General features: G+C 35.2%; 4 protein-coding genes across 5 annotated transcripts; 1 reads left to right on the forward strand and 3 right to left on the reverse strand.

Moving 5' to 3' along the window:
- Nucleotides 1-14,935: 14,935 nt before the first annotated feature.
- LOC113698181 (G-type lectin S-receptor-like serine/threonine-protein kinase LECRK3) lies at nt 14,936-17,378 on the reverse strand. Its single transcript, XM_027217894.2, has one exon. The coding sequence runs from the start codon at nt 17,376-17,378 to the stop codon at nt 15,033-15,035; it is 2,346 nt and encodes a 781-aa protein (XP_027073695.1). The 3' UTR covers nt 14,936-15,032.
- Nucleotides 17,379-20,938: 3,560 nt separating this feature from the next.
- On the reverse strand, nt 20,939-23,298 carry LOC113699622 (G-type lectin S-receptor-like serine/threonine-protein kinase LECRK3). Its single transcript, XM_027219993.2, has one exon. The coding sequence runs from the start codon at nt 23,296-23,298 to the stop codon at nt 20,956-20,958; it is 2,343 nt and encodes a 780-aa protein (XP_027075794.1). The 3' UTR covers nt 20,939-20,955.
- A 12,987-nt stretch (nt 23,299-36,285) lies between these two features.
- On the reverse strand, nt 36,286-37,003 carry LOC140010562 (uncharacterized). Its single transcript, XM_072057853.1, has 2 exons — nt 36,895-37,003; nt 36,286-36,734 (listed from the first exon to the last, which is right to left on the reverse strand). Exons 1-2 carry the CDS (start codon nt 37,001-37,003, stop codon nt 36,286-36,288), a joined length of 558 nt encoding a protein of 185 aa, XP_071913954.1.
- A 4,858-nt stretch (nt 37,004-41,861) lies between these two features.
- LOC113698492 (protein TONSOKU) lies at nt 41,862-57,070 on the forward strand. 2 transcript variants are annotated; one of them, XM_072058319.1, is made up of 19 exons: nt 41,862-42,205; nt 43,007-43,804; nt 44,297-44,473; nt 44,661-44,752; nt 45,401-45,499; nt 45,755-46,224; nt 46,305-46,351; nt 46,427-46,645; nt 47,007-47,154; nt 48,970-49,086; nt 51,503-51,606; nt 51,729-51,852; nt 51,990-52,102; nt 53,999-54,110; nt 54,489-54,593; nt 54,670-54,736; nt 54,828-54,948; nt 55,036-55,209; nt 56,269-57,070. In XM_072058319.1, exons 1-19 carry the CDS (start codon nt 41,921-41,923, stop codon nt 56,923-56,925), a joined length of 4,029 nt encoding a protein of 1,342 aa, XP_071914420.1. In that variant the 5' UTR covers nt 41,862-41,920; the 3' UTR covers nt 56,926-57,070. The 2 variants fall into 2 exon arrangements, with proteins under 2 accessions (XP_071914420.1, XP_027074129.2); XM_027218328.2 differs by having other exon boundaries at nt 51,506-51,606.
- Nucleotides 57,071-72,089: the final 15,019 nt, after the last annotated feature.

Genomic DNA, 72,089 nt, shown 5'->3' on the forward strand with positions numbered 1-72,089 from the left:
TTTCATAGATTCTCTTTCCAGCTTTCCATAAACGAGGATGAAAAGCTACATTTTGGTCCTTATACAGCCTTTGGCCTTATTTTGTATCTCTGCGGCAACTTCTTTGCCTCTTGCCCAGCGTTTGTTTGTTTTCTTCCACTCTTTGTTGCTCTTACCTTCACCTTATCCATGCTACTGGCTACTTTTATTGGGGTTTCCTTCATCATCAGCATGGTTTTGCTGCTATTACTCCACGAAGGTACTTGTTCTGTTCTTTTTTTACCCCTCTTCTTCACGACTTATATCTTGCTATCATGTGTATTGCAGTCTATTACCTGCTTTGTTAGTTATTTTTCTATTTTGTATTGGTTACTGCTGTTCAGATGCTCTTCTCAGGATGTAGCAACATTCATCGTCATTTAAGAGAACGTTATAGTGTTAGAAAAACATTAAAGCATGATCTTTAACCATGACCTATAAATCATGAGACAAGGAACATTTAAACGTACCTTGTTCCATTGAGTATGTCTCTTCTTGAACTTGTGTTAAGAACTTGACCCTCAATTGCTATAGCTCTTGATCTTCCCTCTCCTACTCTCTCTTATGTTTGCTACAATGATGGGATAATCGTTTTTCAAACTAGTCCAGTAGAGAGAGGGACCAAGAGCCTATTTATAGATGTATAAGTGACCCTTCCCATCATTGATCATTAATAAGCCTCGTTCATTCTTCCTTCTGGATAAGATAAATCTTATCATGAATTACTTGTTTCAAGAATGTATATACATAGTCTTAATACTATGTACATTTATTTATGTGAGGTTCCATGAATGGTAGGATAAGTTCATTTATCACCTCAGCTAGATTCATGACTTTGGTCATTGAATTTTGTACTTCATTAATTAGGTACATGACTTTGGTCATAATACCTTGAACCAATCCATTCACCTATGTGGGATAGCATTACATTTATGTGGTCATGTAAGCCACATTATAGCATTATTCCAACTTATAGAACGTGGATTATCAAGCTTCATAAGCAATCATTCACTCAAGGATGGCAAGAGTTTTGTTGCAGCAACATCATCAAGGAAAATTACTTGTTCTTGCTTCGACATTCTGGTAGACTGATCTTCGACGTCATCCTCTTCTACGAAGACAAGAAACAAGTATACATGCCATGGACAGATCCTCTGTCTAATATGCTGCATTCACAGCCATTCCTTGAGTCAGGACGTTGATAGTTATCTGCTTTTGTTTTCTATCAGCCCATTTGTATTTTTAAATTTTTTTGCCTCATGCATGTCGTTCAATTTCCAGTTGATAGAAGCAAAAAATGATACGACAGCGAGTATCATCATCAATGAGGCCTGGTTTCATGCAAACCTTAATCCAAGAAGTGTGTTTCTATCAATTCATTGACGGACAAAATCAGCATAACCTTGTAAGTTTTATATACACATTTATTCATTTCTTGCTATCTATATATTGCATCACTCTTAACTTTTGCCAGATACAATGCCAAAAAGTTCTGAGGTTTGCTGCTCAATTTGTTCATAGTAGCAAGACGCCTTCATTACTCTGAGGACTGGAAACAAAACAATAACTGTTGCAATGCGTGGAAGACAATTTACGGACAATTGGAATATCTTTGTGGCAGAACACCAATTACAGTTTGGAGAAATTTTGGTCTTTGTTCCTGAATCTGTTACTACCTACACTGTTGACAGGTTGTCAGCCTGTGCAATAATAAAAACTTGCTCGACTAAAGTTAATTTCTGTAAATAGTGGTAAGCAGGGTCGAATCCACAGGGACTGGGTGTAACTGTTTGTTTTCAAATTCACAGTAACAAAGGGGATATTTTTGTGCAAAAAGTGACAATCAAAGAAATTCAAATAAAATTTAAGAAACTATTAAAAATTAAATAACTAGGTACTAAAATCAAATAAATGATAACTAAGGATCTAGCCAAGAAATTACTTCAGTAATGGTTCACCTAATTGATCATCGATGCAAAACCAATTCCAATTATTTACTAATAAATAGGTTATAACTGCCAAACAGGCGATGACAGTCAACCCCTCCTTACTATGTCGGTGACTAAGATACGCCCGTTAATTACTGCTCTAATTAGGAAATAATTCTAGGTACGCCCGTAATATTTAATTTTCCAATTGCCTTACGTATTAGAGGAGCCCTATTCTAACCAAATAATGCACTACCAGGGTTATTTCAAATTAACCCGCATATTCCCCTGACACGAATCTAATCATGCCAGTTGTCACTAATTCAGAGCAATTAAACAATTACGGATTTAATGCCCCAATTGACAATAGATTCCCAAATTAACTAATTATTCGAATCCAAAACAATCAATTAAATGAATAACCACAAGCACTGTAATCAGGGAATATGCGAATACCAATAAATAAAAGAAAAAGACAAAATTAAATCGATCTCACAAATTTTAGATGAACCGAAGCCTTCGTTGTTTTTTGACTAGAAAAAGAGATTAGTTCATCTCCGTTGAGGAAAACCCGTGCAAAATTGCAGAATTAATTGTTGCATACATCGTTCCTCCATGCGATGAAGAGAACCGATTCAATTAAGAATAAAACAAAAGAACTACTAAGGCCAAAGAATGACCAATTGTTTTTTTCGCCTCCTTCGTGCGGCCTCTGATGGGCTAATAAAATAATACTACTGAGACTACAAACAAGTCTCCTAATTGGAATTGTCCATCCCTCATACTACGGAAAGAAAAGAAATAGGAATTAGCTGAGAAACTAGCTTTCTCCCTACTTTTTTGCTTGTGGCGGCTGGCTCTCCCAAGGCTCCCAGGAGTCCTCCTCGCAATTGACCTCTATTTCCTCTTTAACCGCGACCAACAAATTAGGAGATTTCCTAGTTGACACATTTCTTATTTGTGCTGAACTACCTTTGTCAGTTTAAATCATATTCGGTAAATTTTCACCTTTTTATTACATTTTGCTCCAAATTCCTGTAATAAGCACAAATACCAAAAGTGAATAGAATCTGACAATTAATCCACATCTGGTAAGGTAATAGGGAAAATTAATTACAAAATAAATAGCAAAATTGTAACCTATCAATTCCCCCCACACCTAAACCATGCTTGTCCTCAAGCATAAGAACAGTAAACAAATACTAATATTTGACAATGGCTATTGTTCCACTTACCATATTGCCAAGATACCAAGAAAAATATGTCAAACATCAGTGATCAAAACCCAAGAAACATCACTACGGTTAGCTTCTAAACCACAAACTCCTCTAATTTCAGGTTAATTAATCCAAGAAGAAGAAATGACACACAACATTTATCAACAAATGGTCCAACTATTAACCAAAATTTTAACATTAAATCTATAAATCGGCAAGTTGATTTTTATTATACACTAACACAACATTCACTTTTGTTTCATGTTTTTTTATTTTTTTGTTTTTTTAATAGTAACACAAGACTTAGTCTCTGGCCATTGGAGTTTTTTTACGCGAACTCCAATATTTGTCAGATGAAAAAAACCTGGTTACTCAGCTCCTATCGCCACGTGATCATGTACTCATAGCAATCACTACTTTATGACGCGAGAATCAATACTTTTGGTGAAGATCCCCAGTTACTCGGTAGTAAAGACTAGCAGAGTACAGTCAACTTTTATTCACAACTAAATAACACAAAAATCAAAAGAAATTTTGCATCAGCTAGCCTCATTTTCAAACATTGAGAACTAAGGTTAATAATCGGACCAATTCACATGAAAATGCCAACAATCATTTCCTATGCTTAGGAAAGTTAACCAAAAATTATAAGAGTAAAACAATCACCGATATTCACCAAAGAGATGTTTTTTGACTCAACCACATTAACTTGATACACTTTTATTATTAAAATTTGACAATAGCAGAAATAGAGGCAACAATCCAACATCAAACTTGACAGTCATAGGAGAGCTAGACAGATAAATGACAAAAAGTAAACGAAAACTAGACAAATAACAAACTAAAAATAAAAGAAAAATATCTGAAAACTAAGAACTAGAAAAATTAACATCATAACTGCTCCTCCCCACACCTAAATCCTACATTGTTCTCAATGGAGATAATAAAGTAATTAAAGTGAAGAGAACAATGAAACTTCCCTCTCGAGTTGCGAAGGGGTAGGCGGGAACGGTAGAGAAAAACTGATGTGGCGGAAGTATGCACCCAAATGTTGAGATATTTTAACTCAATTCAACCAATAAATACAAAATTCTGTCCACCCAAAATCTCAACAAAGTCTCCAATTGGACAGTGAATATCTCAACTCAAAATCGACAGTTCCAGCAATAGCAATTTAGAAATTTGACAATAACCACACAATCACAAGTTTTTTTCTTTTCAATCAGGAGGCCAACCTAATAGAAATAACAAATGCTAGGCAAAATACCCTAACTAGTACCACTGGTGCACGCACAAGTAGGAAACAATTCAAACAATCAATCCAAATCACTTGATAAATCCAAACACACCGATCAATACCGAAAATTAGAAGAAATCAAAATGAGAATCAATTGGCAATCAACTCTCAAATCACCCCTAATGCTCCCAAACAAATGAACTGCCAAATGCAACGGCAACGACCAACCCAAAAATGCTATAGAAACCCCAAACAAAGCACAAGTGAAAAACATGCTAGTCACCTTCTACTATTATGCACCAAGGAACCCAAGAAAACAGCAACAAAATCCAACAATTTGAGACCCAGAAAAAGATTAACGAGGGAGAAATTTGAATATCTCCACCTGTCAAAGATAGGCAGGTGGTGACAGGAGCGGGGCTGCTAGTGGAGGTATGCGAGAGGTGGAGTGTGAGCTGCGTGGCTGGAGGGTAGAGATACTGTGGGTGGCAGTGCTTGCTGGCAGACGGCAAGTTGAAATAGTCGGCAGGAGAGAGCGAGTGAGCAGAGATGCGACCGTGACCTGTGGTCGATTGCGAAGAAAAATGAGACAGCCGCGAGAGTGGCGGCAGCGTCAAGCCAAAGGCGGCGGCGCCCTGTCTTGGAGGCTCGAGGACATGGGAGAACACGCGCGCGCTGGCGGAGGAGAGGGTGTTGCGACGAGCTAGGCTGCTACAGCTGGTGGGCGAGCTGGTTTGCGTAAGGGCAACGGAGAACTGGTGAAGCCGCCGGCGCTGTGAGGAAGATGGCCGCGTAGCGCGCAACGGCGGCGCGCTTGACAGGGACGGATGGCGGCAGCAGTCGTGGAAGGAGAGAGAGACAAAGGGAAAGCACGCGGACAAGGGAGGCGCGCGGCGGGCGACAGCGAAGAAGGTACGGTGAGTGGCGGCGCACGTTTCTTGTCCACGGTGGTCTGGGTGACTGGCGGCGTGCGTTGCGTGAGGGAGAAAGATGGATGGCAGCGACGTGTGGAGTTTCAGTCAAACAGGAGAAAGAAACAAGAAAGAAGAAAGAAAGAAAAGAGAGAGAAAGAAAAAAAATAAAATAGTTTTTGATTTTTTTTCTTTCATTTTTTTTCATTTTTGAAGATACGGCCAAATTGAAATTTTTCTCTTTTTTTCTTTTTTTCTTTTCCTTTTTTTTTAACAAAATATTTTTTAAAAATTCAAAATTTGAGATCAAAATACCTCGAAATTTCTCGAGATTTGAATACTTACCTTTCCCGTGAACATGACGCAGACACATCAAAAAGGCAAGAACCCTTCTGATCATGAGCTCTTCATACGCGCACGTCAAAAAGGCAAGAACCCTTCTAATCATGCGCTCTCCATACGACATGGCGCAGGCACGTCATGTCAGAGAGATACCTATGAGTCATCAAAAATGAAAATTGAATCAAGAAATTAGTCAAACTCAAAGAAAACATATTTAAACTGTCGAATAAAATCGAACAAACAACTAAAAGAAATTGGGTTGCCTCCCAATGAGCGCCTTTCTTTGATGTTTTTGGCTAGACATTGTCATGTTTGTTCAGGGAGGATAAAATCTTGTGGCTCGTTTTAATGTTTCATCCTCTATATAGTCCTGATAGCCCTTGTAAATAGAGTAATCCTTGAGCACACGAGCTACGATCTTCCATGAGTTAGTAGATGGCGCCAAACCAGTCAACAATAATCTGGATTCTTCACTCACTCCTCCATCACACACGTTTATTGGTTCAAGATATTTTGTCATTGCCACTTTTAACTTATTTCTGTCATGAAATTCAAATTTTTTTGGTATAATAAAATCAATCTCATTAACAGGAATTGAAGAATAAGAATCAGGAGAATATTGATTAAGGAATGGAGAAGATGTCACCGCATTTGGAGATTGTTCATTGGATTCATTCACTTGGACGAGTTAATGTTGGGGTCTTATTTCTTGCACTTCAACTTTCTTTTCAATTACATCTTTTAGATCCATTTTTTTGAGACTCTTGTAGCTTCATATCACTTGTCAGGATAATTGCACTCTCATCTTCTTCAAGGTCGATGTTGGTCTGTGAGGGCAATTTTTCACTCATGTGAGAAGCTAATTGAGTTATCTTGGATGTCAATAGATGCACTTGATCCGCTATCTCGGATATCACTAGTTGCACTTGATCCGCCATCACTTGTATCTCCTGATGAAATCGATATGTATTAGCAGCTAGTAGTTCAATTATTTTTTCAAGAGACATACCTGATATGGCTGATGGCTGTGGAAACTCTTGTTGTTGAAAATCCATTGGCCTGGTCGCATAATTAAAATTGAAATTATTCCACCATCCTTGATCATACCTGTTTAAGTAAGGGTCATACCACGTTTGAAATCGAGGTGAAAAATCTCCAAAAGTATCAATTGGAACACTTAGGTTATCTTGAAATGCGGGGCATGTGTAAGTTGATTAACCTGAGGCAAAATAAGTTTCACAATTTGCAACAGTCGATTGATCATTAGAAAGAACACTAGTCTCATAACCCCATTTAGGAATAAAGTCCAATCTATCATCAAAATACGGAATATTAGCAGCCATAAACTATATAAAAAAAATAAGAGAAAAATACATAAAAATGAAAACAATATGAACTAAAAAAGAAACAAATTAATCTGGCACCAGTCCCCGACAACGGCGCCAAAAATTGACAGGTTGTCAGCCTGTGCAATAATAAAAACCTGCTCAACTAAAGTTAATTTCTGTAAATAGTGGTAAGCAGGGTCGAATCCACAGGGATTGGGTGTAACTATTTCTTTTCAAATTCACAGTAACAAAAGGGGTGTTTTGTGCAAAAAGTGACAATCAAAGAAATTCAAATAAAATCTAAGAAACTATTAAAAATTAAATAATTAGGTACTAAAATCAAATGAATGATAACTAAGGATTTAGCCAAGAAATAATTTCAACAATGGTTCACCTAATTGATTATCGATGCAAAACCAATTCCAATTATTTACTAATAAATAGGTTATAATTGCCAAACAAACAATGACAGTCAACCCCTCCTTACTGTGTCGGTGACTAAAGTACGCACATTAATCACTGCTCTAATTAGGAAATAATTCTAGGTACGCCCGTAAGATTTAATTTTTCAATTGCCTTATGTATTAGAGAAACCCTATTCTAACCAAATAATGCACTTCCAGGGTTATTTCAGATTAACCCGCGTATTCCCCTGACACGAATCTAATCATGCCAGTTGTCACTAATTCAGAGCAATTAAACAATTACGGATTTAATGCCCCAATTGATAATAGATTTCTAAATTAACTAATTATCCGGATCCAAGACAATCAATTAATTGAACAACCACAAGCACTGTAACCAGGGAATATGCGAATACCAATAAATAAAAGATAAAGATAAAATTAAATCGATCTCATAATTTTTAGATGTACCGAAACCTTCATTGTTTCTTGACTAGAAAAAGAGATTAATTCATCTCCGTTGAGGAAAACCCGTGCAAAATTGCAGAATTAATTGTTGCATACATCATTCCTCCATGCGATGAAGAGAGCCAATTCAATTAAGAATAGAACAAAAGAACTGCTAAGGCCAAAGAATGACCAATTGTCTTTTTCGCCTCCTTTGTGCGGCCTCTGATGGCCTAATAAAATAATACTACTAAGACTAAAAACAAGTCTCCTAATTGGGATTGTCCATCCCTCATACTACGGAAAGAAAAGAAATAGGAATTAGCCGAGAAACTAGCTTTCTCCCTACTTTTTTGCTTGTGGCGGCTGGCTCTCCCAAGGCTCTCTGGAGTCCTCCTCGCAATTGACCTCTATTTCCTCTTTAACCGCGGCCAACAAACTAGGAGATTTCCTAGTTGACACATTTCTTATTTGTGCTGAACTACCTTTGTCAATTCAAATCATATTCGGTAAATTTTCACCTTTTTATCACATTTTGCTCCAAATTCCTGTAATAAGCACAAATACCAAAAGTGAATAGAATCTGACAATTAATCCACATCTGGTAAGGTAATAGGGAAAATTAATTACAAAATAAATTGCAAAATTGTAACCTATCAACTGTTCTAATCTTTGATAGACATTGTGAAGAAAAACATTTCCCATGGTATGACAGTTTTTATGTGTATTCTATCATAGGAGGTGCAGTAATTTAGTTGTAATCCAATGAACATCTTCCCTAAACTTAGCTTGTCTAATGAACATTTAGTTTGAGGACTCCGTTTATTCCTCTATTATCCTATTCTGCGTGTATATCTGTGGTTTACAATATACATTCCTAAAAAATGATATGCTTCATAGACGGAGCTTCATTTATAGTTGACACATGCTTACAAATAAAATATGCACCATATAAGTAGCTTTGTGAAGCTTCATCTACAGCTTGTAGATAGTTCCATGGAATATACACTATATCACTGACTCGTTCTTATATCTCCAACGTTTTCTCCCCAAGTAGCAGAAAAGGAATTGAGTATGGGCTTTTGATCTAGACATAATAAAGAACATCCTCACTGCATTTCCCTTTAAAAGATGGATACTTTGCACTTAACCTTACAAAAATATTCCTTATTCATGAATACGGCTTATGCAGCACACTTTCCATCCTTTTCTATGCCATAAAGTAGAGCTGGCAATTATACCCAAAACCCAACAACCCACCCAACTCACCCACTAATTTGAGAGGTTGGGTTGGGTAAGTTGGGTATTGGGTAAATTTTGAGTTGGGTAATAAAAATCCATATATATTTTGGGCGGTTTGGGTATTTGTGTTGGGTACCCATTTCCCAACTTTTCCCTCTTTGTATGTTTTCTATGCAAATATAACCCATCCTGTTGACACATGGAAAAAGACATTCTTGTGTACAAAACTGTTACCACCACCCCCAAAAAAACCCCCCCCGGGGCAAAAAAAAAAGTGTTAATTTTTGGAGTAAGTTCCCTGTATTTTGGTTGGACTTGTTGATGGTTTAGTAAAGGGGTTAGCAATTATCATTTGAACGTAATTTGACCTCTGCTATAGTAGAGCAAGAATCATCAGCCTATGACTAGTTGACCGAGAGTCGTCCCTATGGCAAATATATATCAATAAACATTTCTGAGACAAGTGTTGTAAAAATTCGTTTATGGAGCGATTAAATATTGAAGTAATAGCCAAATTTTTGTTAATCCCTTCACGAAAGATTTGTATGCTAAATGTTGAAATTATAAAGATATGGTTTCTTGAAAGCTTATTATTTGACAAGAGATTCTTTGTTATAATTTTTTCCGTTACACTCGTTACATTATTTAGTTGATTGACATGTGTTCCATGCAATAATAAATAAGAATTTGAGTTTTAAAATATCTCTTAGTTTGGACCAAAACTATACCCAGTTTGAAAATCCTTACTTGTATAAAAAAATAGTGAGTTCATCCAAGTAGTTTAAATAGTTAGAATGTGTGTGTATTTGTGAAAGTATATTAGTGTGTATTGTAATGTGTTTGTATGTGTAAAAATAATATATTTCAAAAAATCTTAAAAAGTGAGTATATTTTTGTGTCTATGAGTGTTTTAGTGTGTAAAATTATGTGTATATATGTGAAAATGTGTTTATGTGTGTGAAATTTTTTTTTTTTGTATGTGAAAATGTATTTGAAAGAGTTTATGTATCAAAATCTATTAATTAATATATTGGGTCATATTTGGGTCATGGGTTTGAGATGACCCAATATGACTCAACCCAAAATTAACCCATTCTAAAGTTGGACAGGTTGGGTGTAACCCATTTAAATGAAAACCCAACACCAACCCGCCCAAAATCCGTCCAACCCGCCCAATTGCCAGGTATACCATAAAGCATTAACGCGATCTCTTAATTTAGTCCAGCAAGAAACAACTTCAAAGCACAGTTTTAAACACTGATTAGATTTTAAAAAAAAAAAAAAAGAATGTTATTCAGTCCTTTTCCCGTACAGCGCCAATATCTATCATTTGATCCTCGGCATATTTATAATTTACCATCATGCGCGAGCATGGTGATCATCTCCTAGTGAAACCAAAACAATGAATCAATGTGAACATCATAGCAATCATGTGAAAAGCTGAAACAGAAGCCAAAACATGAAACATGACCAAAACCTGGAGTTGAAACACGAAGCCATGTATTCAGCTCTGTTTTGAAACTCGGACCGGACCGGCCGGTCGGACCGGGAACCGGCCAGGTAGCCGGTCCGAGTCTTATTAAAAAACCGGAAATTTAAAACCCGGTCAAAAACCGGGTTTGACCGGAAAAAAATCGATTTTTCCGGTTCAACAGTAATTTTTAAAAAAAAAAAAATTCAAACTGTATAATATTATGTTTTGACCCCCTAAATTGTTAAAACTTATCGATATACCTCAAATATTTGATACTTTATAAATATTGTCCTAAAATTTGATGTTATTTTTCAATTAAACTCATAATTTTAATTCTAAACTTGTTAATATTTATTAAATAATATAAATTGCTACTTAATTGTTCTAATTTCTTTATATTTTCTTGTTAAATATATTTGAAACATCAAATATATATGAATATACCTTTTTTAATATCAATATATTATTAGATATTATAAATATAATATTTTAATTTTTAAATAATTTTTATTTATGACGTCATCCGGTTCGACCCCTATCGACCTCCGGTCGAACCCATTGACCCCTGACCCCTGACCTTGGCCGAGTCGCTATCCGGTCCGATTCTGAAAATATAGGTATTCAGTACAAAAGTGAACGATCAGCCAATTCAAGTTTGACCAAAGTGGGACCCAATGAATTCAATGTAACCAAAGAGAACTCTTATTGCATGATCTATTAAACCTTTTCTTCACAAATACCACATGAATTTAATTTGGATTCGTGCTGCAAAAAAAAAATTCCGAAAATATTAGATCTAGTAGATCCAATACAAACGACATAGGAGCAGTCATAATTGATAATCTTTAAACTAAAACTTTCAAAGACTACAAATTATGGATTTAAAACTTAACGATTCAAAATCTGATATTGGTTGCTCTAATACCACTTGTAGGAGTTTCCAAGATCTCAATATCATATATTTGAATACAACTGTAATATAATCGCGGAAGCATACCTGGATTCATATTGACAAACTGCTACTTGAATTCCTAGAGATTTTTGGGTGGTCTTCCAGGTCAACACGTATTTGCTATTCTCTTGAAAGAATCCTTTAATTTCTCTCTAGTATGTTTCCTATGATGGATATCAGGAAAGAGTTATTTTGTGATATTAGAAAATACGACGATAAGAATACGTGTAATTTGGGGATCATAATCCTATTTATAGATAACTTTTTTGTTATCTTTTGGACTCCTATTTCAGCCCATCATAAAAAAATAGGAATTGCTCTTAAGTCTTTGCACATTAAAGGTCTATATCCTATTAGATACATTAAAGCCCAAATCATTATTGATCACTTTAATTGGACTTAATCATATTTGACAGTCTGCAACACATAATTATTCATATATAAGTCCAATATTGGATTAAAGATTCAACACTTATAAGCCCATACCTAATTTCTACGAACATAAACTCCGGCAATTATAGATATTAGAACTCCTAGAACAGCAAGAGAAATCCCATAGGGACATAGACATGAAATACTTCCTTTTTGCATTTTAGAAGATTACTTGACCATGCCAAGAGCAATATTCGAGTCAATTGCTCCTTAAGGTTCATAGCACATCAACACTCTATAATTTCTCAAGTCATGATGACTCATCTAAGAAGTTCCTTAAATTTGCAATTATAGAACCTTAAACTCTATTTTAAGATGATATTTGGGAGGCAACTTCTTCATACGACAAATCCAAAAAAATTCCTTAAAAATTTGCAATTGCAAAACCTTAAACTCTATTTTAAAAGTTAAAACGTATCACATAGAAGGATTACTTTGCAAATTCAAGAACAAAATTCAAGAATTTCTGTGCAACTCAAATATAGATCAATAACAGTAGTTAAACAAAGAAAGTTCATGGCTTTCCTAACTTATGTCAAATCCAAACAAAATAAAGAATAATACAAAAAGAATCTAGAAATCAAAGAAGAGCCTTCCAGACTTTGAGAAACAGAACTGCTCTTAAATTCTCAATTAGCTTTTCTGTTGAATTCCTTCACGTGTGCAAAAAAGGCAAACATTCTTCTTCATTAACCACCTTTTGATGCAGTCGGCAGGGTACTCATGCCTGCATTCTAGAGTTCCAATTGTCTCCTCATCCTCATACTCGCACTGGCAAACTACACAAATTTCAGGTTCTTGATCCACAAGTGTTTGATAATTTCTGATTTTCTGGTGCTCTGAGATGATTGCTTCTTGCAAACCACTATTTTTATTAATCCTGTCTTCTGGGACCAATTGTTGCAGGAACTCAATGATTAGGTCATCAGCAGGAATAAAAGTCCTGATGCTGGCAAGATATCTTTCCTCATTGATGAACTCCAAATCCAATGCACGTAGTGGAGTATGATCTTCTAGTGCAAAGCTCGAGCTCAATCGCAAGTGCATTTCAGATTCTTGAAGCTGGTTCTCTAGTGGATAGTTCTCCCCTGCATCCAAATCAAGTATGGCAGTCTCACTGTCTAGGGTAAAGGTCAACCGGGAGAGGTTATCTTGGCCTTGATCAGATTATTGAAGCTGGTTTCCAAGTGGGTAGTTCTCCTTTGCATCCAAATCAAGTATGACAGTCTCATCTTCTGGTGCAAAGCCGAAATGGGAAAGGATGTCTGGTCCGTGATCAGATTCTTGAAGATGGTTCCGGGGCCATTGGAGGTTCTGTTCTTGATTAAGATAGTAATTATTATTCTGATCATAGTACATCGGTTCAGCAGGATGACCGTAGTCGTATTGCACAGGGCTAGGAAGAAAAAAATCCCGAGAATCATAGCCTAGCTGAATGAATTGAGGATAAACTGGGAAGCCATAAGCTGACGGAACAGGGTAAAAAGGAGTCTGATCAGGCAGGGGGAGGGAAGCACAGTGTTCGGTGTAAATTCCCATGTTTCCTTTGCGGATAAGTTTGGTAGTGATGATAATGCTGATGAAGAGCAGATGAATAGAAATGCTGTTGCTGCATTTTTGTTGGAGAGATTTTTTCAAAAATGATACCCTAGTATGAATAATATGAAGCTCACGTTATGAACTCTGATCCTTATATAGGAGTTGCAGAATCTAGATCTGGTTAGGACATGGATTTGATTTGAATTTTAGTGGAAAAGTCGAAATCAATTCGTTTAGGAACACAGGTTTTGGAAACTTTCCTTTTTTTCTGATTGCCATCAAAGAAGAAAGCGCGCTTATGAATTGCGCTCACAGCCAACGCTTTTAACTCATCCAACAACACAATGTTAAGAAGGCCAAGATTAGATTGGGCCTCAGGCTGTGATTATGCACTCAAACTCAAAATATTCCAAAGAAAAAGAAGTATTTGGCAATTCAGCATATTTGATTAAGCGAAGAAATGATCATTAGTAGCGAAACCTTAAAAAATATCAAAATTACCATTATTTAAAAATTAAAATGGTTGAGGTGACCAAAATATATAAATACGCTTTTATTTTATTAATTATTACTATTCCAGATATGTAATGGTACGGTATTCTTTGGACTACAAAATCAAACTAAATTCTAGAGCAAGATTTGATAACTAATAGTCAACAAATTGGAGTTCATTTATCAACAACAGATTTTTTTTTCTTTAATTGGCTCTTTCTTTTTGCTTAATTTTTTTCCCTTTTGTGTATTAATTAACCTGTTAGGTAGACCCTTTTATTAATTAGCTCAAGTTTATTGAAATCCTATAATAAGGTTTGACTTGGGTCAATATATTATTCTAACTACATTATACTGATGAATGCTTCATGCCCTTTTGTCATATTATTTTCATTTTGGTTTGAGCAGTAGAATTATGGGTGCAAGTGAGTAGCTCGATGCTTGACTTGTGAAAATTTCGACTCGAGCTTGATGACTTGGCTCAATTTGATCTTGTTCAAGTAGTAAATCGAATCGAGTTTTAGATTTAAAATGTTTGTTTGCATGTCTAATCAAGCCTAATCAAATATTACTTGTTATTTAATTTTAGTTTTTATTTTCAGTATTATTTAATTTTTTATTTGTTAGTTTTTATATTCAATTTTGACTCGACTTGATTACATCTCTATGCAAAATGACGTGTAATGTCATTGTAAGGATGTATTACAGTATATTATATAGTGCCTTCAATACCAAATTGACAATTTCATATATCTCTAGATGAATTTTTTCAATTTCAAAATATATGATTAAAAAAAGACTTTCGGAAATTGATCCGGACAATACAAAATTTTCAATAGTTGTCGAATACTTTGCCTTTCAGCAATGAAGAAATTAAGCTCCATCAAATTTAGCATGCCCAGCCAATTTAACATGAATCAAGCAAGTAATATAGTGTCAAATACTATGCACTAACACATCAGCAGAATAAGCTAAAAAAACACATAAATATTTGTCCAACAATGAAGTTCATATTTCATAAAATAGATGAGAAGTGAAACTAGAAAAATACCAAAACAACAAATTACAATTATAAGGCACTTGAAAAAGATGGAAGGCTGGGAGGAATTGGAATGTCACCAGTTCCTTCGAGCATCAGTAGAACTTTCTTCATGGATGGACGAAGTGCCGGCTCTTCTTGGATGCACCAAAGAGCTATCTTGATCATTCTTTCCAGTTCTCTCACGTCATCAACCTCCTCATCACCAACCAATTTGTATAGCTCTCCAGCCTCAAAACATTGATTAGCCCATTCTTCAAGAATTGCTTCATTCTCAGGACTGGTACAGTCTACGCTTTTTCGGCAGCATATGATTTCTAACAGCATAATTCCAAAGCTGTAAACATCTGCTTTAACTGTCACAGGCAAGTTCCTGAACCATTCTGGTGCAACATAGCCTCTTGTTCCTCTTACTCCTGTATAAGTTCTGGTTTGATCATTTTTCAACAGCTTTGCCAATCCAAAATCAGAAATCTTGGCACATCTGCTTTCATCCATGAGTACATTCTGAGGTTTGATGTCACAGTGGATGATTTGTGTCTCACATTCTTCATGTAAGTAAAGAATACCTCTAGCAATGTCACAGGCAATTTTCATTCTTTCGTCCCAGCTTGGATGATTCTCTGGTTTGTGCAGGATTTTTTCCAACGATCCATTGCGCATGTACTCATAAACTAGAAGCCTCTTAGCTCCATCAAGGCAGTATCCAAGTAGCTGGACGAGATTACGATGATGTGTTTTCCCAATCACTGAGATTTCGTTCTGAAACTCCCTTTCCCCTCCTTCTGCTAATCCTTTCTCAAGTTTCTTCACGGCCACAATCTTCTTGGAATTTGGCAAAATCCCTTTGTACACAGTCCCAAATGCTCCTTTGCCCAATTCTTCTCTGAATTCATTTGTTGCCTGCTCTAGCTCAGCAAAGGTAAAGGCCCTTGGAGCCACATTCTCAACAAATTCGACATTTCCCTTTCCCGGTATTTGTTTATGGGCCCCTGCTCGATTTTTCTGAACATAAAGTCCAGCAAATACAGATATCAGAACTGCAAGAACAGCAAGGGAAATCCCAATTATTAGGACATAGACACGAACTTCTTCCTTTCTGCATTTTAGAGGATTACTTGGAATTACACCTTCATCTATAGTTGCATGTTTGTGGACCTTGACAAGAGCAATATTCGAGTCAGTTTCTCTTTTTCCATATGTCAATGGGAGCTTCTGCTTCTTGCATTGTCCATCTTTGAAGAATGCTGCTTCGCAGTTGCAATCTTCCAGACAAACCTTTGCACAATCATCTTTCGTGCTTGTGTTCACAATGGAAAAGGTGTAATCTGCCCATACAGTATTTTCCAAGAATTCAATGGTATAGTTGACATTTGAATCCGTGGAATTACAACTATCTGTAACAAAACTTCTCTCACAGCCCAACCTCCAATTTCCTTGATTGACAAACTGAAATCCAGGAAGACATTTGCAATCGACCAAGTTATCAATTTTAGTGCAAAAGCCATTGAACCCACAAAGGCCTTTAGGATCACATCTATCAGTTGAGGATTCCCATATGATCGACCAATTGCGCCCCTGATCTACCGAATATGAATACAGTCGGAAAATACCATCCACATCAATCTTCATCAAATAGATCATCTTGTTCTTAGGATGTCCTCCATCAGAAAGATTCTTCACTAAATTAACACTTGAATTGGTCAAGTACAGATGTCCGTCATCCTCGAGATTTAGAGTTACATTTGGACCGTCTCCAAATGTTTTAGAGACCCAATAGGCATTTTCCGGTCCGTTTGCTGCTCCCACTGGGTACTGTACAAGGTTTCCATCTGTTTGCATTACAAGACGAAAAATTCCTCTTGAATCATCAGTTTCTGAAGCACTGGAGATCAGCTCCTGACCGGGTATCAATTGCTGACGAGGCAATAAACTATTAGTCGGATGCTCGAAACTTTGCCATATGATTTCCTTATCAGAATTGTATAACACAAAATTTCCAGAATCCAACATAGAAGCTGATGAAATAGGTTCAGAAGGATCAACAACAGTTATGTCTTGGCCTTCTGGCTGTTGCAAAATTAGCCTGCCATCCGTAGACAAAATCAGTGAAACGTTGCTCGAAAAGATGGGGCTGTCCCTGTTGGCAGTCCAAACAGCAGTTTTTTGGGGAATTCCAGCAAGAAAAATCCCAACAGCATAGCCATTGCGTTGCTGATAGAATCCAAGGGCAAATATCCCAGATGGCGACAACCATGATGATGAGTTGCCTGTGGGTGTTAAAGAAGAACCTAAGCTAATGTTAAGAGGCCTTTGTTGAGCTGCTATTCTTGAATGGAATGTTGATAAAAGGAAGAAGAACAAGAAAGCAGCCATGTATGGAAATTGGGTGGTGGAAGAGAAGACAACCAGTTCTTTTTATTCTTGCTTTTTTTCTTTTTATTATACTGGTTGCATCACACTTGCTTTCTTCATATACGTAAAAGTTACGTAGAAATTTGGCATGAGTTGGCTTCTGAAGCCTTTACAGCGATTCAGGTCTTCTGAGTAAATTTTGCATGTTTCAGTTCACATTCAGTATATCGTTAGGAAGCTTCCCAATTCGGACATCCACACAACCTCTGTGGTGCAGAAATAACATTTGAAAACTCAATTCCATCTTAATCAAGGCTAAGAAAATCTTGGTTGACATGAAAACTCTCACTACAGCTGTTCTGAGAACCCCCGATCTCACGGCGGAAGCAGGAAGCAGGAAATGCATGTGAATGAAATATAAATCCAGACTCGTGAGTTACTAAGTAACTTGGATAAAAATAAATCATTTTAATCCTATAATTGTTGTTCGTTCAAAAGTTATTGGGCCAGACCTTGGATTCGAGGAATTATAACCTTACAATATTCAAGGAGTCCTTCAACTCAAGGCATTACAACTCTACTATGTTAGAGGATTCTTGAAGAATTTTATGCCTGTGTTAGAAGGGTAAGAGGAGTCCTTTTAGAATAGTCCTTAGACCTGGGGCATTATGTTGGAGGGGTCAATTCATGAAGAATTTTATGGAGTCTCTGGAAATTTATCAAGTCCGTGTTAGAGGGATCAATTTTCTTATTCCACCAGGACAGTGAAGAAATTTCTATTAACTTCCACCAAGTCTAAAAAGATTAAGTTTGTACTCGAGATACTGAAATTATAATCTATACAGTTAGATCAAGAGTTTTGCATTTAAATTAATAATTAGTTTGGGTACGAAACAAAAAATTGAATGTAAATTAATTAGGGTACTAATCAATGCCAAACTTCAAGGATTCAATTGGTGGCACCAACCATACAAGTCTAGGATTAATGTATTGAGATTTTAGAGGTATTTTTCTTTTCTTTTTTTTCTTGGTCATAGAGGAAAGGGTGAGATTTACGAAATACCGTGAAGAGGGGATTAGAACTCAGGTTTTCAAAATTCTAAATTCTGAAACTTCAACTTTTACCTCTGGATCAAAACATATATGAAAACAAAACTATTGATTTTAAATAAAACTATGGCGGTCAACAAAATTTATGAAATCTCTCCCAGAATTTTTTTTCCCCCCTTTCCAGTGATCCTCGTCCTTGTGGTGCAGCCTGCATCCTTCACTTTTTATAAGAGGACACAAATAACAGATTATCAAAACATGCCTGGGGAGACTTCCACAAGACTTTTGGTGTTTAGTCGGTCCAGCCACGGAATACCTTTCGGCTGTGTTGGAAATGTGTTAATGGTTTGACGGAGAGATGAATATGGAAGCCGCAAATCTTGCAAAGACTATTCCTTACATGTTGCTCTCTATATTATTGGTAGACTATTCCTTTTAAGATTAATAAGGGGAAAAAACAATTTTTTAAAATTATTTCTAGCAAAGGAAAGGTAGGATTTAAAAAGTAATGAAGCAGCGACGGACGCAGGATTTTGGTTTAGAGGGAGGGATGGGGGAGGGGAATGATCAAACAACGAGTAACAAAAAATTATCAAAACAAATGATGCACTCTAATCAAAAATTAAAGTCTTAAAACCAAAGTTTAATAGGTGATAACTAAACACTAAATGTTTTTAATATGAAGAGACAACATATAAAGCAAAAGATGAAAATTAGGTCATGGACCAAAATCATATAGACATTAACCCTATAAAAATTAACACAAAAATGTTAAGATACAAATTTTAGAATAAGAACAATTGACAGATTAATAATCATAAAAAATAATCTAAATCACAAATTTAAAATAAGTATATGTGTCCAAATAATGAATGATTATGAATCAAATTATAAAGGGATTGTAAAGGAAAAAAATTAAACTTGCATTGAAAAAATGGAGTTTTGGGACGAGTCGATATTTGAAATAAGTTGAACGAATGTGGGAAAAGATGGATGCTTGCTTCTTGGTTTAGGCGTTGGCTTTTGACTAATACATCAAGTCAATTGCATATAACTATAATTCTAAATATAATTAAATTTCTTTTTATTTGTCAATTATTTGTTTCCTTACCTTAAGTAATGTAAGGACGTACTAAATAGTAAATACATTAAAGCTATAATAGTGAAATTTAGTTTATATATATGTATGTATGTGTGTGTGTGTGTGTGTGTGTGTATGTATGTCTGTGTGTGTGTGTGTATAATGAAACTAGAATGAGATATTATAAAACTAATTTTAAAAATTAAAGGACATAAACATGTTAACTAACCAAAAAAATTGTTGAGGGACAAAATGATAGAGTTCAAATTTAAATATAATATACCATATAGAATTTTTGGAAAATTTTAGGGATAGGGGGGTGGCTGCCCCAACCCGCCCTCCCTATGTCCATCATTGCAGGGAGGGATAGGGAAATTTGAACCCAGGACTTAAGAATTTTTATCCAAAAATAATGTTTAATTATATCTATTGTTTGTGGATCAAACATGAAGCATAAAAAGGGTTGGTTTAGTTGCATACATAGTTTGAAAGAATGTTTCTATGTTGTCTATTATTTAGAGAAAACAAAATTTTCAGTTCTCTCCTTTCATCACTAATTAAATTAAGTGCAAAATCTTTCTAGCTTATGTGCAAGCATGTACTGGACTCAAATGATATTAATATGTACAATTAATTCCATTGTAAGAGTTTTTCATTAATTGATAAGTTTTTTTTTTATATATATAGGTTAAAAGTTGGATTACAGTTGTAAGATTTTGTGTTTGTACATTCTTCCGAATTTTGCCGATAAGTATCTCTTTCTATATAAGTTGAATCACTAGGTTAATTATCCTGCCAAACAACATTATTATTTTCCAGAGGCTGCATGCACCAAATTAGTTGAGGAGTGAGGACCAAATTTGGACTCTAATACCAATACAGTTAATTGTAGTATATATTTTCTACTACATCTAAGAATTTGCATCTAATTGTTTAGGTACTATAAGTCATCTGCAATTCAACTATTCTTGGTATAGCAAAAATTAACCTTTTTTTTTACATAATACTATGGCAAATAACTTAAGTTTTTACCTAATAACGAGTCTCTGTGGGATTAGTAATAAGAGTCTGCGAATATTTATGGCAACTATTCAAGTACAAAGTAGAAATATAGAAGTGATACGCGTAAAAAACCAGTAAAGGAGAATGTGTATTGTAAAAGTACTATATATATTATGCCCTTTTTGTTCTTATGATTATGCATCGGCAGTTGCATGTAGCACTTTTTATTTCTAGTATAATGTAGTAATATAGAACTGCTTATATAAAAATGCTATTATAGGAGTAACTTTTTTTTTTCGACACAAAACCATGGCACTAAAGGTTTTACTTAACAACAAGTCCAAGTATAAAGTAGAAATATAGAAGTAAATGATTGACAATCCAACCACAATGTAAATGACAGAATTTAAAGTTTTAAAAGAGACAGTGTGTTGCAAAAAAAAAAAAAAAAAAAAGACACCACAATTATGTGGAACTTAAAAACGATGTAGGACTGGGAGGATCTGGAATATCAACAGTTCCTTCGAGCATCAGAAGAACTTTCTTCATGGATGGACGAAGTGCTGGCTCATCCTGGATGCACCAGAGAGCTATCTTTGTCATTCTTTCCAGTTTTCTCATGTCAACAACCTCCTGATCACCAACCAATTTATGCAGCTCTCCGGCTTTGAAACACTGGTAAGCCCAATCTTCAAGAACAGCTTGATCCTCAGAAAAGCTCCAGTCTAGACTTTTTCGGCAGCATATGATCTCCAACAGCACAATCCCAAAGCTGTAGACGTCTGCTTTAACTGTCACAGGCATCTTCCTGTACCATTCTGGTGCAACATAGCCTTTTGTTCCTCTAAAAGTTGTGTGAGTTCTTGTTTGATCATGCTTTAATAGCTTTGCAAGCCCAAAATCAGAAATCTTGGGACACCTGTTTTCATCCATGAGTATATTCTGAGGTTTAATGTCGCAATGGATGATTTGTGTCTCACATTCTTCATGTAAGTAAAGAATGCCTCCTGCAATGTCGCGGGCAATTTTAGTTCTTTCGTCCCAACTCGGATGGTTCTCTGGTTTGAGAAGGACATCTGCCAATGATCCATTGCTCATATACTCATAAACTAGAAGCCTCTTAGCTCCATCAAGGCAGTAGCCGAGCAGCCGGACGAGATTGCGGTGATGTGTTTTCCCAATCACTGTGATTTCATTCTGAAACTCCTTTTCTCTTTCTGTTAATACTTTCTCAAGTTTCTTCACAGCCACAACCTTCTCAGAATCTGGCAAAATCCCTTTATACACAGCCCCAGATGCTCCTCTGCCCAACTCTTCTCTGAATTCATTTGTTGCTTGCTCCAATTCAGCAAAAGTAAAGGCCCTTGGAGCCACATTCTCAAGAAATTCAACATTTCTGAATCGTGATATCTGTTTATAAGCCCATACCTGATTTCTACGAACATAAACTCCAGCAATTACAGATATCAGAACTCCAAGAACAGCAAGGGAAATCCCAATTATTAGGACATAGACACGAACTTCTTCCTTTCTGCATTTTAGAGGATTACTTGGAATTACACCTTCATCTATAGTTGCATGTTTGTGGACCTTGACAAGAGCAATATTCGAGTCAGTTTCTCTTTTTCCATATGTCAATGGGAGCTTCTGCTTCTTGCATTGTCCATCTTTGAAGAATGCTGCTTCGCAGTTGCAATCTTCCAGACAAACCTTTGCACAATCATCTTTCGTGCTTGTGTTCACCATGGAAAAGGTGTTATCTTCCCATACAGTATTTTCCAAGAATTCAATGGTATGGTTGACATTTGAATCCGTGGAATTACAACTATCTGTAACAAAACTTCTCTCACAGCCCAACCTCCAATTTCCTTGATTGACAAACTGAAATCCAGGAAGACATTTGCAATCGACCAAGTTATCAATTTTAGTGCAGAAGCTATTGAACCCACAAAGGCCTTTAGGATCACATCTATCAGTTGAGGATTCCCATATGATCGACCAATTGCGCCCCTGATCTACTGAATATGAATACAATCGGAAAATACCATCCACATCAATCTTCATCAAATAGATCATCTTGTTCTGAGGATGTCCTCCATCAGAAAGATTCTTCACTATATTAACACTTGAATTTATCAAGTACAGATGCCCATCATCCTGGAGATTTAGAGTTATATTTGGACCGTCTCCACCAGTTCCAGATGCCCAGTAAGCATTTTCCGCTACATCTGTTGTGCCCACAGGGTACTGTACAAGGTGTCCATCCGTTTGCATCTTCAGACGAAAAATTCCTCTTGAATCGTCAGTTTCTGAAGCACTGGATATGAGCTCGTGATCAGCTGCCAATCGCTGACCGGGCAATAAACTATTAGTCGGATTCTCGAAACTTTGCCATATGATTTCCTTTTCAGAATTGTATAACACAAAATTTCCGGAATCCAACATGGAAGCTGAAGAAATGGGTTCCAAAGGATTAGCAATTGATATGTATTGGCCTTCTAGCAGCTGCAAGATGAGCCTGCCATCTGTAGACAAAATCAGCGAAACATTGCTCGAAAACATGGGGTTATCCCTGTTGGCAGTCCAAACTGCAGTCTTTTCAGGAATTCCAGCAAGAAAAATCCCCACAGCATAGCCATTGCGTTGCTGATAGAATCCAAAAGCAAATATTCGAGTTGGCGACAACCATGATGATGAGTTGCCTGTGGGCGTTAGAGAAGAACCTAAGCTAATATTAAGAGGGCTTTGTTGAGCTGCTATTCCTGAATAGAATGCTGATGATAGGACGAAGAACAAAAAAGCAGCCATGTATGGAAGTTGCGAGATGGAATAGAAGAGAAGCAGCTTTTTTCTTGCTCTTCTGCGTATACACTGGTTGCATCACACTACTTAATATGTGTGTGAACTGATAGAAATTTGTCTGTGCAACGACTCAGATCTTCTGGGGAAAATAGTTGTATTCATGTTTTGAAAGTAGGAAAAATGAATCAGTTACAACTTTCAACTTCCATTTGTACAGAAACTTCTACGGATAACCTACTAGACAGAGTAAAGACTGGGAGAGATTTTCATCCCGACGTCCCAGAAGTCGCAGAGTCAACAAATTGAAATTTGAATAATTCACTTCCACTGTGATCAAACTTATAATTAACACCTGTCTTTTTAAAATTAAGTTGAAAAAGTTGAAAAAATTCACACCGGTATTCTTGAATGTTGAAAAATTTGAGGAATGTTTTAATCATACTCTTTAAATTGGCACCCAATGACCTGGTCAAATACTCAACAATGAAGCCTCAACTTTCAATTCAAGTTTACAGGAAATTTCTTCTACTAAAAAGTAAATTGCATATATTCAAATTCAATCGATCGTAGGATGAGAATGGAAACAATTGTGAATTCCACTACATACAAATAAGAATCTTCAATGGACAAACAATTAAAAACAAGAATTTTCAATGAACAAAAAATTAAAAAGATGATATTCATCTTAAATAAGCCCTAAAATGTACTTCTAAATATTATTAAGTTGAAGTGATTTATGAAAAATATTAAAGATTTTGCTAGAATTGTATAGTTAACAAATAAGATAAAGAGAGAGGTGCTAACCAGAGGCAAAAAAAATCGTGTCTCTCGTTGATAGAGTTTTTTATTTGATAGGCACTATACTTCTCTAAGGACATTATATTGTATGTTAATATATATTTTATTATCCTCTAGGTAAAAAAAAAGGATGAACTTCTATATTTATATTTAAGTCTAAATTTGATAAGTCATTAATATTTGAGACCGGGGATATATATTTGATAAGTCTAAATTTGTTAATATATATTTAAGTCTATATTTATACCATTGTAGGAGCATCACTAAGTTATTGGTTTGGGGGGGGGGGGGGGGAGGGGTTTACCCCGTAAAAAAAAATTTTAGGGGTGTGTGCAAAAACTAGAACCAAAATAGTCCTTAATTCTAAATACCTATAACATGCAAAAAAAAAAAAAATTTGAGCTTCATAGCACATCAGCACTCTATAATTTCTCAAGTCATGATGACTAATGACTAATCCAAGAAGTTCCTTAAATTTGCAATTATGGAACCTTAAACTTTATTTTAAGATGATATTTGAGAAGCAACTTCATCAGATGACAAATCCAAAAAATTCCTTAAAAATTTGCAATTGCAGAAGCTTAAACTCTCTATTTTAAAAGCTAAAACGTATCACATTGTAGGATTAGTTTGCAAATTCAAGAACAAAATTCAAGAATTTCTGTACAACTCAAATATAGATCAATAACAGTAGTTATACGAACAAAGTTCATAGCTTTCCTAACTTATGTAACAAATCCAAACAAAATAAAGAATAGTACAAAAAGAATCCAGAAAGCGGAGGAGAGCCTTCCAGATTCTGAGAAACAGAACAGCTATTAACTTCTCAATTAGCTTTTCTGTTGAATTCCTTCACGTTTGCAAAGAGGGCAAACATTCTTCTTCATTAACCACCTTTTGATGCAGTCCGCATGGTACTCATGCTTGCATTCTAGAGTTCCAATTGTCTCCCCATTCTCGCACTCGCACTGGCAAACTACGCAAATTTCAGGTTGTTGATCAGCAAGTGTTTGATAATATCTGATTTTCAGATGCTCTGAGATGGTTGCTTCCGGTAAACCACTATTTTTACTAATCCTGTCTTCTGGAACCAATTGTTGTAGGAACTCAACAATTGGGTCATCAGCAGGAATCAAAGTCGTGACGCTGGCAAGATTTCCTTCCTCATTGACGAACTCTACATCTAATGCACGTAGGGGAGTATCATCTTCTGGTGCAAATCTCGAGTTCAATCGCAATTGAATATTTCGTCCCAGATCAGATTCTTGAAGCTGGTTCTCAAGTGCGTAGTTCTCGTCCGCATCCAAATCAAGTATGACAGTCTCATCTTCTGGTGCAAAGCTAAAACGGGAGAGGAGGTCCGGTCCCTGATCAGATTCTTGAAGATGGCTCCGGGGCCATTGGAGGTTCTGCTCTTGATTAAGATAGTAATTGTTATTCTGATCATAGTACATCGCTTCAGCAGGAGGATGACCGTAGTAGTATTGCAGAGGGCTAGGAAGAAAAGAATCTCGAGAATAGTAACCTGGTTGAATGGATTGAGGATAAACTGGGAAGCCATAAGCTGACGGAATAGGGTAAAAAGGTGTCTGATGAGGAGGGGGGAAGAAAACATAGTGTCCGTCGTAAATTCCCATGTTTCCTTGAATCCTTGGCGGATAAGTTTGGTAGTCATGATAATGCTGATGAAGAGCAGGTGAATAGAACTGCTGTTGCTGCATTTTTCTTGGAGGGCGTTTTTTCAAGAATGATACTCTAGTATGAATAATGTGAAGCTAACGTTATGAACTCTGATTCTTATATAGGAATTGCAGAATCCAGATCTGGTTAGGACACGGACTTGACTTGAATTTTAACGGAAAAGTCGAAATCAATTCGCTTAGGATTAGGAACACAGGTTTTGGAAACTTTCCTTTTTTTCTGATTGCCCTTAAAGAAGAAAGCGCGCTTATGAATTGAGCTCACAGCCACGCCTTTAACTCATAGCACGCATTTTTCTCTCAAAGTCCCAAATGGTTGTTTTGTACTTCTGTTACTTTAAGAGTTTATCAAAGGCTGGCGTTGATCAATGCCAGTGTTAAAATTTTACTATCACAGTAATTTTTGTGTTTTCAAATTAAGTGACAAATAATTCATTGTGAATAATCTTGAACTAGTAAAGCGCATAGTTCTTGTTTTGAAATAAATTGCTGTGACTGTGAAATACCAACTGTTGCAATTCATAAGCCTCGTCAAAAGTTAAAACAAGAATTTTTTTTAAAAAAAAAAAGAAAAAATATGAGGAAAATGGATATAATTATGGTCAATTAAGTGCCTAGGCATTCACACATTCAAACCAAAAAGAAAAAAGATAATCAAATACTAAGGTCTTGTTTCGATTTCCATTTTCTCTAAAAGAATTTTTATATTTTCCGTGAATATATTTTTCAATCACTTTTTATCTCATATACAATAAATCATTACTTGGATAATTAATTTCTGCAAATAATATTTCTTCTGTATCATAAACACATTTCCCAATCCACTTTTTTATTTCACGTGCATCACATCACAAAAAATGCTATAATAATTATTTTAAATAATACTTTATTCAAGCACACTTCATTTTTATTTTTTTTACAAAATTTTTAAAAAATAACAATCCAAACCGGCTCTAAATTTTGATTAATCCAGTCTTTCCTACACGATTGCAGTTTGCCAGGTTCATTTTTGTCTCTTGTGAAGGTGTCCATATTGTGCGATACAGTTCCTAAAAGACCCTTTTAGTCCTACTATAACATCAAGAAATCTTGCCCTCCCTCTCACTCTCAGGTGTTTTATGGTGCTATATATAATAATATCCCTTTCTCCCCAAAAATTGTCCATCAAAACCAAGAGGAAAAGCCAAAATGCTGAACTCAATTATCATCAGAGCATCAAAAGTATTAGCAGTAGGAGCTCCCCTTCTTGATGCTTATGCCAATATCCGAAGAAGGGACGCATACAAAAGGCTGGAAGAAAGTTACAACAGATTCACAGCCAAACTTGATGTTCTTGAAGAAGTCAAAAAGACGGATAAGGAAATTTTGGCTCTCTTGAACCAGAACCAAGGCTTTCTCAAAATCCAAACCATGGTTGAAACTCTCTGGATCCTTCAACTGAAGGCTTTGTCTCGGGCTTCTTCTGCTGCTGCTGCTGATGATGATGATGATGATGAAGATGATGGATACGGTGATGATGGTGGCATCTTTGCTAACTTCTGAGATGGTTTTTTTTTTTTTTTTGGGTGTTGGTGGGGTGGGGGGAGAAGCTAGGGGGGTTGAAGAAGCTATGAAGATATCCATAGCATATGGATTGCTAGATCTGCTGTCTTTTCTTTTTTGTGACGTTTAGTTTCCAGAGGAAGAAAAAGTACTTGTAATTGCAAAAAGAATTTATGCAATATATGGTGATTTTTGGTTTTTGATTAGTTTAGATTTGTCTGCTTAATTTCTTCCTTACTATGGATCTTTTCCATTTTAAGATTATGGTTACATTCTTCTTGGAATTTTACAGATTTACCTCTAATTACATCCCCTTAGGCATTTGATATACTACATTGATCTCATATAGTATTTTCCCTAACAAAGCCTTTGAAATACTTACAGTGTCTTCTTGAATATACAAATTGAGGATCTATACATGCAATTAATGGATGAAACCAGACCTAATTGCTAGCACAGTCTCCATAGCACAGAATTGATTATCATGTTAGTTTGAGATTTTTGAAGGGCTCCATTAGCCCCGAATTGCAAGTATAATACTGGAACCAAAATTTTGAAACTTCATCCTTTGTTTTAAATTAAGCTTTAATTTGGTCCCAAAAAAAAACACACATTAATCAAGGATTTCTATTTTTCTTTTAGGTCTGTCCAACAGATACTAATTAAGCGCTTGTTAAAATGTATTTCAAATGATTAAATTTTTAAATGTTTTAAAAATTAATTAAAAAAGTGTATAAATGCAAGTAAAGTTTATACTTGTTTGGAAAAGATTTTCTACCGAAAAATCTCTACATTTTTCATAAACATATTTCTCAATCACCTTTTTATCTCATAAATGTCAAATTATTACGGTACATTTTTTACAAAAACTTCAAAAAATTACAATACAAAGACAACCCTAGAGTGTGTATATATACAGTATGGAATTTAGATGCGTTATCTCGTTAAACACCTGATAAAAAAAAGTTTTTTCATTTTATGGACCTAACTAGCCATAAGGAGTCAAGGAATTCCAATTACAAAACAAATTCTTGTATTTCTCTTAGAGTGGCAGTTTAGTCAATTTACAAGATGTACCACCACAGACCAGCAAAGCCTGTCAACCAAGAACCTGCCACCTGCATTTCACAGTAGTGGCAACTGAGCACCCTGCTGCCTCGTACCAGAAAGTGTTGCGGTGCATTTGAACAAAAGTTAAGTTCCGACAGAAAAAAAAAGGCCATTAATTTTCCAGTATTCTCAAAGGAGCTCTGCTTTTTATCTCCTTGCTTTCTTTCTTCCAAATCAGTTCTAAGCTCCAAAAAAAAAAAAAACGAATTTTACTCTCAAAGAAAAAGAAAGATATCATCATGTCTTCCAAATCTACTGATATTCTGACGTTGTTGGGAGCATCTGCCATCTTGGGTCTTTCTTGTTATTCATGCCTTCAGCAACGTCAAGAAGCTAAATCCATTCAAGAAATGTGGAAGAATGCGACAAATAGAGTTGCGGGTTATGAAGCAGAAAGGGAAGAGGATGCTGAGAAACTGAATATGCTTCGGAAGATCCATATACTGTGGGCATACTACCAAGGAAACCATGGAGGATCTAGCAGCAATAATGGTGATGATTCTGGTTTCTGATGAAGAGAGGAGAAATGGTCAAGAATGAAAAGGGGTTTTTTGATTCTTCGTGACGATAAAGAAATTGGTTTTGAGTGGGATTCATAGTACAAGTTCAAGAAAATGGCAGAGATGACTAGTTTGGAATATCTGATTTTGGAAAATTACTAAGAAATTTGCTTTTGATTTTGGTTGTGTTTTGTCAGATTAGTTTAGTGCATCTTGGATGTGGCTGATCTGAGCTGCTTTGTTTCGTGGTTGCAATTCTGCTATTATTTCCTCAAACTATAATATATTTATTTAAGTATTTATTTTGTTCGAACATGTGGGAAAATCTATTTGATAATCAAGTTTTTTTTTTTGGGTATGTTACAAGTGCTTTAAAGATGTGTTTGGCATAGAATAATTTTACGGAAAAGAGAAACTAAATTGTGATTGAAAGAATGAGGCAACATATATGCTTTAAATCTACCTGAATAATTTTTTTTTTTTTTTTGTTAGGATTGGCACATCAATTTTCTAAGTTTTCTTACTGCCCTTTGACTCTTTGCACTCCTATTTCATTAATATGCCTAATTAAATTCAAAATAGTAATTTTTTTGGTTAAAAGAAAAACTAATTAGTATAGAGCTCTCTCAAGGTTTATTTATTTTTTTCACACCAAATATTAAAAAATAAGAAGTAAAATTGATGCAGTTTTATCGAAATTTCTGTTGCATGATGGAATTAACAATTTTCTTTTCCTTTTTGCTTGCTTTTTTAAAAAAAAAAAACAACATATATTGATGAATCAAAATATCAGTCAAGTGGGCCTCGTAAGCCAGTCAGACTTTTCAAAGCCCAAAGTCTGCCCAACAAAAAGGCTTGCTCTTCTAAATTAAAGTCTTTAAGGTTCTTTTTGAACTCTCTAGTAAGTTGGGCCTTGGACTGGCCCCAATTCAATACTGAATTCTTAACGCTTTCTCTGTTTTTTTTTCCCCTTTTTTAGGTCCGAGATAAGAATGATTGATCAAGAAATTAGTTAATGGAGGATGTATTGAAATTTTGCAGAGTTAAAATTGACTTAAGGCGGATTTATTATACTTAATTAGGGATCTTCCAAAGTCATGAGTCTAACCAGAAGATCATAGCAGAGCTCTATAGCCTGCAAAATTACATCATTATTGATCCAAATCCCTTTTTTCCTCCCCACCAAGAAAATGAAAAAAAAATTAGTAACTGTAAAATCTTATCAACTTTGTCTACGATGTTTTCCAAGTGCCAAGTTTTTATTGTATGGTGATGCTTTTTTTGTCTATCAGATGTTGTTATTGCACACAATACGAGGATGTTTTCATCGTTACCTCATTACCATATTCACTACATCCAAACCAATCTAAAAAGAAGAGGAGAATCCCCTACATTAAGCTATCAGATAAAATAGTTAAAACCATTAGATAGATAGACAGCAAATCCTACTTTAACACCTTGCTTCCAGTAGCAAATTGACAGTTAAAACATTGATTTGATGTTAGGAATATGTTGTTGGAAAACTTTATTGCAAACTTTAAGCCATGTTATAGAATAAGATTTGTCATAAAGAATTTCTTGTGCTGCTGAAATTCAGACCTATTGCAGTAGTTAAACAAATAAAGTTCCTAACTTTAACCTACAAATCCAAAAAACATAAACAATAAACAAAGGAATCCTGAAATCGGAGGCTTGCTCCACTTGACATTTTTGTTGAATCCCTTCACGTTTGCAAACAAGGCAAACATTCTTCTTCATTAACCATCTTTTGATGCAATCAGCATGGTACTCGTGCCGGCATTCTAGAGTTCCAATTGTCTTTCCATTCTCATACTCGCATTGGCACACCACGCAAATTTTAGGTTCTTGGACCACATGATTAGCAAGTGTGGGATAATTTTTGGTTTTGAGATGGTTGCTTCTAACAGATTACTATTGTTGTTATTCATCCTATCTTCTTGGACTATCTGTAACGCAACAATCAAGTCATCAATAGGAATTGAAGTACGGAAGCTAGCAAGAAATCCATCTGAAGTCCCCACATCAAATATTCCAATGCCTTCTGGTTCTGGTGCAAACCTAATCCGCGAGCTGATATTCAATAACTGATCTACTTCTTGAAACTGATTTCTGTAGTCTCACTCTCTATCCAAACCAAGTGTCGCCGTTTCATCTTCTGCTGCAAAACTAAAATGGGAGAGGATGTTTGGTCCTTTATCAGATATCATCCGTGAGCTGATATTCAATAACTGATTTGCTTCTTGAACCCGATTTTCCAATGAGTAGTTTCGCTCTCCATCTGAATCAAGTATCGCAGTTTCATCATCTTCTGCTGCAAAAGCTAAAACAGTTTGGTCCCTGATTAGAGCTAATTCGCGATCTGATATTACGACGACCCCACCTCCCTCTAAAGCGTACCCAAGGGTTTGGCGGATTGTCTGCCTAACTATCGTCATGACTCACTCACTAACAATGTTGGAATAGTCTATCACGCCTCTAGATTGACATAAAAGTTCCATTTCAACCAAGAATTTCAACTTAATTTATAACCCAAAAGTGAAACATAAAATTACAGTTCCAAATCTCCAAAATACATTCCATCTATAAAAGTACGAGTACATAAAAATTATACACTATAGTTCATGCCTATTTGCTCCGACCTTCACTCCTGTAAGGAAAACAAACTAATGGAATGAACTAAAAGTCCAGTGAGATTCCAAAAACAAGCAGTCAAGTAGGTAAAACACGAAAATATCACATTTAATATTTTTTACAGTAATAAATAATCATTCAATCATTGGAAGGATACGTGCTCACTTGGAGGCATGCATTCAGTCATTCAGTTGCTGACCATTTCCTTTATTCCTCCGACATTTGAAAATATTTAACAGTGCGAACTCCTTCAGTGTTCATTTCATTTATTCATTCATTTCAATCATTACATTGTATTCACTGGTTAGTTCTCTACCAGATTTCGTAGTCATACTCGAGTATACCAAACACTGTCCAAGGGTCACCAGCCGCCCGATCGAATCTGCTTCTGACTCGAGTCGACTGGCAATGAAGGACAAGGGTCCAGTTCAGCTAAAGGCTTACATTCATACACAAGTAACATTCAATCACTTGATCATTGAAAATTCACATTTACTTAGGTCGAGTGTGATAAAGTGCACACTCACCATTGAAAATCCATTTAACAATCATTGAAAAGCATTTAACACTCAAGCAAACATTTACAACATTCCACATTGTTATTGGAAGCACAACATGCAAGGAACACTCACCAATAGTCAAGTAAGCAAGACAAGAGAAAGCTTTCACAAGTTCTCTTTGGGGTTTCCCTCAAATTCCTCTTGAATACCTAAGATATGCACAATCAATGATTACCTATAATCTTTCAATCAAGGCCAAACAATTTCCCCTTAACCCTTCACTCAAGCATGCTCAATTTGTTGTTAAATTAAGAGAGAAACTCTATTCATTTAACCACTAAAATGACACTCAACGGAAGATTCAAAAGTACTCCATTTGTACATCAAAATGTGGTAGGAGTTTTTTATTTAAAAGTTAGTCAAATTGCTCAAGAGTTTAACAAAACACACGTGGGAGGGAAAAATCACTTTCACTTCCTTAACTCCTAATCTTTTACCCAAATTTTGATATATATAAATGAGCATTTAAGTTTACTAAAACTTCACCAAACCACCATTTATTTTTTAGTAAAGACACCAACAAATCCTCCAAATTTTGAACATCAAGCAAGTGAAATTTTTCCACAAAACTCTTGGTATGATGCTCCACTTTTCACCCCTTTTTAATTCAAACTTGTTACTCCTTTTAAAAGCACATTCGAGGGCAATTGATTAGCAAGTTATTTTGAGCAAAATTTCACATTAAACCTAGAGGAAATGAGACAAATTCCAATCCAAGATTCGACCAAAATCTTCCAAAATTTCAGCAAACAAGGTTCAAGAAAAACTCCTCATTTCACTTTTAAAATGAATCTTGAGACCAAATTTGGTGCTTGAGTGAACCATTAGAATTCACCACTAAAAACACATTTAAAAAAAAGTAATAACTTTCAAGATTGCAACCTCTAGTTCTTAATCCAAAACATCAAGCTTTCTTGTTCAAATCAAAAGAAAACTCATATACATAATAAATCCATGATCCAAGTATGAAATGGGGTGCAAGTAATCGAGAAAGTTAGGTTTAAAATCCGGAAAATGTTTCCAAGACCCTTCCGAGTTCGTTTGTCATTTCATAAGAAAAATCCCAGTTTTCGTAATGCTCTTTGAAAAGTCATAACTCAAGTTTCGTATGTCCAAAAATCATAAATCTTATACCATTAAAAAATAAATTCAAAAGTCTGCAACTCTCTAGAAGACGTTTTCATAGAATTCAGCCCATAAAATAGTCAAATCTCAATCTCAATTCACTGCTCAACTAAGTGCAAAAACAAGACAGTCTTGGATTTTTTGCCCACTTTGAAATTTTTCTAGTATTTATACAAAATGAACCAAACCATGAAGTTTACATAATTAAAAGAGCTATGAGTTTAGTTCAAATGCAACAAATGAAACTCAATTCAGATTTTTCTACACCAAAATATAACAAAATTTTCAAGACTGCTCAGAGTCTCCTGCGGAAAAAATTTTCAGCAACACTTGACTCAACCTTCCCACTTAAACTCATAATTTTTGTTCAAATCCAAGTCACGATCAAATTTTAATGTCTAACAAAGTTTGTGGAGCAAAATTTCCCCCAAAAGTTTAAAAAAAATAAGGGATAACAGCACTCAAAAGTTTCGGCCAACAAGAAGCTTTCAAAATAAAAATTTCTCAAGTCATCTACCTAGATCAAGGTTTCAAAAAAACCCATCAAAACCCATCAAAAATCCAATCTTTCTAGCTACAAATCTACTAGAAACCTGAAGAAAAGAGAGAGTTTCAAGCCAATACCTCTCCTAACAATTTCAACCAAGCAACAAGTCCAAGTTTCCTCCAAGAGCTTCCCTCCAAGCTTCACTCAAGATCTATTGGAGTAGTTTAGGGTTAATCTTTGAATTTCTCATGGATTAAGCAAGAAATCAAGGCTAGAAAATGGAGTATTTTCTCTCCCCTTACCTCCCAAATTTCATCCAACAAGAAACCAAGAAGAAGAAATGGTAATAAAGGCTTGGTTTAGGATAAGAATGAAACTTAGTCTTGGTCAAGAATTCATGGTTGAGTGACAAGTGTCAAATCAAGATGTAATCCTTATCTAATTGTCTTCCATTCACTAAAATATCTAATCCATCTCTAATTATCTCTTAACACCTTATAGTACAGTATTTCTTTTGCACAAAACTTTTTCTAATCTTTCAAATTTAGTGTACGCACCCAACTAGTCGGTCACACTAGTATAATACACTATGAAACTTAACATGCACTAAACTATAAAAAAAAAAAAAAAGGGAATGATAGAAATCTTAACTTAACCTTTAAAATCACTATCAAATTAAAGACTAGCAAATAAGCAAGTAAAGTAAAATTAAAAGGGAATATAAATTAATTTTTCAAAAATAGAAAAAAGTTAAAAATAAATTTTGGGTCCTCACATATATAAAATAATTGATCTGCTTCTTGAACCCCGTCTCTCAGTGAGTAGTTTCGCTCTCCACCCAAACCAAGCATCACATTTTCATTTTTTGCTGCAAAGCTAAAATGGGAAAGAATGCTTGGTCTCTGATCAAATTCTTCTTGAACATGATTCCAAAGCCATTGGAGATTCTCATGATTGTACATCACTTCAGCAAGACAATTATAGTAGTATCATGTAGGTCTAGGAAATGCAAAATCGTGAAAATCATAACCTGGTGGACCAGATTTAGAAAAATTTGGGGAACCATAAGTTGATTGAATAGGGTTACTCTAATTAGGCCGGCGGAAGAAACCATAGTTTCTGTAATAATTTTCCACGTTCTCTTGAGCTCTCTTTTGATAATTTTCCATGTTTTCTTAAGCCCTCTTTTGATAAGAAGGTGGGTGGTGATGATGTTGATGAAGAATAGATGAATAGAATTGCTACGACTGTAACTTTCTACCTCTCCCTCCCGCCACCTCTACCTCTCCCTCCCCCATCATCCCTCTTATTCTCCTTCTCCCCTTCCTCTTCCTTCCCCCGTCACCCCTCTTTTTTTTTTTTTTTGGTTTTTTCTCTTCCCCTCTCCCTCCCCCCGCCACCCCTCCCTCTCTCTTCCCCGCCATCCCTCTTCTCCCTCTCCCTCTTCTTTTCCCCTTCCTTCCCCTCGCCACCCCTCCTCTCCCTCTCTCCTCCCCCCGCGCCATCCTCCCCCTCTCCTAGCTGCGATTTGGTCACGCGACCAGATCGCAGTCCCCCTCCCTCTCCCCTTTTGTGATCTAGTTGAGCAAGCAGATCGGTCAAAGGGAGAGAGGGAGGGTGGCGGGGGAGGCAGAGGCGAAGAGGAGATGGAGGAGAGAGAAAGAAAAAAAAAAAGAGCACCAATAGATCGGTCAAAGAAGAAGGGGAGAGGAGCAGAGGGGGTGAGGAAAAGAGAAAAAAAAAGAGGAAGGCCGAAACTGGTTGCCGGAATAGTGACCGGCGCCGGCAGCGGTGGTGGAGGTAGTGGCCGGCGACGGAGGACGTGGTGGGTTGGGTGGAGGAGGAAAAAGAAGAAAAGTTGAAGGGAAAGTTTTTTGTGTATTTTTTAAGTGTGTAGGTTAAAAACTTCGATAAATTTTTTGGGATTCTTATAGCAAAAATTGTTATAAAACTAGTTTTATACAAACTTTGTAAAAAATCAAGGATGCGTTTGGATTCCATGTTTTTGGAGGTGTTTTTGAAATACTTAACTGTAGCATTTTTTGAAAAACTTCAAAAAATGTTTGGATGGAAGTTTTTGAAAAACTCTTTGTTTTTGAAAAATACAAGCGTTTGGATTGACCAGTTTTTCAAAAACACTACTTATTGGATAACTGCCCAATAGCTTCAGTAACAAAGCAAATGTGACCTTTTTATAAAGGAGTTAGAATTTGCAATATAATTTGTGGTCGAAGTGGCATATACTACCAATTTCCTCTGTCCAACATCAACTACTACTACTTAACTTGTTTTTGATTTTTTTGTACAATATCATCCACATATTTGATGAATTAATAAGCATTTAGGTGTATATACGGGGGTAGAGATATGCACGAGTTAGCATATATAAGATAAAGGTTCTAATTCGTGGTCAACATTACACAATAACATTTGTTACACATTCATAATCAAGTGGAAATCACACGTTTCATAAAATAAGACTATTAAACTTTTATTTAGGGCCTATCGGTCCAATGAGCCTAGTTATGCTCATTCAAATACATGTGAGCCGCCATCGCCCGCCGATCTTCATTCCAATTATCTATGCCCTGCTGCGACATATCGATGGGTTGACCCGGATGCGGCTGCTCCCCTGCTATATGTGCATCAACTAGGGCTCCGAGAGCTGCTTCTTCGTTGAAGTACTCATCCGTTGGGGAGTATGCGCGCATAAAATTGTGGAAAGTACAACACGCAAGCACAATATTATTCTGAGTTGCTATTAGGTAGTTCTGCATTGGACCCTTGAATATTGGAAATCGCTTCTTAAGAACCCCAAATGTGCGCTCAATAATATTTCTAACCGATGCATGCCGCCTGTTGAACAAGCGTTTAGCAGCCCGCTCATGATGCGTGCCCTGTGCTCCCCTAAACGGTGCCATAAAACCCGGCATATTTCTATAAGCAGCATCTACCGCATAATATTTCCCTGTCAATGATGTCGTGTTGATAGTTTTTGAAGGTATTGAAGAGAACAAAGAGAAACGGGGGCACCAAATACTGAATGATGGACCGCCTTGAAAGTATTTAAAACTACTATTATGGAATTTCTTAATTTCAGTTGGTACAATAGGAAGAAAAGCACATACCCTGCGGTGGCATAGGAAAACTTGAATCAGGATCTAGCAAGGTATCTTGAAGAATTCGGGCATCATGAACACTACCCTCCCAACCGATCCGAACATATACAAATCGCATGTCATGATCGCAGGCAGCAAGGACATTTTGGGATAAGTCGCCATGCCGATTTCTATACCTCTCTCGTATTTCTTCTGTGCACTAAGCGGAGACGTGCGTCCCGTCTAGTGCCCCTACACAATCCTATAAAAGTATACAACAAAACTAATTTTTTTTAGAATATTGTAAATTGAAATTTGAAAACATAAAGTGCAATCCATATGCTAAAAATACAAACCCGAAACCACGGCATGAGTGATGCATTGTTCAAAATTCTTGGGTGAGTCCCATCGAAGTCAATTGGCCTAACGAGATCACGACCGAGGCGAACTAATGCTCGTAACACACAACGAACATGTCGATCAATCGTCTCCGTTGAATGCTGGAACCGCTCGGCTAGAACACGGTGCTGCTCATCATGGCTCAGGCACATTAGAGTTAAAGCAACGGATTCATGAACTCTCACCTGCTGTAAAGGATATGTATGCCAATAACCACGCTGAACCAACAAATCACACAACATCAGGAATTGGGGAACATCCAAGCGCATGTTTTCAATAATTCTGTCCTCATGTCCGTTTATCAGCTCAAGCACGTAGTCCCTCCCCGAGAACACACTATCTCTAACTCTTCTTCTTCTGGGAACTCGGTTAAAGCGTGGGTCGAAGAACATGAAGCCTAGGAGCACAACTCCCAAAAGGATGTTATCGAAATCAACATCGTCCGTCTCGTCATCCAAGTATCCGCCCTGAATATGTCCCTGATTATCCATCGCACTGCTATCAGTATCAAGTATGCAATAAAAATTCAGGATACCCTGCAAAGAAAGGAATCAAAAGGATTAAAAATAGAACCCAACAATGCTCTGGCTATATGCACAAATATTTGATATAGAACAATCATGATAACAACTTATGAAGTTCACATCTTGTTCCTATTATGATAACAATGCTCCGGCTATTTGAACCTACTTTTATAAATGTAAAGCCTAGCAAAATAAGAAGTTTGCAGTTTCACAAATACAAGTTTCCAACAGAAGCATACTTGCTGGTTTCCAAGTTAACAAGTTGCACACCTATGGAACAATAAATCCGCAAAACATTCTAATCGTCTGGTATAATTTATACCTGGCCAAGAAGCTTAGCAAAAGTTTCCAAGTTAACAAGTTGCGAAGCTTGGCTACAAATGTACCACAAATCTTATACAATCCTTAGGTATGGTGAATACCTAGGCAATATGATATAGAACAACTGGTGCAATCTACTACTTTAGCTAGGTTCGACCGAAGGCAAAGAATTGGCCAGCTGTTTAATGAACATTTGAAATCAAGTATAACTATGCCAATTCCAAACGTTACCAAACAATTAAATCATCTTATCCCTGCTTATGACTCTGTAACAAAGCCTATTATCACACACAGCCAAAAGTTACAGCAATCTATTCGAACGAGCACACACAGCAATTAAAAGGTCACTAAATCGAATTATTAAAATTTAGAAAAAAAATAGACTCATTCGGGGTACACAAATAGAAAAATTCACCGTCAAAGTTTCCAAGGCCAAACTACATCAAACAAAAATAAAAAGTGAAACAGTGGAATTGCATGTTCGGGGACACAAAGACAATCCAAGTGGGCTGCCACAACTAAAACTCGGATGGTATGAGCATCTATGCGGGTGGGAGGAGCCCTCGATGTCTCACAAACGCAAGCCGGGCATCGTCTGTGGTGCAGGAGAACCAAATGATACGCTCCGCTTTGGACCGGAGGAGATAAGCCATCTTAAGGTGAACTTCAATGTCTAGCCCAAGCGCACAGAGAGGCACCATTGCAGCTTCTAACTGCGCATCGTCATCTACAACAACCTTTTCACTCTTCGAAGGTGCAAAGGTGAAGAGACCTCTGCACCTCCGCTCTTGCTCTTTTTACAGCTCAATATGTGTCAATGTTGTCTAGGACGCGGACATACTGCTGGAATTGGGGGGGACGATGGTGAGAAGAAGGAATCGCAAGACATGTCACCCGATCTGCGCTTCCCTTTGCTGTTCTTAACTTTTTGTTTCCCTTTCCGACTCACAGGCTGTGAGGGAACATTTTCCTCGGAGGAATCCACGTCCACAACCCCCTTTCCTGAACAGCGTCTAGCAGCTCTCTCCATTTGCTGCTCGTCGGCCGAGTTGGGCGGTGAATCTCCATATCCACCGCTGAAATCCCCAGTCACCCCTCGATTCATGAAAACTTCTTCAAGCATGTGATAAAGTAGGCATGAGCAGTTGTAGAATCTAGCGTATGCCTGATTCACCTACAACAAAGCAGAAGATAGCAAAAGCACAATGAATGCAACTCTGAAAAACATATGATTGCATTAGAGTTAGAAAACCAGCAATTAAATCCAAGGGGGGAACAGTTAATGCAAGGGGGAAGATAAAATCCAACAGGGAGACCGTTTTTATCGATTCCGAATAGCTTAAAAGTAAGAAACCAGCAAGTCAATCCAACGAAAAGAAAATTAAACTACGAGGGTGAAGATAAAATCCAAAGGGAAGACAGATTTACATAATTTCAATTGGCCTAACGAGAAACCAGCAAGTGAAGGGCATAGTACGGGGGGACACTTAGTGAAAGGGGGAAAAGAAAATCCAAGGGGGGGGACAGTTTTCAATAGTTCAGATTGGCTTAAAATACAGAAACCAGTAAGTAAATCCAGCAGGAAAATAGTTATATCCAAGGGGGAAGAGAAAATCCAAAGAGGGGGCAGTTTTTAATAATTCCAAATGGCTTAAAAGTAAGAAACCAGCAAGCTATACTTGAACCAGTTGGCTCCACCGTTCATCATCCATCATGAAGGTGTAGTTCGTTGAGTCCCACCCCATACCAGTGCCCCGTTTCTTGAATGAAATGTAAAGCTTAGTAAGGCTCTGAAGGGCATAGTACTTCGACCGAATACTATTGCGGGGAAATGGAATTCCGAACCTCTGAAGAAGCATGTTAGTAACCTCGGGGATGACATGGCTCCCGATGTTTTGAGACGATATCTCTCCATTCCTATGCATATGCAGCAGATGTTCGGCAAACGCAAATTCATGTTCAGATGTGAAATTGTTACGTTTTGAGTACTTTCCTTTTGACGGTTTCATCTTATTTCTCTCTAGGATACATAAACAAGAAAATTGGACGAAAATGGTCAAAAACAGACAAATGTGTCCTCGTTGTCATATAAAAATGGAGAAGGCAGTTGCACTTGAGGTTGTAAGTAGAAGGCTAAATGCAATTGGCTAACCTTGAAGTAATTAGTTATGCAAAGTTGCAAATCGTTTTCTCCCTGAGCTGACAGCGAACAACAATTGCTAAATCCCCTACTCCTTCGCAAGACTGTGAAGTATATATAGAAAATACAATCCTAGAGGTCATTTAATTGACTAAACTTCAACAGAATTAGACCAACTGACAAGTCTAACTTACCCTTCCAAGCACGCCGCGTCACAGGGGGCATGTAGCTCCAAGGAGGAGACAATAAAAGGACAATGAAGTAGCTGCAGCCGCAGTACTTACATAAAATGGAAGAAATTAGGTCCCCAAACTCATGCAAATTACTCAGCAAGACTGTGAAAACACACAAATATACTACAGCTAGCACTTTAAATCTACTACAGCCACCGTTTGGTTCGGAACAAATTATACATTGGTGCAATTTAGGCAATAATGTTGGAGTACATTTATAGCTCTGAAGAGGGTCAATTATATGAAAAAATATGCGGCAAACAAGTCAAGCGCCTATTCCAATAACACTGAATGTGCATAACAAAGACGATCGTCGGCAATGAGCAATCCCCATTCAGGACGAAGTTGTGAAAAAATGTTTTCAATAATTTACAATTAAGAACCAATATGAAAAAATGACATCGGCTGACCAATTTCATCATGAAATTAAAGACGCTGAACAAGTTTAAATACTTGATGTTGAGTCACTATTTTTTTTCCAATCGTCGGAAACAGATTGAAGGTGAAGAAAGAGACATCAATTTAGATGGTTGCCCAAATAAAAAATTTCAACTGTAGCCCTACTCTGTACGAATAAACCCAAAACTCAACGAACTCACCTGCAAGTTCCTTGAAAAAGAGGAGGCTTCACCGAACTTCTTGTGGGATGCAGCAGCGTACCGCCAATATTTTCACGAATTAACTACTGTAGCAGGGCCGAGCGAGTGATAATCGCGTAAGGGCACCTCAACGAAAAGAATCTACAGCGTGTGACTCCAATTGCAGATCTGCCCGCAGCAAGCTCAGGTGAAGCACACAGTTGTTTGTGTAGCTCAAGCTTCATTCCAATTAACTCCTTTAGCTGCCGGGCTGGAGGTGTGGAATCGATGGGCTGCCCCGCTTGCAGAAATCGTCGGTTGGTCGCTCTTCGAAATTTGAAAGGAGGAGCTGATGTCCAAAGGCTTCTTCGTTCTTAGCTCAGCTCAACAGAGAAAGGATAAGAAATTTTACACTGTGGCATCACATGACCGAAAAACTGTTTTTACTCTTCAGGAGCTAAAACAGTGTAGTCTTACTACAGTAGACACTGTAATTTTTTGGTGAAAAGCTGTTGACCACTTTTTGTAGTTTGACTACAAAAACAGTTTTTACAAAAACTACCGATCCAAACAGAGCCCAAGGTTCCAAACAAGCCCTTAGTTTAACAGTCAAAAAGAGCCTTACTGACCTAAAGCGAGCCATTTTTTTTATTCGAAATTTTAATGTCTTATTTTTAATTAATTAATTTAATTTATTCTCCGTTTCCCTTTTTTTAAAAAAATTTGTATTATTCTTCCCGCGTACTAATAATGAATGGCGGGAATCTATTTTTTGCATATTTTAATATTTCGAAACCTCGTACTGAATCGAAACTTCCAAAAGCGAAATCTTCGTCAAAAGATCAAAATACTGAATAGAAAATGGCGAAGAAGAAGAAAAACGAGGAGCAGCAGCTGCGCGATGCGAAGAAGGCCTGCGGCGAAGCGAAGGCGGTGGGGAATAGGGCGGAGGAGGGGCGGTGGGCGAATTTCATCGGAAACATCCATAAGAATCGAGGGGAGTACGTGGAGGCGCTGGATTGGCTGCAGAAGGATTATGACGTTTCAGTGAAGCATCTGCCGCCCAACCAACTCCTTCCTACTTGTAATACCCTCGGCGAACTCCACCTCCGCCTCCAACATTTCCACGAAGCCCTAAAGATTCAGGCAATTGATAATTTGACCCTTTTTTCCCCCTTTACTTTGGGAAATTGTCCTTGCTCATAGGGTTATGTGTTCTACTTGGTGCATTATGAGTTGTACCGTTGGCTTGGAATCTTAATTTTGTCAATTTCTAGTGAAAGTGAATAGGAAGTAGGTTACCAGTAAGAAAATGAGCCTTTTTTTTTGGGGAAATTGTAATTGCTCATGGGTTGTAATTGCTCATTTTTCGCTACTGTGTGGAAGTGTTGTACATTATGCATTATGAGTTGTACGTTGGCTTGGAATATGAACTTTGTTACCTTTTGGTTAGAGAAATAAGGAAACTTTATGAAAATGATGCATTTGGTTGCCTAGTTGGCTTTCGATATTGTAATTGCCTTCAGTCGGCTTGAATCTCCATCTCAGGAAGGTTATGTGATCATTGCTCTTACTTTGCAACAGGCTTCTTCGGCTAGGAAACTGGATTAGTTTGAGCTATGCTTAAGCTGGCCCATGGCACCAACGTATGGTGGATTAGTTTAAAGTGCATGCAAGCTGATTTGAGACACCTGACAGACAATGTCAATAAATTCATATAGTTGTATGACTATTGATTTGTGGTGTTGTAATTTGCGCTTATCTAAGAAGTTGTTAAGCCTTTTTATGAATCAAAATATATAATTTGTATTTGCATTTGGAGGAAGTACAGTTTCATCAGTAGGTCTCTGTTCTTGCTGAATTTGCAATCTGTTTTCAAATTTCAATCAAAATATTCACTTTTTCTTTGTTTATGGTTCTTGTTTCTTATTGGTTTTCGTCTTATAGGAAAAGCACTTAAGGCTGGCAGAGGACACAAATAACCTCATTGAGCAACAAAGAGCAAGTACACAACTCGGTCGGACATACCATGAAATGTTTTTGAAGTCTGAGGATGACCATTCCTCGATTAGGAATGTCAAAATGTACTTTAAATTAGCCATGAAACTTGCTGAAGATATCAAGAAGAGTCCAACAGATAGCAAATCTTCTATTGTTAGGGAGTACATTGATGCTCATAATAACCTTGGAATGCTTGAAATTGATCTTGATAACTTGGAAGAAGCCAAGAGAATTCTCAATAGAGGATTAACAATCTGCGATGAAGAAGAGGTAGATGAGGATGATGATGCACGTAGTAGGCTGCACCATAACCTTGGCAATGTTTATATGGACCTTAGGGAATGGGACAAAGCACGAGAGCACATAGAAAAGGATATCACAATTTGTAAGAAAATTGGGCATTGCCAAGGTGAGGCAAAGGGTTTTATTAATCTTGGGGAGTTGCACTACAGAGTCCAAAAATACAATGAGGCCATAATTTGTTACCAAAAGGCCCTTCAACGGGCAAAGTCAATGGAAGATGAGGATGCTTTAGTGAGTCAAATTGAACAGAATATTAAAACTGTAGAAGCAGCAATTGAAGTAACGGAAGAATTAAAGCATGAATCTCAGAACCTCAAAAGGCTGGAAAGGAAGTTGCCAAGTGCTAGAGGCACAGGATGTGAGAGGAAGAATTTGCTGCAACAGATTGTATCTCTTGGTCATCTTATTGAGAAATCAAGCATGACACTTGCATGGCGGAAGGTACATATTAGAAACTATTTACTTATCTGTTTTCACATTTGGTGTGATCAGCATCATACTTGAAAGAGCCAATTGTATCAGAATTTGATAGTACCCATCGCTGGAATCATGAATATGAAGAATCACGCAGTTGGTTTAGACCTGTTGGAAGTAGTTTATCATAGGAAACACCAATTATTCCATAGACCAACCAGAGTTTGACTGCCAGAAATGAAAGTTCTGCAGTACTTTAAGCTTTCAACATGATGAAATGTTCACATTCCCTGACGGAACATTGTGATTTAAGATGCTCATGCATATTAAAGAGAATTTCTTGTATGACTTAGATGTTCTTGGTGCTGAGGGAAATTAGTCTAAAATATGCGAAGTGTGTACTTGTTTATGTACTCATAATTTGGCATTCAAGAATTTTGGAAGGCATCTTTTTTTCCCCCAACCCATGTCTGCTAAGCTACTGCAACAATGAGTAATTCTGCTTTGTATTTCTTATAGCATCTTAAGTATGCAAAGATGAAGAAAAGGATAGCAAATGAGGTTTGTGATAAAGAGCACCTGGCAGATTCATTTCTTGCGATTGGAGAGTCATACCAGAAGCTTAGGGAGTTCAAGAAAGCTCTTAAATGGTACACAAAGAGCTGGGAATCATACAAGCTAATTGGCAACTTGGAGGTAACTCAATATCTCTCTCTACACTACTATGTCCTGCTTCTTTTGTACATTTTTGATATAGGAAGTTTATGCATGAGACTGGTTTATGTAAGACAGCAGTTTATAAAATATATTTTGACACCTGAATATTAGCTTTTCCCTCGATCTGTGTGAGTATATTATGTTTATGTGAATGTTGTGCTTTTAGGGACAAGCATTATCCAAGATTGAGATAGGAAACGTTCTCGATTCTGATGGTGATTGGATGGGGGCCTTAGATGCTTTTGAAGAAGGTTATAGGCATGTAACTTCGACTTGACTGTTCTCTTTGCCTTTAAAATGGCTTCTTTCCAGATAGGTCCTTGTTTGACCTGGTACTTATTATAACAAGCTGGTGCTTGGGATTTTTCTTATGAACTTGCCAATTAGGTTCTTTTTTCACACAGAAGGTTTATAGCCTATGCACTGACACGCACCAACAGATTATGTCCTTAGCTTTCTTGTTTTGAAGATCGTAGGCACATTTGAGCACACAGACAATTGCAAGTTGTTTTTGGTTGCGTTCACGTGGCCCTGCAGAGGTCTAGATGCATGTCTCCTAGCCAAATTCATAAAAGAAGTCCTTGTATGCAGATAGTTAAAAAAAAAGTTGTTGCACATATGTAATTTTGACTAGTGATTACTGAAAAACTTGGGTTAGTCTTCCATGTAAATTTCTGTCAGTTGATGCAAGAAAAAACAAAGAAGAGATCAATAAAATCACTAGAGAGGGAAAGAAAAGTAGTTATTAGTCCTTTATTATTTTACAACACCACAAACTTTTTGCTACAACAGGTGAAATTTGCTTTAAAAGATGCTGCATTTTGTCATAATCTATCTGTGACTATTTTCTTTTGGAGCATCCATCATGTCTTTACTCATGCCACATGGTGTTTTTCTACAATGCAGGATTGCTCTTGGAGCTAAAATTCCTTCTGTTCAGCTGTCTGCTCTTGAAAATATTCACTACTGTCACATGATCAGATTTGATAATGCTGAAAAGGCTAGGTACTAAATTCTTTTCTGATTTGGAGACCTATGTGAATTTGTCTGTGACATTAAAAGGTTCTTTAAGAATAAAACTTAGGAGTGAAAATCTTCTTAGCACCTGTAGGTTGAAGTGTATTTTTTTTACGTGACCTTTAATCGTTATGAAGTACATGTTACTCCTGCATTTTTTTTAATCCTAGCACTCACACAAGTATGTTTCCACTTTGATTCTCTATGAGGTACCTGCTTGATGAAATAAGATTCTTTTTTTAGGAGTTTGAAATTGTCAATTGACAAACTAAGGCATTCAGGAAGTAAGGGAATTGAGGCAAAAGATACGGCAGGCCACTGTTGTTCTGAAACTGATACTGAGATTGATGATCACTCAGCAAAAAGGTCTGAAGTTAGCATTTCACCGGAAAGAAGTTCATCAAATTTCACTAGGTCAAAGTCTCATTCATGTGAGGAGGACTTAAATGAAGATGCTCCATTGATCTCATTTCTCCATCCTGGTAAAAAGGCAGCAAAGTTGAGAACCCGGTGTGAAGCAGCAGTGCATACTTCTATCAAGCCTCCTGAAACCTCACCCAGGAGCACATCGATGTCTGTTGGCAGCCAGGCAGTTGGTCGTAAACGTACCCGTGCTGTTATTTCTGATGATGAATATGAAAACAATGAGGAATATACCTCCAGAAGAACAATTTATAGTGGCCACGGAGAAAAAGTTGCTACTTCAGATGGATGTAAGTCAATAACCATTGCATTCAGCTTTATGATTGCGACAGCAAAGATGAGAGCACTCACTTGCTTTTGTCAATTGCAGTGGAGAATACAAAGAATTCGAATTGTCCTGCTGCTAATGAGTTCCCTGTAAGCAACTCTTTGATCAAACTCTCATGTAACACTATCCCTGTAAACTATGCTTGATTCTTTTTGTTTTGGTAGGATATTTCACCGCTTGCCTCAAAATGTGCCATGAATGCTTGTACTCCTGTTAACCTTGAAGAAAGTAGTTGTTCGTACAAATCCAGAACTTCAATCTTAGTTGCTCAAGATGGCAAGGATTTCAGACAATCAAGCACAAATGAATTTGCAAATGCCACTGGAAAGCTGCCTTTCAAACACAATGTGCCAAATATTTGTTCCTCTCCTGATGAAAGCTGTGTGAGTACATTTACATAAGTTTTTCTCATTACTCTATATATTAAGTAACAGTACAAAAACTGCCTAAATTAAGTGATAGTGCGATTGTAAGTCAGTATCGATGCTATATGATGCATGAAATTCGATACTGGCTAATGTCTGCTTTTACTCCCTTGACAATCCAAGACTCCTGTACCAAATTGAATGCCCTCTTATTTGCATAATCAAGATAACTGATGCCTTTGTATCTTTAATGTCAATTGATTTTGGCAACACTTAATTTTGGGTTTCAGGTGTATTTGCTATCATCATATATTTTGGCTGCAATACTATAAGTCTGTCCATGAATTATAGCATTTTGTACTTACTGTGTTGATTGCAGCAACACATACCAATCAAAGTTGATGATTACTTGGTACAAATGAAATTAGACTCATTCGTGAATCGAGACAAACTCAGCATAGAGCAGATAAAGGCTGAAGTGGCATGCTTGTACTACCTACAACTACCTTCTGAGAGGAGAGTAAAGGGTAGGAATAGTTTTTTTTCTTTCTGAAGTTAATTTGCAATTTGCTATTTTGCTTTCCAACTAGGAAAAGATGGACCGTGTCTATGAAAAGCTAAAAGTCCATTTAAAAAGCTTTAGTGTTTGTATCCAAGAGTAACTGATGAGCAACATGAGGGACAGTTAATCTCATTTTCCTTCATATGTTTGTTTTACTAGAATTTTTTTTTAAATTAAGAAAGTGGATAAGAATGGAAAGGTTTGTGATGTTGAAGTTCCTGGATATATAAATTTACCACTCAATATTTTTCATGGTGTAGATAGGTCTTCACTGATTTGACGCCTAGAATGAGATTTTGTATCTATGCCTCAACATGTTAATCAATAGTGTACTGACATTTGAGATCACCAATGTCATACTTGTCAGTATGTATATTTGTTTCATCCCCTATTCCATTGTGACACTATTATGCCTGCCACAGTATGAATGGTCCATGCCATGCAGAAATAGTATGCACCATCAGTATATTTATTTTGGTGCTTAGGTTTATTTTGTTGCTTTCCTCTCAATGCCACTGCTGACACCTATGCTTTTGTCACACTTACAGCCATCAAATTGACACGTGGACCTCAACATGGATTAATTATAAGTGTGTAATTAGTTCAAAATAATTGAGTGCATGATCCAAATTGAATCAATTAGTACTTGCATTTCAATGGGCTAGAGAGTGAAGGAAAATAGTTGTGCATAATAGATGCAGTCTCTGCATTATACTAAAAATATGTATGTTAATTTGGGAGATTAATTTTATCCTATGGATGTTTTGGTCCAAATGATCTGCTTCACCTCCTTAGCAGCTAAGTAACTTGTAATTTGGCAAAAACTTTGTTATGTATCAAAGTGAAATGATGGAGTCTGATTACCCAACAGATTAACAAAATTATCATCTTGTTGTTCCCTAATGTGCTTCATCTTCTTAATAGGGTACTAATTTGAAATTGATAAAATTATTGTTAATCTGTATTATTTGACTGATCAATGAAATTATGATCTTGCTATTCTTAATTGCTGAAATTGATTACAGAGTGAGAATTTAAATATTTCTTCATGTTTCCATGTAGTTCATATTTTCCTCTTTAGAAACCTACATTGTGAAAGGAGATGAAGTGTTATACATGCAATTAACTTTAGGTTAGTAGGTTAAACTGTCATTTCTAATTTTCAAAGCCACTAGGTTACCGCAGTTTGGTTTGTGCTTCTCCTCTGTGTTACAGACTTGCAGCAATTGTTATTAACTTTAGCTTACATTTTTCTTTTCTTTAGATTTTGCTGTTTTGTATGCTATACCATTATGCAAATGCAATTTTATTCTGGTGGCGTGTATGGCCATGTTGTCTCATTCTTGCTTTTGGACCAACCCTGCATTTGTTGATTTTTGTTGTGTTAGTACACGCTTTTATGTGGTTGAAGCTAGAACTTGTGTCTGGATTTGGATCAGTGTCTAGTGTCTATTACCAAACCCATTGTCTGCCTGTGCAGGGGAATGGAAGGAGAACATTTTTTTTTACATGACACAACAAAATGGATGGTGTGAAAGACTCATTTAATGTAATGAAAATACTCTAGTTAAAACCTGGGAAAATCAGTAAAAGATTAAAATGGAAAAGGAAATGAGTGCTAAAACTCTAATTGTCACCTAGTTGCAGCTCTGATAATGAAGCAGTATAATTCCTGCAGATATCACCAAACATGATTGCTTAGTTGCAAGTTTTTTTTTACTATAAAGTGATGTTATCTCAAGCATGGATAGTAGCTTACACAGATATGCTATCACATCAGGTTTGGTGCCAGTGGTTCAAGACATAAAATATGATGGTAGATCTTTAGAAACTTTGGAAGCTTACATATTGAAGAATTGCGAACTTGGAAGTGGCCAGATTGAAGTTTCAGTTGGGGGTATGTCTATAGCACTTGAACCTTCTATTTATGTGAAGCAGTTTTCATAATCTGGGGTTACTTAATTTTCATTTCCATCAGTTTACTGCCTTTGAATTCTTTGAAACAAATGATAAACTGTTTTTACCTTCTACCGGGAGATGCATGTCTTCTGCAATAGATGACCATGGATGGATGAAATGACAGGAGATAACTTCTGGAGTATATTGCAAGATTGCATAAAGGACACGTACATATTTCCATTCTTGTCTAGCTGTTCCAACTTGTACTGTACTGTAATCTTTATACTTGACTTCAACTTGTGGTTTTGCATTTTGTTTTTGCATGTTAACTGTCTTAGGTAAGAAATGGATATGCTGATTACAATGAGTATTTGATAGGACAACTTCAGCAGAAGGTTTGGCTGTTGGAGCTATTTTGTTGTCCTTAAGTTACCATGGTATCACCATACTGGACCACAACTTGGTAGTATTTTCCAAAAGTAGTAGACTACGGAAATTTTCTTGGATCAAATTGCATACTGAAAGTGAATGTGTTTTGGCTGGCTAAATCTAACCCATGAAGTACATTTTGCCCTTGGAGTAAATGCTATACAGTTCACAATCAGCACCCAAAGAGATCTTGCAACCTTCCAAATCGTAGTTTTATGCAAATGTATAGCCAAAATAATTACAGAAACAATTGTATAACCTAAAAAGGATTCTAACCACTTCAAGAATGTTAGTGTTTTGCTATGATTTTGAACTAATGTATAGTCTAGTGTATAACCTAATGTATAACCTAATGATTTTGAACTAATGTATAACCTAAATAATTGTATAGACAAGGCTATCCATGGCCAACCACAGTGCTTGTGGCAACTCATGAGCCTACTTACCCTCCATGGACCATAGAGATGCATCTTCTTTATGAGACTATCCATTGGCCTTTTTGTATTGGTGTTCACTTAGAAGTGGTCAGTAGTTTGTGTCTTTCTGTGTAATTGTATCTCTTAAGCTTGTACCTCTGTGTATCATCCAAATTTAGGTTTTCATCCTTGAGATTAATTGTTTAACCTTGTTCCAGAAACTCATGTATTAGATTTGATGCTATATTTGTTTCTTTGCACTACATTTTTAGGACTCAGAAATGTTGTGCTGTCTTTTGTCCGGGTAAGGTCATAAACTGGATTCGTATACACAGAAAGTCCCTCATACGGTTTCACCTGTCCTCTCCCTAAGATTACATTTTAGGATAATTCAAATTTTTCCTTTTTTTTTTGGGCGAAATCTTATGTTTTACCTTTTTTTCATTATTGATCTACTGGTTTTTGAGCCTGTGTCCTACTCTCTTTTAGAAGCATTTTGTTGTGTCCTTGTACTGTTCTGCCACATCTCATGTCCATAGCCATGTTTCATAGCTTTGCCACAATGTGAGTTCAAGTGACAGGTATCCAAAAGATGCAATATCCACTGATTTCTCCAATAAGGTTACATAGGCACTAGACTATATGCATAAAATGGATGTGTGTGCAATATAAAGATTCAATGAACAAATTGTGGAAGCTTAGGAATCTGAAGTCGACATTTTTTGAATTCTTGGAAGTCAGATAGTGTGGTTTACCTATTTTAAGTTTGAATATGCTTCATTAATTTGTGTCAGTTGGATTTCTCAACATCAAAATTCACATGCAAGTTCGTTAAAAAATCATGCATCAATTTGTGGTGGTAACTTTGATAACATTTGCATAAAGTAAAATAAGATGTGTTCTTCTAGCCGTTTAGGTCTCTAGTCTTTTAAATATACTGAGTTTGACCCAAATGATCACAAAAGATGAGTTTCTTCATTAGAATTTAAGTCACTTTTTAAAACAGTATTTCTATAGCAAATTATAAATTGAAGCATCTTGTTTCCTTTTTTCTTTTTGCTAGACCTCTAGAATCTTGTCATCAAGAATTTTTCCAGAATTGAAGCCAGAACTTTAGTGAGTTAAAACTTGGGGAAGATTCCTTTTTTTTTAATCCCAGCTCATACAAACATGAAGTCAGCCTTCATTTTGTATACCCAAGAGCTCGTAATATCTCGTGCCAGTGGGTACTCTCTGTGAGTCTGTGTGCCATATTTTTTTAACTTTGTATTTGCAAGTTAAAGAATGAAGAGCAAATTGATCTCTTATATTGCTTAGCCATAAATGTTGGCTCTGTTTTGGCTGTCTTGTTGATAACTATTTTCCATAATATGAGCATGTCTATTACCTTGGCTTACTATTTGAGATTATTAACAATAATGACTGGTATTGTAGTCATGTAGCACATTTGTGGCAACTATATAAAATTGTCCACTATGAGTTTATTTTTCTGTATGAAGCTACGCTTAAGTCCTTTGTTTTGTTTGTTGCAAACCCCCTTTATTTATGCATGGTATCATTGTTTTCAAGTAGTGTGGGTACATAAGCGAGTAATGAAGTTATACATTGACTGCTGCGAGGAACTATCAGAACAACCCAATTTGAACGTTCTTAAGAAGCTATACAACTTAGAGGTGGGCTTAAATAACTTGTGTTGGTTTTATGCTGCTTGCTTTTGATAAGTTTTAATGACTGCAGGAGAATTTATAGGAATTAGTCCTTTCACAAGCTGCTATAATCACCCATGTGTTACCAGGTATCAGAAGATGAAATTGTTGTCTCCGACTGTGAACTGCAAGATATATCTGTCGCACCACTGCTTGATGCCTTGCATGCACACAAAACAGTTGCCATCATAAACCTTTCTCACAATCTCTTAGGTAACTTTTATTTGCTTGTCATTTCACTTGGTTTTTCAGACTTCAAACCAGTAGCATTCCTTAATGTTTCTCTCAGGAAGTACCCATGATAAATTCTTTTCTCTTTGATTGGTAAGTACATTGTTGCTGTTTTCCAGGAAATGGAACAATGGAGAGACTCAAGCAAGTATTTGCATCATCAGGACAGAATTATGGTGCTTTAGTATTAGATTTGCACGGCAACCGACTTGGTCCCACAGCTTTATTCCAAGTGTGTTCCATCTCCTATGCTCTGTATTTTTCATTCTTTTATTGGCGACAGGCAACTCTTAAGCCTGGAAAATTAAGTGATAGTTTTGAACATAGATGTCAACTCCTAAAATCTTAGAAACTGTTATGGTTTAATGTTTGAAGAGATAAGTTCAATGGTCATGTATGGAGTATAGGAATACAATAGTTATTCTTATTTCATACTTTTTCTTCCAGATCAATATTACAACTTTTTAATTGAAGCAGTTTAACATGATCAAGATCTTTATTTTTACAAATAGGGGATAATCATGTCAGGAAGTTACATAAATCCTACAACATTAAGGTGGTTTTGTATATTTGGAATGATATACAGGTATGTTAAAGCAGAAAAGTGTGACTCGCAGTCATCTTACCCTTATCTTGTTGTAGGTTTATTGAATTTTGTAGTTGGTGAAACCCTGTACTAGATTTGCTTGTCTGTAGAATAGAAATTTTCGTTTTTTGAAGACCATATATTCCTAATCGTGTTTATGCAGAAAGCTTTATCTGATCTTGATTTAAATATGAAGTAAGAATAGCTATTAGTACATATGTATATGCAACAATGCTAGGATTTTTCAAACCATTGCCTGCTTGGATGTAGACACTTTCTTAATTTAACTGCACTTTTTTGAAAAAACTAACACTTTGCGACTCACATAACTGGTGCTCTTTGGGCATCCTTAAACAAGCCAAGAATTTTATCACGTTATGCAGCTTCTGCATTCTCTCTCTCTCTCTCTGTGGAAGGTAGTTCAAGAAGTCAATTACTGTATCTTTCTAGGTTGTTCTATTTACAGGAAAGTGTAGTGAATTCTTTCCTCTCTGTCCCTCTGTGGCAGACATAAAAGCATTTCTTTCATTTCTTCAGATGCAAGCGACCAGAATTTGCAGGAAAATTTGTTTAGCCACATGAACTAACTAATATCTAACCACTTCCTTTTGAAACTTTCCTGCCTTTATCTCATCATTACGAGTTCAGCTTTCCAATGAAAATTTCATTTCATTCAACAATAGCCTAGTCTTATGTCATCAATCAAACTCTTTGGATTGTGACATTGTACCTGAGAATTGGAGTTGAATCAGCACAGGCAGAACCTATCATTTCTTTGCTCATTATACAAAAAGATCAATAGATTCATCCAATGATACTTATATAACAGACACTTATGATGTATTTCCAAAAAGAATGTATAAGATCATGATCAGTTAAGTTTACTGATATGCCCTCAAATTTTTAGCTTTTATCAAAGTGAATTGTTCCCAAGTTCTTTAAAACTGTGGCTGAGATGCCCTGCATTATGTGATTCATGCACTTTCACTCTCTGGACAATAATTTCTGGATTTTTTGAACTGCTCGATGTTTAAGCTACACATCGAACTGTAAATCACCTTTTAACTTTGCAAAGGGTTTTTTTTTCCCTTCTCTTTTTTGACTAGTTGACACATTTTTTGTTAAAGCATGTTCAAGTTGTATATCCGGAGTATCCTGCCTCCAAATTTGGCTATATAGGTGGCTAGACCATGCAAAAAGCTGCTGTGTCCCAAAGTACAAAAATCTCTTAGAAAATTGTAACATCCCATAAAGAATCTTTCTCTTGGTGGAATACTCATGCTATTTTCAACGATATCAATGTGAGAAGTTGCACAGGCTATTCGATTTAAGTAAAATAATTGATACCTTCATCTATTTAAGTGATGCGTTATTTGTACACGATAAGAGTTGGCTATGCTGGAGAACTACTTGAACTATAATCTGTTTATGGATATCTATACATCCTGAATGGAAAGTTGCTCGAATTGCAAATTTTTTTAAGCTGCAGCAGGGAACGCCACAATATGCTCCTGTAAGAGTTTTTGTTCTCTTGATTTACAGATTTGTGAATGCCCGGTGCTATACTCACGATTGGAAGTATTAAACATTTCTGGCAACCGCTTGACTGATGCATGTGCTTCTTACCTTTCTTGCATTTTGAAGAACTGCCAAGGTGAACTTCTTTCCCCTTCCACCCGATCTTTTTCATTTTCCCTTTGCTCTTCTATAATCATTATCCATTTTATTAAGAATAGTTTCAAACCTGGCCTAGTTTCATGATCTGCTAGAAACATAATTGTGGCATCTTTTTTATTTTTTTGTTGGTGCTTTTAGTTTAGTGCCTAACATACTAAAATTGGTAACTTATAGTGTACTACTTTGATTGCTGCCAAATAGTGTAAACTAAGAAAATAAAGCTCTTTCTCACAATTTATGGCGTGTCTGGATTTCTATTGCATTAATTTTCCTTTTTTTCATTATTCTTTTTCATTTAATTGATCTTCCTCTTTGTTCTTGTTTTCCTTCTAATAAAACCATTTCATTGTTCCAGCTCTTTATAGTTTGAATGTCGAAAACTGTTCTATCACGTCTAGAACAGTTCAAAAGATTGCTGACTCACTGCATTCTGGATCTGTATTAACAAATCTCTCTTTAGGTACTTCTCATATAAATGCAAATCTATTTTCAGGATTTCTATGTACACTATTTAAGACTCTCTCTCTTTTAACCAGGATATAATAACCCAGTATCTGGGAATGCCATTACGAACCTTTTGCTTAAAATTGCTGATTTGAAAAGGTTTGATCAATTTTCTTTTACGTGCATAATTTGTTCTAAATGATATCTTGAATCAATAATAATGTAACATTTTACAACTTGATGTTTCTAGATTTCAAGAGCTCAATTTATCTGGTATTAAGTTGAGCAAACCTGTAGTAGGTAGCCTTTGCCAATCTGTCGTGAACTTAAGATTGTCAGCTTTGATGCTTGCAGGCTGCAGTATTGGAATGGTAAGTTGATTGTTGTGTCTGTTTTCTAGCAGATTCTCATTGACTTAATATCCTCAATTTTGAAGTTACTTAAGATTCTTTTTGCAGGATGGGGCATTACAGTTGACTAAGACACTCTCAAATGACACTCAGGAACTGGTGAAGCTGGATCTATCATCTTGTGGAATAACATCAGAGTATTTCAGTATGCGAAATACCGGAATTTGTTTAATCAATGGTATTCTTGAGCTGAATCTTGGAGGAAATCCTATTATGCAAGAGGTATTTTTCCCCCCTAAGGAGCAAAAGACGGTTTTGCTTATATTCTTGGGATGTATTTTCTGTGCTGCATATATATGTACCCGTCTATCTGTTTATATATGGTATTCTTGAGCTATTATGCGAAAGGGAGCAGAAGAAAGGGTTTGTGCTTATGTTGTTCTTAATTGTGTTTTCTGCTCTGGATACACTCACACACACATATAATAAAGATAGCATAGATCTAACGGGTTAGAGCTAAAATATAGAACAATATATTGCTTTAGATTTCTCCAAGAGCCTCAACAGTCCTGGAGGTCTTACACTGCGTTCTGTGGCCTTACACTGCCCGGGCCGACTGTTGGCACTTACAAGTAACATGTTCGACATCAAAGATCTAAGCTTACAGATCTATACTAGCAGCATTATAATAAGCTGGAATACATAATTGTCACCCCACTTCCCCCTCTGGCTCTGATACCAGAATGGGGAGGAGAGGACCTACACACACATGTGGGGTGTGTGTGTGCGTGCGCGCACATGTTTGTCTATATATATTCAGACAACCAACTCATAAGTGGTGTTATTGGGTAAGATTGCCCAAAGTTGATTCGTGATTAGATATTTAGTCACATAGTGGCATAATCCATTTGTTTTCTGTAAAACATCCTTGCATTCAGTGCTTGATCTATCTTAGTCTGTCAACTACCACGGTGGTGAAGTTAATACTTGAGAATCACAGTAACCTGCTATTGACATTTTTGACGTGCATTCATGGATTCATACAGATAATGTGACTAAGTTCCAGCAAGTTGAATTGGTTATAAACTATTGATATTAACTTTACAATCACAACTACTGGTATCTGATGTGCATGAATCAAGGCTTATATTGATTTTGAGTGTCCATATGCACTGTTTTAAGGTAAAGTGAGGTGCCCATCATCGTATTCTAAATGTCATGGGCCTCTAGATGTAATAATCTAGCATTAGTAAGGTTATAAAAAGGTTTGTCAAAAGAGCTCTTTAACAGGATTCTGGCATCATTTTTCTCTTTAGAATCTAAATGAAACCATGATATCAGGGTGGCACTGCACTGGCCTCTGTACTTGCAGATCCTCGATGTTGTTTAAAAACTTTGGTACTCTCCAAATGCCAACTTGGGCTAATTGGCATCCTTAGGACACTTGAGGCACTGTCGAGCAATTGCTATCTCGAAGAGCTCAACTTGGCTGAAAACATCCTTCCAGCTGAATTAGAATATAGCTTGCTATCAGTGAAAGGAAGCCCAAACTCCACGCAGACTAAGCTCATTCTTCCAAACTCTTTACACAAAGCATCTGCACATAAAGAGTTTGAGACTTCTACACAAGAGCCCTGTGCTGTTAACACAGATTTCAATCAGATCGAAGTTGCAGATAGTGATGATGATATATTTGGGGTGAATGTTGCTGCTTCTGGATTGAGCAACGAGCATATTAGCTTATCCCAGAAGAGCCTACTGAATTCAGAATCTGCATACATTCAGGAGGTTCTGGCTGCTATTGCCATGGCAAAACAGTTGCAAATTTTAGACCTCAGTAAAAATGGTTTCTCCCAGCATGCTGTGGAGAGTTTGTTTACTGCATGGTCAAGTTCAAGAGCTGGTTTAGCTCAGAGTCATATTCAGGATAGTGTGATTCATATGTCAGTGGAAGAAAACAAATGCTGTGGCATCAGGCCTTGCTGCCAAAAGGTTTGAGCTATATGGCTGCTGAAATTGCTGGTTATTTCAGTCGGCTTCACTGAAGATTTGAAGTGGATGCAATCAACATGGCATTGACCATATTCAACTATTTGGTGCCTCAACAATGGCTATCAGAAAGCTACGTACATAGAATCTTTTTCTACTTGTGATTATTGGCAAATTTGTCAATTCATTTATCTATGTAATTATGATAAACAATGAGCTGTACTTGTGTTAAAGGAAGTGTAGGACGCCCATGTTTGTTCTCCTTATCTGTTTTTTTTTGGTAACATTCTCCTATTTGGGCTATATTTGGTAAAACAACTTCATATCCATACGTTGCTCGTACACTGCTTTAAAATGTCGTTTCATGCTATTTGGGCTGCGCTAGGGACCTTGGCTATAAGGAGTTTTAGTCTAAAGATGGGTCTCGTGGTGCTTCTTGACCCTCCCAGCTCTGGTGCATGATTTCTTACCAGTAAATTATATGGGTGCATCCTGCAGTAAATTAGTTACTCCTTCCATTCCATTGACATTGTTACGATTTTTTTTTTTTTGTGGTATATCCCAAATGAATTATCACACATCTATAATGGAAAAATAATTTTCATCCAAATTTAAATCTTACCCTTCTCAAATGTGGATCCCATAACTTTTACTATTAAGTCAAAAGAAAATGAGGAGGACTCACAATCTGGAGCGCGAGAGACACCACCAAATGTTGCAAGATGTTTACTTGCACGAATGGCTTTGTTGTATGTCAAATTTTTCAAACGGATTATTATTTGAAATAATTACTGTAGCACTTTTTATAATATGATGTATGTGAGATAAAAAGATGATTGGAAATGTAAAAGAATAGGTTAAAAATTATGTTTACGATACAAACGAAATATTATTTGAAAAATTTTGCTATCCAAACAAACCATTTGATTTTCTTAATAGGCTTTTGGCCTCCAATTAACTAAAAAATTAGAAAATTTTTATTTCCTCATTAGTTTGGTCCACTTGAACAATGGATTGAATTGTTTTGTCTTGTCAATCATCCTTTTTTTTCAAAAAAAAAAAAATTTCGAATAGATGATGGCTGGAATTTAAGAAATGGGGTGAGAGAAGCGAGATCTGAACTCAAGGCCTCTAATTCTTTGAAAAAAAATTTTCTTTTGTCTTGTCAATTATCTTGTGAATTGCTAAACCTAAAGTGGGAAAGGTTGGTCTTTAGTATCTCGTGATTTATAACAGAAACTACTAGATTTTTGGGTATATGGATAAAACTATTGAAGATTATATTGAAATTTTTCATAACAAGAGTACATTACTTAGTACTTGTAATTTTTGTTAAGATCTGGATACATAATTCTTAAAGGAGAAAAAAAAATCACCTCTCCTAGACATTCAAACAAGTAAATGAAATTCTTTCCTCATTTTAAAAGCATTATTAGGGTGAAGAAGGTAAAGAATATTTTGATTGTGATAATTATCTTGACTCTTTCTCCTTTTAACAGCTCCAATAAAAAAAAAGTGCCCTTGTCTTAGTTAAAGAATTAAGAATGTTGTTTCAAAATTTTACTTCTGTCCAACACAGCTATTAGGAAATGCTTTGTTTTCATCTCCCTGGTGAAGTACTACTGCACATATATGCATTACATTTCTAGTTTGTGTTCATACATTTTTCATTCCCCCCTTTTCTCTGTTATCTCTTTCCAAAATCCAGAGTGAACTCTAGTGTGCATCATTGAATTTTGGTGATTTCCTCTCTTATTAGCTCTTTTTGCCTTTTTTTTCTTTTCTAATGCACATTTGCCTCTTTCTTGACTTTGCTGTTTACTTCAATATTATCTATTGAGGAATCTAATCATACATTATTGATATTTAAACTCACAAGAGATTCTGAATATACCTTTATTGAAGCCTAGGCGACTAGTTGCTTGCCCATTAGCAGCCATTGGGTTCTTTTCTTTGTTGATATGCATAGCATTTGATGGTGATTAATCTACGAGGTAACTATCCTATCATTGGGCATTGTGCATGAAATGTCTTGAAATTAATAATTTAGGGCATGCAGTCTTTTTCAAACCCTAGGTATACTTTCTTTCTTTTTTTTTTTTTAACTCTACGTTTACTAGAATAATTTTGTAACTGATGTACTAAAAACTTTAAGTTTTGTTAATAATAATTGTTTTGCAAGACACTGAATTAACAAGTTGAAGAAGGTACCATTATTCTTTTCATTTACATTTTATTCTTTTACAATTGCAGATTTCTATGCATATATAGCTCGAGGTTATTTACGTGAATATTGATATTTCTATTCAAAATATAATTCGATAGTGTTAGTTTTATTCAGGCTCCAAAAATAAGAAAATGAAATCTAAGAAATTGACTTTAAAGTGGATTTCATGAAATTGCTAAGAAGGAAGGAGAAAAAAAAAAAAAAACTTCTTCTTGTCTTTTCCAACACTCCCCGTGCTTCCACTCCTCCTTTCCCTTGTCAAACATGAGGAGGATCAAAAATGGTTTCTAAGACCGAAAAATGCAATCTAATTGACCAATGAGATGTAATTTAATTCTCAACCAATGATGCTCTGATACCACTTTGGGAAAAAGGAAATTCTTGAGCCACTCATTTCTGCTTGTTAATCATCAGAATACCTCAGTCAAGGTCCAAGAATTTTTATAATTTGTACTAACTGCCTGTTTTAATCAAATTTAATTGGTGATGTCTTTGAAGATAAAATAGCCATCTTATGGATGATAATGATGAAACCTTCGTCCCCACATAACTATGAAATATTTGTACTTAACTTTATCAAGGTTTTAGCTGTTAAAGAATCGCACTTATATTAACTTCTTTTTTTGGTACCTGAAAACATGGATTATGTTGTGCAGTCTAAGTTATTATTATGTTGTGAACAAATGGAGGTTCATGTGTCATGTGGATAAGGAGTATGTGTAAAATTTGCAACTCAATGCTTTGCTACCATGCATCAAAAGTGTCATATTTGCATATTTTGAAATGAAATTTTTTGACAAAAATTTAGGTTTTTGACCCTCCAGAATATTGATTTGTATCACTTAACCCCATAAAACTTAATATTGGAATGTGTAAATCATATTTTAATTCAAGTCATCAAAATAGCTCTGTCAACCATTTTTTACAACAAATATTATATTGATCACCTAGTTTGAATCTAAATTAGTTCAAAAAGAAGTCCTATTATTATTGTTGTTGTTATTATTATTATTATTATTATTTTGGCATGTACGGCCTTCTTCCTCTTTTTTTTTTTTTTTTTTGGGAGGTGGGGTGGGAGGGGGGAGGGGTGATGGCCATCCATGTGTTACTTGCAGGCGAAGAAATTGCGAGATGTGAGTGATGATGAAATTGAGAAAATTAAATTCGGCTCAAACTATGGAAGTTCATATTTCTTAAACATTAAATCAAATTAAGTTAGTTCCCCTCTAATTTTATCATCAAGAAGATAGTAAAATGATATTTATGCACCCAAAAATGAATAGTAAAGATAAATTAGATATTAAAAATAGTTAAGAGGCTAACATATTTCTGTTTCACCTTCTTGTAGGTAAAAATATAACATTTGACTCATCCTTGGTTTGGGTAATTAAACACGAAGAGGAAGGGGAACAAATTAAGTGTCATGCCAAAATTAAAACATAAGGACCTCATCAGTTAAGGTTATGTTGAAGGACGACAATCATTGGCTAAGGAGCCCAAGTTTATCAATGCAGATTTATTAAATTTTAGGTTCCAAATTCCAATATATGAAGCTATGGGTCCAAATGCCCAATTTTTCCACAAAAGCTAAGATTGTGTATTAGTGTATGTGTGACATTCAAAATTTTTTTGACTGAGGTAAGGAAAATCTTAGGTTGAAAAAAGAAAGAGTTTTAAACATTTTAAACTATCTTAATAGAACTAATCTCAATATTTTTCTCTTTCTCGTTTGTGTGAATTATTGAATACAAAAGGTAAAGTTTGTGTGAATTATCGAATACAAAAAGAAAAGTTTAGTGGCATTTTGGTTACACGCGACGTTACTTTTTAGTACTAGTAAAATTTGCATGTGCTTCTCGATCAATTTTCGTTAGAAGGGAAGAGGATAGCGTGTTGATGTACAGAGATTAATAACCTATGGCTTAAGTAGGGGAAAGAGGTGTGACTAAAATCCACAAAAGAAGAGAGCATTTCTACTGTTTTTTTTTAATGTAAAATTTTATCAATTTAATCTCCTAATTTTGTAATTACCATCAATAGAAAATGTTGCAATCGTTTTACAAAAAACACTGGCACCTTAAAAGATGGAAAATGATTAAGGATTTTGCTAATGGGTGCCCTTAGGGTACTCGTTAACGCACCTAATATTTATGTAACCTATCATATATATATGTATACCAATAATTATTATTTATTTATATACACACCTAGTATTTATTTATGTAACCTATCATATATATACTTTCTCTATTTAATCTTGCCTACGCTTCCTTGTATTTATTTACTTTTTCTAATTAATTTTATATTTTTAATAATACGACACTTGAAACATACATTAACGAGTGCCTTATGGACACCCGTTAGACAAATCGAATTATTAAAAGAAGAATCATAGTACAATGAATAAAGTCATATTCTAGACTTGTCTAAATGTCTATCAACAAAAGGGGAAAGAAAAAAGACCACAATCATATAAACTCATGAGCAAATTCCAGGTATGCTTGATCCATGAATCTGGTTAAATGGGGTTGATTGCACCGTCTAATCCAATACGCAGATTTCATGATTGAAATGTAAAATGGTCTATGATTATGTACATGGCATAATACTCATCATTTAACATCATAGTATAATTTCTGTAACAGTGAAAGCAGTTACAGTTAAACTCATGGGTTACGGAATAAAGATTACATTCACTTTTTGGCTCTTGGTATCAATGTAATATTACTCTATATAATAAGGAGAGATTCTAAAGTCTGTTTTGGTATGGTATTACTATTCTCAAGTTAAATTTACTATTAGATGATAAAATAAGCATTTTTGACCATTAGGTTATAATAATTTCAAAACTTTTAAATTTAAACCACTATCATCATTGAGAGGCACATATTGAAGCAATGGCATCCTGAAGGGACTACAAAATTTTCCCATAATAAGCATATAAATTTGATGAAAATTGCTGTCTGCTAGTAAATGAGACTCGTATTGATGTTTCAAGAATACAAGGAAATTTATGTAATCTAAAATTCAAGGTTTGCAAACAATATAGCCTAGTGCATAACATTTCCCTAATCATATTGTAAATTAAAAATTCTTTAAACAAGTAGATCTAAATATATATCAGGTGGGCAAAATCAAGATTTCAAATGTGAATAGCATACGTACTAGGGCCTGTCCATCATTTGATTTAGGTTTTGTAAAATCTAACTGTGGAAAGTGAGTATACATAATAATCAAAATTAGTTAAAACTACTATTTGATTAGATTCTAGATTTTAGACTTTTTTGGTTATTTAAAAAAAGGAAAAATCATTCAAAACGTTCCTCACATTTTGTTAAATGAATTTTTTTCGTATTTCACTTTTAAAATGGTAACTTTAAATCCCTTACAAAAAATCAAGTCGATAAAATTCAATCTTAACCTAGGCTTTTGATCACTTTTTATCCTGAATCTAATCACATGATTCTACATTGTCATTTTTTTAGGCAAAAAGGTTAGATTTCATTTGTAATTAAATAAATGGCCCGATCCATATTTATTTTTGCCCCTAAAAATAGTAGGATATGACCCAAGTCATATTCATTTTTTTTCCTAAAGTGGGTTTTAACCTAATTCATATTTATTTTTGTCACTAAAAATGTGGGATCTGATTTTTTTTTTTTTTTGTACATAAAAAATGACTACATCTGAGTCACGTGGTGATCTTAGGCTAAAAAGCGGTAAAAAAAACATAAGTTAGGACTAAATTTTGTTTACTTGAATTTATAAGGGATATGAAATTAATATTTTAAAAGTGAAGGAGGAAAAAAATTTATTTGACGAAATGTGAATGATGTTTTTAGCGATTTTTTCTTTAAAAAAATCTAAAATCGAGATGAAAAACAAACAAGAACATAAACAAAAATTGATTATCAAAAATTGGAATCTATAACTTGGTGAAATAATCAAACTGAGAAGAAGCACCAAATCTGGTCATACAAAAAATATTTCAATTCCAAAATGGAAACTTCATTTTAAGATAAAAAAATAAATAAAACTATTAATGGTTGGACTATATCTGATCTTTTTGGCTCTACATGACATTGCCATCATCGAATATGCTATTAAAGTATGGATTTTTAGCTTTGCTATTACAATGATTAATTATGCTATATAAAAACACAATCATCACGCGTGGTTTGGCATAGGCTTTGGGCTCGGAAATCTAAGAAATGGACCCAGAATGGGGCCACAGAGGCTCTCTTGTCAAATCCTTTGTTCAAATTATGTATAGGGCCGGATTTGGCTCGTGGGATTTGGCTCGTGCGTTGATTTCAAGTGGCCCATACTCAATTCAGTTGAGATCGACCACATAAAGCAGGATTAAGGTGGGATTAAAATTTGTTTGATGATAAGATTACTAGATTAGACAAGTACTGTGCAATACAAAAATCACCTTTTAGTTTAATTATTTAACTAAACTATGGATGGTCATTTTTTGTTAAGTGCATTAGCAATTCATATTTTTTTTTGGGCAAGCAATTTTATATGATTTTGGCAAGTTACCAAAGAGTTTTGGATTGCAATTCTCTATAGAAAAATTTTCATGCTTTTTGCAAACAAATGCTCCGATCAACGTTTTACCTTATATATATCAAATTTTTATAGTATATTTTTCTATGAGAACCCTAACAATAACATTCCAAATGGGTTCTTATCTTCACATCACTTCAAGTGGTAAAAGTAATGATAAGATAACTATTCAATGTTTTTAAGCTTGCAAAGACCTACAAAAATAAGATTTCAATTGAGTTAATCTTATATACACTGATAGTGTATACATTATCATGGTTGGATACATAATACGTATACAGAATTTGGATTTCAAATTTAAATTTAAATTATGTATCATGTATCTAACCGTTAAAGTATATACACCGTTAGTGTATAGAAATTTTGGTAAAGCCAATTGAGATACTATGTTTTTAAGTCAATAAAATAATCAGTATTGTAAAATTACTCCCTAGTAATATTCATATTGAAGTTAATTAATGTATGTTTAGAAAAGTCAAAATACATTTCCAAAAGTATGACAGAATTCAACATCAATTAGCTGCTCCCTACTAAGAATTGTATATGAACTTTTTCTATATACACACACATGTATCAAAATGGTTTATTGGGGGGATTTTTATTGTGTTTGGGAGGGAGGGAGGGAGGGAGGGGTGGTGGTGTGGCTGTAGGGCATTGACTAGTACAAGGGAGTAGTTGGGTTTCTTTTACTTCTTGATCACGTTAGTTGAATCAGAATCAAAACAAAAGGCCGTGCTTGTCTACCTTTTTTTCTTTTCAATCTAAATTATTTATTTCTTAACAAAAAATACTAGTATCTATATGTGGTAAAAGCCTTGAACATTGTGTGAACATGATGCAAATTCTTTTTCTAATTCCTTAAAAGTCAAAAAATCCAATTATGCAATATGAACTTTAAATGATAAACCATTGTAATTTGAACCTGGGAAGTTTTTGAAACGAGAAACGTAAGCATGGGAAAACCCAAGAATTTTTATTTCCAATAAGAAAAATAGATAGAAAGGGGAAACAAATATCACCTTAGGGTGGGAGTGACCGCCCAACAAGGCTTTAAAATTGAGGGTTAACTGATAGTATATTATTTGGAATATTTTTTTGAAAAAAATAATGTAATACTTTTTTGACATGATATATGTAAATAAAAAGATGGTTGAAAAATATGTTAATAATGCAAGTGAATAAAATTTGATAAATAATCTACCATCCAAACAAATACTAATATATTTATATTCTCAAGCTTTGACTAAATTACAAAAATCTATCTCGTGTTTTGATCAAATTACAACCAAACCTTTTGAATGGCAAAACATTTATCAAATGCTGCTTATGTTAATTATCATTAGATGATGCCAAAAGACCAAAATTAATCTTTATTTTCAAATTGAGCTTATGACATTGATCTCCCATGAGGTTTGTCCAAATTATGTTGACAATTCCTTAGGTTTGTCCAAATGACAAAATAAACCCTATACTTTGTCCAAATCAGTTCAATGCTTTAAATAGCTAAACATATATCAAGTGCCATTTTCCACTGGTCAATGGAATTAATTGATACAAAAGATTGAGAATTTTGAAATGCCCATTAATTACTAAAATTTTCCCCTTTAGGTTACAGTTAGTTTAATCAAAACTCTAGTCATATTGCATCACTAAAATAGCTGTTTCAGTCACCAATGCAGTCTCTTAAACCATTGCTGTTATGTACAATTGATATTAAAAACTTTTTTCCATGTCAATTTGAAAATAACCAAACCTTGTTTTAATAAAATACTAATTCTAAAACCACCTTCAACTATTAAAAATTAAGATTTAGTTTTTGTACAAAGACACACATTTAGAAATTAGAAGTAAAAATCCAAGAAAGACACTTATATAGAAATAAGAGTAAAAATTTAATATTGAATTATGAGTAGAAGATCATGTAGTCTAGTTAAATTTTATTCTCCCACACCACATTATATATGTAAATGCAATTGGTGATTGTTGTATGGAAAAATTTGGTTGGGAGTCTGTGTTAGTGGCCAAATTGAGTAGACTCAGATTTTTTTTTCTTAGTAGTTAGAAATTGATTTTTCCTTTTATTTGGGTTTTACATTTTCTTGGGTTGCATGGAGGGATTTTCTTATAAATAGTTGACAACCAAATGGGTTTAAATTGCATTATGGTCAATTATAATTTGAACAAACCTCAGAGGTAAATATAGTTTCTTTGTAGAGGGGGCTTTGCCATTTCTCTACTTCAATTAATTGGTTTTCGACGCTCTCATTCATAGATGGATGATCATAATTTGGTCAAACACCAGAGTTTGTTTGATAGTTTACTCAAACCTCAGGAGAGGTAAATGTAGTTAACTCCAAAATTTATCTGTTCATATGTGCAAAATTTCCCCATTTCAAAAATCAAGTTACACCCCCAAAAAAACACATACATTGATGAAAATATTTTGACCAATGAATTTCATTCCAAATGTTTTTGTTGGGGTGGAGAGATGGGGGCAATAAAAGCCATATAAGGTGACGTTAGGGTTTTATAACCTTTAACAAATAAATTCTAACATTTATGCTACATAAATTACTTGAAGTAAATAGTTTATGTATATTTAAATCACCTAAAGATGATAGAAGGTACTTATAATATATGGTACAATTTGAAAAGTTATTACTCCCTTTCATCCCATTTAATAACATTGCAAAGATAGTAACTTTATTTCGCATAAGCTAGTGAAGTATTTTTTTTTTTTTTTGGAGCCAGCTAGTGAAGAACTATTTCAAGCATCCACCTATCTTCTAAAATAACTAAATAAAAATAAATAAAGAATAATAACAAAACAAGAAGGAAATTATTACTTCTTTATTTTTCAATAAATCTTGTACACAATAACACTACCGTTTTTGATATGATGCCCCTTATAAGAAGAAAGGTTTAAATAGCTCCCATTGTCCCGGGGGCACTTGAGACATCATATCAAGATTAGCTGGATGATTGAATAGGTAAATGAAGCAGATAGTCACATGCATAACGTAACATGATTCTCTAGTGTCTCTTTTCGAGTATCTTTTGCAATGGCTGGGCTCTGAGGATTTTTTTTTTTTTTTTTTCACTTTCTTGCCATGGATTAGAGCAATACACTGCTGCTTCTATATATTGCATTATTGCACCTAACAATATTAGAGATTTTTTTGTTAAAAAGATAAATATCTATCTTAATATGTTGCTCGTAAGATTGATTTAATAATCGGAAGATATGCATATTTAAAAAAATTTTATCCATTCAAAACGGGGTAATTCCACTTTACACTCTTCAATTATATTGTGATTCTTACTTTCATTCCTGAACTCTAAAATAGGACACTTTAATCCCTAACCTATCAACACCGTTCCGCTTAAGTATAGTTTTTAGTGTGATTTCCAAAACTAATGGCATGCTAGCCATTTGAGCAGCACGATTGCATGTTGCAATGGCATATATAGAAGGAAAATCAGATTAAATGATAACAAAAAGAAATTCTAAAATTAGAGGGAATAAAGGATTTTAGGATCCAAAGCTGGAATTGAGATATAATTTAGAGACTAAAGTATTCCAATTTAATATTTAGCAACCAAAGTGGGAACTACGATATAACTTAGGGATTAAAGTGTTCCAGTTTAGAGTTCGGACACCAAAGTAGAAATCTATTTATAGTTGAAGGGTGCAAAGTGAAATTAACCTTGTGTCCAGCACTATCTCCTTCAGCAATCTATACATTTATGTTAAAAGTTTTAGCTATGCTACGGGATTTCTTATTTAAAAAAAAAAAAACTTAGTTATGTATGTTAATAGCATTTATTTTTCTTTCTTAAGTGATTACTTGTCAAATTTCATCAAGAGCTCCTTTTCTCCCAGGTTGAATCAGGGATGGGCTTATTGGTCATTAAGAGACATACATAAGATAGAAATGATTTTTTTACAATTATTAACTTTAACAGTCAAGTAATGATCTAATACTAAAAGGCAATTAAGTGAGTGAGAATGTCCTAAGGCCTTACCGACATTCCACCTCATGATGCTTAATTTGTTAAACCACATTATCTATAATTTGTTATTCCAATGTGGCCCTCTTTTATAGACCTAAGTAAAACGAAAAGCCCTTTTCTATTCATGATGCTTTGAATATTCGATCATTTGCAAAAATCAAGAAAGAGACAAAAATAATCCAGCTTTTAACACTAAACATCTGTTAGTGGTAGAAGTCAATTATTACTATTTTTTCGAGAAAATTCAAAAAGAAAAATTATTAGAATAATGAATAGAATGATCTAGCCACCAAAAAGAATGATTTCATTGGCTTACAGCAAGTTTTGGCGCCCACCCTTGTAATGATGCCACTATTAAGTTGTTTATGCTACTTTGAGCCTTGGATTAGGGAACCGATTGAGCAGATAAATGAATTAAAATCGTCTAAAACGAAAAAATAAAGGTATCTTAATTAAGGAGGCTGTCAGGGAGAAACATCTCAAGAGAGTCCATTAAAGAGTCCAATATATAAGTCAGGAACCCAATTATGACCCAAAAACTTAAGTTATTAGGTTTTGGATCCTTACTTACATATTAATCGCTCTTTCTCCATCTCTCGAACCAATGTGGGACATAATTCTTTATTCATGAATCTAACAAATCTCCCCTTCCATGAGTAGTTCCCATATTAAATCCAAATTTACAAGTCCTTCTTCGAGCCCACTTTAATATTCAACGCAAGTCCACTTTACCACTTAAGATCACATCTTTTCCCAATCATGGACCCACTCTTCTTTAAGATCTAAACTGTATTCTGGACTGTATTCTCTATTCTGGACTCCTGCCAACCTTTGGCTCTTTGATCCAACACCAACCGGACCCTTGCCAAACCCATGGCGCATCTAGTCCAACACCAACCAAACTCCTTAGCACTTTGGTCCACTATCAATAAGAGAATTTTCACCGATCCAACTCTGAGAAGGATTCACTTGCCCATGAGTAGTCTAATCTTGCAACCTGAATCTCTGATACCTATTTATTCGGAAGAAACATCTCAAGAGAGTTCACTAAAGAGTCCAATATATAAGTCAAGAACTCAACTCTGATCCAAAAACTTAAGTTATTAGGTGTTGAGCCCTTACTTATATATTAATCGCTTTTTCGACATCTCTCGGACTAATGTGGGACATAACCCTTTACTCATGAACTTAACAGAAGCATTAGCCAATGACAATTGGTTTTGAATACAATTAGTAATATCTCAAATAGGAGCCCTTTCAAATTCCAAAATGAATTCAAATAGAAGAAACATGCAAAGGTAACATTAAACACACTTAGACTTTTCTCTAGATGGGGAGTACAAAGTTGTTTTCATTGAATCGACCATTTAACTCTGCAAATCCATTGAAGTTCAATGTAGAGAGTCCAAAATAATTGAAGGGAGACTCCACTCAGTTACCTACAAAAAGATTTGGTTCACAATTTCACATCATTTTTTTCTTCTTTGGTTTATGTATTTTTTACAATACCTCTATTACTCATTTAAAATTGGTTTTATTGAAGAAACATTATTTTATTCCCCCATTCATTTTTATTGAAATATCATAATAGTGTGAAACATTATAAGATTGGCTAGCAGGTGAATTCGAGAAATTTAGTCTGCCAAATTCAAATTAACGAAAATGAAACATGTTGCAGTGGAATGCAAATATATTGTAATAATATTAAAAGATGTTTGAATTAATAGAGTATTTTCTTAATAAAAGTTATTTTTGTTTATAAACTAACTTAATTACATCAAACACTATGAGACAATGCAATGAGGTAAAGCTCAAATAGGAAAAGAAGCCGAGCAACATAAAATTGCATCAATACATATAACTATTCAAAGTATATTTTTTTACTTCTTCCTAAAAGTAAGTATAAATTCTTGAAGTACTTAGGGCCGTAAAATTTTATATTTGATAATTCTATACTTAATTAACTCTTAAGATGTGGTTGGTAGTGTATTGTTGAACACTAGTGCAACCATAATGTAACCTTGTCCTAAAAATATGCATTAATGTTATTCAAGGATGGACGTTCATCATTCAACAGCGTTAAATTAAGTAGACAAAGTTTATGTTTATGCTTAAGAAGTAAAAAGCAGAGGTTAAAAGTTTAGGATTACAATCCTGTCATCCCTAATATTTTGAGGGTATATATATAGAGATAATGAAATCATTTCATTTACCTTTAACACAAATAGGTGAGCCAAATTAAAATTGTTTTGGATTCAAATCTCCATTTTCCTCCCCAGTTCTTAAATCTCATCCTTTACTGACTAAAGAAATAATAAAAAAAAAAAAAGCCAAATACCCAACATAGATTAATAGCATGGTATGCATTTCAAAGAGTTTATATTACTCTACCATATTTGAATAGATCCAAAAACACAAACCAAAAAAAGAAAAAGAAATTTCATAGTACCTTTTTAATTTTCAATTTGCAACCCCTATAAAATTTGTTTGGTACTACAATGTATTTATGATGTTCAACAAATTAGTTTTGGATAGTGCAACTTTATGCTTGCTTTGCTGGCCACCATAGCCGAATTCTTTAAAAAGATGAAAGCGAAAAGCCTTCGTGAAAAAGTTACAAAAACTCGGAAGTTTGCTCCATAAATCCCATGCAGGCTGTCTTATATTCCCAAATTTTTAATTCCATGTATTTCAAGCTCGTCTCCACTTTTTACGCTTCAAGTTACACGAATGGACATTGATGAGCTGGTATGTTTTGTTTTATTTTCGCAAGATTTGGTGCAGTATCTCTTGATTTTATTTTTCAGTGAAGGCTAAAGTGATGCTGAGAGGAGCATATATAGCACATCAATTGGAGGTTTATATTGTAATTATTTAATTTATAATTACTTTATTCTAGAAGTATTTCATCGAATTGTTAGAATAAATTATCTCAAACTACAAAAAACTCTCAGCCTGGTACAATTCTTAAATGTGATCTTGAAAATAGAAATTTGAGGAAGGGAAATGTTATTTCTATTCCCATTTTTGTTAATTACACCCCATTATCGTATAGTTTTCATTTATTAAACTATATGATAAAACAAATGGTGGAAGTGTAAAAAACAAAAAATAGATCTGGGTTTGTTTGGATTGACATGATTTCAGATAAAATAATTTGCTTCACAAATTTCAATCACCTTTTTATCTTTCCAATCACCTTTTTATCTTACATACATCACATCACAAAAAATACTACAGTAATTATCTCAAATAAATCATCCAAATAAACTCTTATCCAAACAAACTAATTTTTCTTGAAGAATTGGGATAGTAAAATTTTACTAATAAATGTGAATGTAAACATAGAGTATAGAGTTAATTCTACTTTGCACCCTTCAACTATTCCCCTATTCCACTTGGTCATCAAACATCAAAATAGGACATTTTAATCCTGAAAATGTAAAATTTGTCCCTCAAAATTTTAGACTTGAATGTGATAAAATTTTATACTTGATAGATTAAAGTAGGAATATTTTTTTATTTTGTAGATTAAAGTAGGATAAATTTTATACTTTAAGAACTAAAGTGAAACAGATTTTATACTTAAGGAACTAAAGTATTCCACTTTAAAGTTTAGAAATCAAAGTGAGAATTCGGAGGTAATTGAAGGGTGCAACGTGCAATTAGCCCTAGAAATAATTAAATGACATTATATCGTTTTTGTTTTAATGGAGAGCACCAATTTCATATAACTTTTTCAAAACTTTGATCTCTATTTGCTAAACATTGGATGCCAGCAAAAGTACTTTTTCCGCACGTAATAGGTGGCATCGAATTATAATTGCTCCTAGCAGTTTTTTTTTACCTCATCATGATATTCTTTGGTGTGGGAAAAATCATGAAGTATAATTACGGTACCCAATTTCTCTGATATCATTACACAAGATATACAGTAGAAATTCATTGATGTGCTTTTCTTGGACTTTGTTAGCGAATAGGGCTTTAGACTTTTAGTAAAAGATAAATGTCACTTTTTTTTAATTTTCTTTTGAATGGATGTGAATTAAGAAGAGATGATTTTTCTTATTAAAGAAATCACTGATAAACATCATCTTTTTTTCTGGATAATAGGCTGGTTTAAGTGCTTTGAAAACTTTATGGTTGCTATGAAAGTGACAGTTAATTATGGGTAGCTAAGAGTCAATTTGTTGTAGCAATAGAACAAATATATTAAAATAAAAAAAGATCCAAAATCATTTTGTAATTTGAAAAGCACAAAATACAACTAAGTTTGACAAAAAAAAAAAAAAATTGGTTCCATCATTAACCAAAAAAAAATTGTGAAAAATATGATATAGGTATTTTATTTTTGTTT

This window comes from Coffea arabica, chromosome 7c (genome assembly GCF_036785885.1).
Source record: "Coffea arabica cultivar ET-39 chromosome 7c, Coffea Arabica ET-39 HiFi, whole genome shotgun sequence".
Classification (NCBI taxonomy): Eukaryota; Viridiplantae; Streptophyta; class Magnoliopsida; order Gentianales; family Rubiaceae; genus Coffea; species Coffea arabica.

Bases quoted from the DNA above. Each gene is read 5' to 3' on its own strand.
- LOC113698181 (XM_027217894.2), bottom strand. From the start codon at position 17,378: ATGGCTGCTTTCTTGTTCTTCTTCCTTTTATCAACATTCCATTCAAGA.
- LOC113699622 (XM_027219993.2), bottom strand. From the start codon at position 23,298: ATGGCTGCTTTTTTGTTCTTCGTCCTATCATCAGCATTCTATTCAGGA.
- LOC140010562 (XM_072057853.1), bottom strand. From the start codon at position 37,003: ATGCGATTTGTATATGTTCGGATCGGTTGGGAGGGTAGTGTTCATGAT. The intron at 36,735-36,894 runs GTATGTGCTTTT...CATCATTGACAG, and splicing joins TTTTCCTATGCCACCGCAGG to GGAAATATTATGCGGTAGAT.
- LOC113698492 (XM_072058319.1), top strand. From the start codon at position 41,921: ATGGCGAAGAAGAAGAAAAACGAGGAGCAGCAGCTGCGCGATGCGAAG. The intron at 42,206-43,006 runs GCAATTGATAAT...TTCGTCTTATAG, and splicing joins ACGAAGCCCTAAAGATTCAG to GAAAAGCACTTAAGGCTGGC. The intron at 54,949-55,035 runs GTAAGTTGATTG...TTCTTTTTGCAG, and splicing joins CAGGCTGCAGTATTGGAATG to GATGGGGCATTACAGTTGAC.